We start from the raw sequence: 72089 nt of genomic DNA on the forward strand, positions 1-72089 counted from the left end.
AAAATAGCCTTGTACTCCAATCTCTAGACTGCCTCTTATCTAACTCATGTTTTGATGCACTTAGTTGAATGATCTAGTGCAAAACATCTTGAGAAACACAGACCATATGGCTTGGGAGGTTGAACGTGTGTAAGGACGGAGAAATGAATTCTTCAAAAGTTCAGTTGCAATGAAAGTGTCACAAATGATGTACCTCTTATCTATTAAACATGTCACTATTAATGTCAAAACAACTCAAAGATACACTCAAACACAGTGAAAATGTAACATTCCTTAAATGAAAATTCATGCTTTGATGAATTTAATGCATTCATCATACAGAAATGTGTTATATACATAAATGCATTTTTGCTTGGAAAATTAACTTACTGCACTTTTTCAGTATGAGATATGGATAATATCTTCATATGTCATAGAACTTGTTTCTCAAATATAATTTAAACCTCCAACTAAACAAAGACAAATTCACCAAAATACTCTTAGAACCTAGATGTGCAGTTTTAATTTCAAAGGAATGGTATAAGAGATAATTAGTGACAACAGGAATGATTGCTAGTGAAATCCTCTGTTGTAGCTACAAATATATCTTGGGGTGAGAGGAAAAACTGCTTAGGAACACTAATTCCAGTAACACTCTTTGCCCATGATGCCTCTTAACCACCAAAGCAGCAACAGATTTTTCCTGTTTTGGCAACAAATGACCTGAGGAGTACAGTGTAGAGGTGATGTTGAAATAGCTGTAAAAGCAGGGTTAACACAGTTATGCCTTCTGTTGTGATGCTTACGATACACAGAACAAAAGGAAATACAAAAAGCCTCCTGGAATCAATCTGAAGCAGTGCTGCAGCTGTGTTCCTCATGAAGCATAGACATGAGAGCACTGGTAGTAGTGTTGTGGAGTTGGTGGGTGGGGAATTCATATATTAAACTTTAAAATGGCAAAGCCTTAATCTTCATGATAAAGACTAATGGAAAACTATGAAGCCACAAGGCTGCAATAAAACAGTTACATGTTTCTTTTGTGTAAAAAAAATTTAAAAAATAATAAAAAAAAACCCCACCCCAAAAAAGGGACTCTGTATTTCTGAAAGTACTAATTATTTTTACCAGGTTGGATCACAGCTCAAATGTATCACTATCATTAACCTTATTGTTAATTGTCTTTTCAATATATTATTACTGGGTGTTCCTTACAGCTCTTTTAATGTAACATAAAAGATTGTGAGCTATCAGCTTTAAAGGTTTACGAATCTGGATCATAACATACATACAGCCCTCGGGGTTACAGCTAGCTGTTGAGTAAAATGTAATGGAATCAAAGATGTCTGTACCGCAACACAGAGAAAAGCGCAGTCTGCGATTGCCTGATGGCCATGGTCACCACCAGCATCCAAGACTCGACTCTCACCTTGGGGTCCCCAGGGAGGAGCAAGCAGTGGACCACAGAAGAATTTGAATTTTTAACAGCAATAGGCATTTTGCACAAAAGTCAGATTCCCGGTATACCCATGTCCTAACCACCTCACCCGTCTGCAATCCCACTCTCCATCAGCCTGGATCTGCGGCTAAACAGCACCTCTTGCACCAAGCCCTACCTCTTTGAAAGCATCCTTAGTGGCTCCCCCAAGAGTGTCAGTCACCAGCAACATAGAAAAGTCCTGAAAACAAGGCTCTGACATCTCCATGGAAACATCTGGACATGAGGAGAATTGATGTTCAGAGAAGCATTCTCTGCATTCTCCTATATCCCATGGGACCTCGTGCTCTTCAGTCTGTCAGTACTGTGTAGGCTGTGCTAGGGTGGGGGGAGGGCTTAACAGTACAAGGCCACTGCATACAGCAGATGCACACAGACAGTTTTAAGGTTCTCATAATCCTCTCTGTTAAAATTCCTGATAATGCCCAATAGCATATTCTCTTTATGTTCCTCAGTTTTGGGGGCTGCTACTCAAAGCAGATTTAGATACTTGCTGAGATGGCAGGCAATTAGGGGAAAAAAAAAAAAAGAAAAAACCAAATAACATGATTAACAGCAGGACAAACTTTATTTGCTTAGCGGTTTTGTGACAATCTAATTGTTGAAACCTTGCTCATATCGCTGGGTTTTTTCCCTGGCAAATGCAGCTATAGCAGACATACTGTAGCTAAAATTATCATTTGAAAAAAGTCCCCCACCCATTTTATAAATCCACTTAGTCACAGAAAAGGAAAAAAAAAAAAAGTTAAGAATTACCTTACTTGTGGGGGTGGGAGAGGAAATCAATATTTTAAGAGAGGATCAAAGAGGATTCATATTTTAATTAGTCTCCTTAGCTCTTGTCTAGTGATAAACTGGGCTAAATCTGGTTTTCCCTTTATCCAAAAAGAGTTAGAAGACAAAAGTCAAGAATTATTTTAGGTGTGCAGACCTGCTGAATTCTGACATTTTGAAGAGGGTAAGTACAAAGCAAGAAAAAAACCCCAACTTTTAAGGTAGATGTTAAGTTCCCCCTTAATTTAAAATTGTTTTCCAAATCTGAAATACTCTTATTGCAAACTGCTCAGTAAAACCTCCTGCTCATCAAAATGCAGAGAATTTGTTTTGCCATACTCAGTATGAAATGTTCACCAGATCTGAGTGGCAGAGATAGGATTTGGGCTCTGACCTCTTGAGGTTTTCCACATAAATCAGCCTTGGGTCTGCCATATAGTTTTCTCCAGGAAGGTGCACTGAAGAAATGCAGTCTTTTGGAAAAAATAGAGACGCAAGTTTCCAGTTATAATTAAACAGCCCATGGAACTTCTAATGAAACTGTACTCATCAGTGATGCAGCCAACCAAGGCAATTAAACTGTTCTACTATTCTGGTAGCTATAAGACTGATTATGGTGTTCTGTTTTCTTCCCTTTTTTATAATTTTGCCTTTAACAGTTATAGCAGCTGCAATAACCCAACCCAGAAGAAACAGACTTCTGTTGTTAGCTAATCAATTCTAGATTGTATTGCATATAGCTTTTAATTATGCAAGATATTTTAATTCTTCACAAGGACACAACACCAAAAAAGAAAAGATAAAAGAAATAAATTCTTTCTGGAACATAAAACTGACAGACACTATGTGGCAAAAAAGGATAGCAATGAAAATGAGTTATATTTTGAAATTCGTTTTTAGAAAGATGATTTTTGATACTGCAATAAATGACAACAGGAAAAGTGTTTAACACTGATGTAATTTCTTTTTGGCAGTAGACTAAAAAAGTCTGTCTATTTTCTTTTATGAAGAATAAAGATGTAATAGTGCATGCTAAACAGAAAACCAAACCAAGAACTTTATTAAAGTAAAATCATACTATTATAATATGACAGTGCACAGAAGCCTGTAATGATGTCCAGTCGGGTTCTGCCCTAGCATACAGTAACAGCCTTCATCAAGAATTTATAATCTGAGGAAGGGAGGGAGGGTATTCATTGTCATCACTTTACAAAATAATAGGCAACAAAGTTATTAAAGCTAATACTCTCAAAAATAAGCAGGCGCTTAATTCCTAGTGAATAAAATAAAATTATTAGCTTAAGACTACATATGGTACATCTCTGACATGACTTGTCCAACCTAAAGAGGAAAGGAATTAAGATCTCACTACATGTTTCCCTTTTCCATCATTTCAGAGCTAGAAGATTTCAGAGATGGAAATACTCTGTTACACAAAGTATCTTTAAAACATAATATTTTTACAAAAGAATATTTTATTAGGTGTCTATTGATATTATTTCATTGGACACTTTGCTATATTCAGCCATTTTAGGCAAAAAACCTACAAAAATATACCCAGATTATGAAACTTCAAGAAAATATTAATTGCTAGTTTATTGTTAACAGCGTAACTTCTTCCCAAATAACAAGATAAGTGAAGATTGTATTTTTAAGAGATACAAGGAAGAGGTGCCCTACGTGAAAGAAAAAAGTGTGACAATTGAGTCTACCAAGTAAAAATTATGTTTTTCATCATGACATTTTCACACATCTCAGTTTAGACAATGCGTTAGATTTAATATACCTTGTGCAAGATAGAAATGTATTTTAAATTCAGGTGAAAAGGAGAATAAGTAGTATATGGTACTAAGAAAAAAAATATTTTGAAAATACTCAGAGATACACATGTAACTAGGCTAATTATGAAACTTATATTAAGATGTAGTATTGTTTGTTCCCTCCTTGAGGCTTCTGTGTACACAGATGTACAGATAGCCGGATGCCTCGTTACATATCTTGTCATCAAACCGAAGAAGTTCACAGCAATGAAATTAAAGCAAGTCACCAGCTATGGGCAGAAAACAAAAGCTCAGCAGCTGAGTCTTGCATTCACATGATTAAGCAACCTGGAATATTCAAAGGCTTATGCAAAACACAAATTATTATCTTTAAGAGAAACAATATCCTTTTGAGATGTGCTTTCTCTCTACTATCAACTGAAAAGATGATTTGAGGACTCATCAAGACCATCATTCCTTTATCACATTCATACAGGGACTGAAATAAATACCAAAAAGATGGAGAACAAAATTTGACAATTTTTGCAACATATGGAATGAACTATTTAAACAATATTTCTGGTAGTAATTACCCAGCTGGCAGGGGATCTCAGTGAATTTGTTCACATGCCAGGTCACTGAAGCACCCTGGTGATGCAAGGGCACACCTGAGGCAACAAAACCTGAGCATTTTATGAACCACGGAGAAAAAACGGGTCTTCTTTGACTGGAGATGCATCTCTGGTATCTCACCACCAGCCAGACGTGCCCACTGTAGCTCTGCACCAGAGGACGGCAGTATGGCTGCGTCAGTGCCCGTGGCCAGGATTAATTCCAGCTCCCCAGCGCTGCCCTACTGCAGCTGCGCCCCATCAGCCACCCAAGCTGGTTTCTCTCCCCTCTACTGCACCATGCTCAAGCACTGGCCATTGAGTTCCCAGCACTGGTGTATCTGAAAACCCCTAAACTGACTGTGGACTACCATTAAAGGTTTGTCTCTGGCTGTGAAAGGGGATATTATTACTCTCCCCTATAGGACTTGGCAATGCTAATACCACAGTAATAGGACAACATATTAGAATATAGTGTTTACAAGCACAGGGGCAAGTTAAAAATATGTGACCTACTTCACTAAGGTGAGTTACCTTCTCGCTTGGCATTAACAAGATTAACAAGTTTTTAGGTTTTTTTCTGCCACTGTATTAATATTATTTGTTAGTTTTAACAAATATTTAGCATTGTTTGTTACTCAGTTTAATGCTCACTTTACATCTCTGAAAATAAAAACAGTCATTTGAGTTGGGTTTTTTTTAATATTTTTTTTTTTTTTAAAGGAAAAGGATCTTTTGTTATAAAGGGAAAAAAAAACAAGCTTCAGTTAATTTTACCACACTCCTGCAGTATTCATTTTTTGTTATAAAATTTAAAATTATAATGTATTATTCAATATTTTCATCGTTAGAACTGCACAGAACAGACAGGTTTCCTGAAACCAACAGAGAGGCTCCATTTCAAGTGTTTTGCTGAACATGTTGGTTATAACTTTATGTAAATTAATCAACAGGACAGATATTCTTTTTAGATTTGGCCACATGTGCATTTGATTGAATTGGCTTTTAGAGGTAACAACAGAAAGCATATCATGTGAGAGAAGACCTCTTTGAATAGCTCAAACATATCAAAACTGAAGTGATTGCTAATTCAGATACAGACGGGTAAGTTTGTTCATGCAAAAACACTTGCATTTTAAATACTTTTTTTTTTTTTTTTTTTTTTTCCCAAAAGGTCCTCACAATATGTGAATATTTCCATACGTGAAGAGTATGAATAACTGAGCATTTAAAGCTGTAAGTATGGTACTGTAATGTGCTTGAATCTGAACTGAACATAAAGGGAGTTTCAAACAATCAGCCCTGCTATTGTTCAGTAGATTAATTCCTCTGAAGCTCCTGGTACTCACCAACCACCACATATCCCTTATGAAAAATACATAAACCTGCCACCTCTAAATTTATACTTTATAATCTAAATAATGCTCAGAACAGGGCTCAAATAGTAATCCCCAAGAAAACACGCAGCTGTGCACTTGTCTAAGTAAGATAGGCCTGAAATGCCTTGGGGTAATTAGAAACCAGTGGGTTACCAGTGACTACATATGACAAGCAAGGAAATCCAGATCACAGGCTGCACCCTTAATGAAGGCTCAACAGAATGGTAATGGCATCTAAACTGCCTTTTTTCCCCAGCTTAGAAATGAGGTATTACTGAGAGAAAGTGTAGGTAAAAATACTATGGCCATCTTTTTTGCTGTGGATAAATAAAACAATTCTGTTCCTGGTCTATACATCTAAGAAACTAAAAAAGAAAACCAAAACCAAGCAAATTAACAATGGCAACAACTATACCATAGATTAGAAGGAATAACAATAACAACCAACCTTGTCCCTAAATCACTTCTTCAGGGTGAATACTTTTCATGTTTTCATGTAAAAACAGAGACAGCAATGTTCATTCATCTGTCACGCAACATAATTATAAACTCGGGATAAAGATATGCAACACATCTTTTATTATATCAAATTAACACAGAGAAAAATGCTCTGAAAAAAACAGAGCAATTGCATGTGAAGCTTTCAGCAGTGGTTCTCTGTACACCACTACTATTATTTTGGAAAAATAAGCAGTAAGAGAATTTATGTCACGTTATGTAGACATTTTAGGTAAAAATCTTCCTTTATGTGAAAGGTAAGATATCAACTCACCGTTCCTTAAGATTGGTAGAGAGCTACAACAAAAGGAGAAATGGTAGGTGGAAACACATAATTAAGTTCTGAGAGAGTTCCAATTGATAAAAATTACATCAGAAAAATTTCTTCATGAAATATTAAGCTACTAGTGTACACTGAATTGTCAGCTGCAGCAGATGGAATTATTTTCTATTGGCCATGGCTTTATCACAGAAATGACTTAGTAATAAGGTATTAAACAAACAGATCCAACAATGAACTGTAGTCTGTCATCTGATACCATGCTTTTCCAAGCTTTGGGATGAGGAACTCTGAATAACAGCTCGATGCCATGGTACGATGTGCCTGGATTTGCTACTGCTGTTTGGCTTTTCATTTAGTATATTAGTATAATTAACTAATCTCAGAAAAAGTGTAGAAGATATGACAAAAGAATGCATCATAATGTTCAAGTCTAGCATGGACCTTGTATGACAGCTTCAACTCTGGCATCTAAAATCAGACAAATACACACACAGACCACGACACATTTGCCTGGAAGGCAAATACCTCAGCAGCAAGGGATCAATTATTTTATTAAAAAACTTCATCAGCAAAAATGCCAGTCCTCCCTGGAGTCCTTGGTCCCCTTTGCCACCAGGTCACTCCTCACATGGAGCAACTGTGCTGCAAAACATTCCTGACACAAATGTTTGCAAAAATGATAAATAAATGAAAACAGCACTGTGAACTCCACACTTAAGGAAGATGTGTTATATTTTGCACAATAACGTGAGACATCTAGAATATGAAGTGATTCTACACAAACCATCTAATATCCCTAAAAAGCCTTTGATCCTCAGTGCTGTGGAAACTTAAGTGATCTTCCTGAGTAAATGGACTGCTGACAATAATTACAACAGCTCCTACAGAAGTGGGTCCCATTTGTTTTCAGGAATATTACAGACTGATAGAAATCATGTTTGCACCAGTCAGTGATACTGAAAATAGTCTGAATTTATATTATGGATTCATTTGTAATCTAAAAGTAGTTTAATCTACAATTTTAAGGACAACAGTGATAAGAGTTCATGATAAAATATCAGTAGTTTATTTCCATTAAAATGATAACTAACAGATGTAAGGTAATTTTATTGTAGAACTATCCATACATAAATGCTTTATTTTAGGTTCAGACCTAGATGATTTAGAGAGATTTGGGTCAGTTAATAATTGAGCCAGCATATGAAAGTAGTTTTACTCTACAATTACCAAGCAACTGAAAGCTATTTCTTTTCTTATTATAGCCTGAAATTTCCTACCTATCACTTCCTTTCCAGTTGCCCTAAATTCTAATAATTTTAATTTCTCTTCAGTTTTAATTAAGTCACCCTAAGGCTTATAAACTCTGAAGGTTTTTACATTTTATTTTTTTAATAATTAAAACTGCTTCAATTTGTTTCAAAGGTCTGATGCTTAAACAGGGAACATTTTCATAAACCCTCAGCTCTGCTTGTAATAAGGAATATATTTGTGGAATGAACTGTTCGTTGGCCCACTCTTTCAATTGCTTGGATCAAAGTCAATTAGTGTGTGTTCACAGCTTGAAAAGTGCTGTAATGCAAGACATACTTGTATTAATGTAAGTGTGTTAACCTTTCTAGAAGCTAAAACAAAACTGGGGACTTGATCGGGTATCTTCACACTTAGTGAATGCCAAGATAAAACAGACAGCTTCTCTAACCATACATCATATTAATAATATTGCATAAGAGGACTTGGAAATCTTACAAAACTGGTTGAGGAAAAAGTTTCAGATGGAAGTGGAAACTTCCAGCTCTAAAAAAGCTAAGTAAATGACTTGTTACCTCTGATTTTTAGAAAATAAACTTAGAAAAGTTTTACTCTATCTTTTCATACTCCTGACTGAATTCTTTACCATTCACAGCAAAATGGTTGTTTTAGAATGTCCATTTCTTTCACCTGTTACTACTTTCTTCACACTGACATACCCTAATCAGACACCAAACACAGAAAAGGGAAGTACAAAAGGAAAACAAGAAATATAAACCAATTATAAACACAAGTTCCACTGTCTCTACATTAACAAGAAGCTATTTCAGAATCTGACCGGCAGCTCTCCAATGCTTACTTTTTGAACAGAGTACAAAAAGTCTATATATAACCCTGAAATCTTCCCGTTGGAGGTGTTACACCACACAAATGTGGCAACACTGCTTTCAAATGTAACCAGGCAAACCTGTGAGTTCAGAGTCATCTGTCAATCTTACCACTGGGATCTATATATCTCTCCATTTTGTGTGTAGCCATGCTGGAAGAATTAAGAAGTCTTAGAAAAATACCTTGCAGGACAAGTTGACATTCTTCAGTAATTTAGATATTCTGTATGAAAGTAGAAGCTGATTCCACAGGAAATCTCACTGCTCTCCAATCCACTGTAATATTGACAACAGCTTTCAAAAGGAGATGTAATCTTGACACACTCTTTATCTGTCTGCCTCTGTTCATGTACATCTATTAATTCCAAAGTGTTGGCAGATCCAAATGCCAAGCAGACTGCAAGAGATGGCAAACAAAAAAGTAGACAGAAATGACCTTGCCATCAGTGAAAGGTAGAAAAAAAGAATACCCAAAATCAGGTAGCAAGTTTTCAGATTGGTGACTGAAACAAAGAAGTATTTATATCAGCTCAGTCTTGAAGGAAATGTTTTAAGGAACTTACACAGAATTTTGGTTGAAATGAAATATACTGATTCAACCAGTAGAAGTAAAAGGAGACTCAGGCACCACAGATCGGACCAGGCAGAGTCTGAAGCAGGTTACATGGTATTCTATGTCCCGTTCCCTCAGCTGCCCAAAAATTTTAATTTACTAACTTCATATTTTGAGCTAATGTGTGATGAAGAGGATCACAACCTCAACAGTACATGGGTCGTGTGCCAGTCCTGAATCAGGCCTCAGATACTCTTAGTTAAGGTCCATACAGTGTCTGTCACAGACACAACATCTATGTCACTTTGCACACCAATAGCTCCCAGTATTGCTTTTGGTTTTAATTTGCATGTCACAGCATTTCTGAAACATTTTCCCAAAGTCTTTGTAAATAGAAAATACGCAAGATTCCTGGTACTCCCAGCTTTTGACAAGATCAGAAATACTCTGATGACTTTTTCCATATGTCCAATCTAAAAATCCATAGGAAATCAAGGGACCAAATAATACACATCGTCAAAGTGGAACCACAACTGATTGATTTAGTGAGGTTACCTTATGAAATAAAATACATTACAAAGTTCAGGATCACAAGGACCAAGGGAAAAGTTTTGCCTACAGAAAGTGCCACACAATAGAGCAAGTTCTCGGTCACCAGGTGATTAATCCTGAACCTGGCTACCTTTAGGAAATACCAAAAGAACCTCTTGCTTTGAAAAAGCTTCTATACCAACAATGCAAGCCTCTTCCTGTCCTGAACACCTAAGAGCAGAAAGAAAGGGATACGACACAGCCTTAAATACTAAAGATACCACTCTCCCCCCAAGTAAAGCTTTTACTATGAGACGGCAGACCATAGCAAGTGTGCAGAAACTACCCTTGACTTTGCCTTGTTCCTTGCACTCAGACTCAGCATTTAATCTTCTGCACTAGCCCTTGGGTGTATATCCTGCCCAGGCATCTCACTGTAGATGACCAAGATGTTCAGACAAAAAGACTAAGCAAGGCAGCTTCCTCCTCTTCCCCTCACCACACCAGCATATTCCCAGCAACTGCTTTCTATAAAGAAAAAAGTAAATAGAGGAAAAGCATATATCTTCATGACATGAGTGATTTATAGCCCCAAGGAGGAATAAAATGATCCATGACTAGAAGTCAGTGTTTTTACTAGAAATGATGATTCCCAGTCATGGTGCTTTTTAGTTATGTGCATAATTAATGTTAGCTTGTGAAAGCTGCCAATGACGCTCATCACCAGTGGATGTTCTTATAATATATGTATGGATTTGAATGCATGATGAAGTTTTTCTGTCTTTTGGGATTCAAAACAGAAGTTTGTGAATAATGCAAGATTGAAAACCAAAAATAACAGAAAAACTGCTATTCGCCCAGTGAACAGTAGAGACAAGAGCACAGAATACAAAGTACCCAAAACAGGCCCAGACTTCCCTGTAAAAAACAGAATTGTGTAAAGATCTGTTTCATTTTTAATTAAAAAATATCTGCAAATGAGAAATTCAGAACTACTTTACTGATAGCTTTGGAAGCAGCAAATTCTCTGTTTACCCAGCCATCAAAACAGAGGCAACACTGGAGTCTTCACTACAGATCTCTATCTGAAACTCCGGCCTTGAGAGAGCATCTCCACTGCTGGGAAAGCAGTCGGCCGGTGGACTGCAGTCACCTTCTGTTCCGACTTCAGCGTGACATACATTTGACTTCTGGCAGTATGGTTTGGATCTAAACAGCTGTCAATTAGCTGAACTCATCTTATGCCCAGCTTTCAACACTGTATATATGAATCTGGTTATGTATGTTATCCTGATTATCATCAGGTGGTAAACTATGCTGGTAATTTCAGAGGGTGTATGTGCATGCATAATTTGAAGACTAAAGGGTTGTATACTCCACTACCAGTTGCAATAGAGAAATATTTATACAGGGAACACGACCCAATTTATGTTATATTACTGCAGTAGCATTATACTGGTTCAATTACTTCCCGAATCACATTGCTACATTCTAGAACAAGCATTTTGTCTTTAACCTTCCTCCAAAAATCATGCAAAGTAACCTTTTCCTGTCTATTCAGCTTCCTCTGAATTTCTTTTTATTATTAGAAATACCACACAAAACCAGGCAATACTAATACTCCAAGAGGAGAAACACTGTCAGTGGTTATGTTTCCAAGTAGTATTTCTTTTCATTCTGCATAGCCCATTGCCTTTTGGATTTATCAAAATATTTACTTATGGGAATGGCTTTACTTAGTGTCTTGTGGATCACCAATTACACATTAAAGAACAAGGTCATAAAATATTGATAAAATCATTAAACTACAGTTTTATCCATTTACCATGGCTAAAAACACATGCTGCTGCTATCTTAATTTGATTCCCAAGGAAATAAATTATTTCAAGAACAGCAAAAAAAAAAAAAAAAAAAAGAAAAATAGTAACTTTCCCCAATTCAACTATCTGTTCATGTATTTGCCTCACCAGTATACTCTGATGGTCTGAATTAAATGTCCCAGACCCAGAGTTTTGTAGCCATGCTGTATTCCTGAAATACTACAGACTGCAACTGCAGTTGCAGCTCCTCAGAACTATCAATAATTAGGCCCTTTACCAGATTAGAAAGCACTGTGTTGAATTTTTCTCCTGATGTTCTTGAATGTTATCAACTCTAGTCATCACATCAGACAAACAACTGAAGGAATGTTGCCATGAGGCCAGATATGAAATATTAATCTGGTTCTTTAGAAAAAGGTCAGAATTTGTTTTCAGAAAGTTACTCCAGTAACTTTTCTTTCTGAGCAAAATGGCTTTTCATTTTTCTAGTGACCAGTCTAAATCTGCAATATGCACGTAACATCACCAAACAGAACCACAGACCTAAGACAGAAAGAAGGCAAAAGCTGGATGCAATTCCCTCTCTCCCCATGCAAAACTGGTACGAGTTACTCGGCAGAAGATCACTGTTTGTCCTGGGTGCCAAGACCTGCAGTGTGTGCTGGTGTGGGTTACGGGGTCTGGGATGGATATCTGGGCCACTTCCAAGAGAAATGAAGGATAAAATTTTTCTTCTTACAGAGGAACTGTTACCTAAGAAAAGAAGCCAGTGGATTTGGGAGCAGAGCTGGCTGTAGCTCAGCTGATACTGGTTTTGACATCATTATGGGACATCACTTTTCCATACATACATGAAGTCTTCCCCAAGCCCAGCACTTAATTAGAAATCAAAAAATAGTGTTAACTAATTTAACAAAATTTACAGTAAATTCTAAGAAAAGACATATCAAATATTTAGGCAAAGAAATGTCTTTCCCCTGACTCAGCAGTGCCAGCACAGAAGTGCAGTTGCAGAAGGACCACAGGCCTCTCCCAGCACAGACATCCACAGAACCCATGAGCGGGTGCAGGTGGGAAGCACTGGACATTCACACACTTCAAATGGGTTACCCCATGCAGCCTGATGAAAGCTAACTGGGGTTGTCTATGCAAGCATGATCTTTTCTTCCTGCATAATTTATTACTTAGGTTGTTTTCTAACCTCATTTTAAATCTGGTTGGAGACTATCAGCAAAACTGACCAGCAGATACTTTGTCCCCCTGTTGTACTGAAATTGTTTTTCTCAGTTGGTTTTCAGAGCTCCTACTGAATTGTTAATGAGCTGTCAATTATTCGTGAAAATTGAGAGGCAGTCACTTGAAAAGTAGATGCACTCTAAAAGAAACATATTCCTTCAAATTTGTGAAGTGCAAGGATTCTTTTTACTTATGAATTGTCATCAATATCAGCACAAAAGCTACTTTATATAAGATAGCTGACCATTTAAAATGAGTTGACTGTAGTAAAAAAAAAAATAAATAACCACAACAAAATACTTTCTAAATAGAGACCTAATTCAGCAGCTACATCCATAGTAATATCTTGAAGGGGAAGAATAAAAATGTCACTCTTCTGCTGAAGAGAGCACAGTACTCTGACCACAATTCACATCACTACTAATGGTAACCCATTTCCTGAGCTTAGTTTTCATAAACAATACTCAGATTATCTTGTTGTTTTTTAAGAGGATCTTCTTATTTTAGCCTCTTGTTCTTGACCCCATATGTAAAGTGTCTGATTTCTCAGTTGCTCAGCCATGCACACAGTTGCTTGACCCTTAGTACAACTGATGGAAACAGACTGTTGGTGGCAAATGTAGAAAGGAGAATGGCCAGGAAACCTGAGAAGCTACTAAAGTGAAACTTGTCTCAGCAGTGTTGGAAACACCATGGAGTTCTCCTCATTGGCTTTGTCTTGTTTAGGCAACTGCTTGACAGAATCACTTGTGAGACAGACCTGAAGTGTACAGGGGTCCAGGAAGGCTGGGCGCTCTTTAAGAAGGAAGTCTTAATGGCACAGGTGCTGTAAGAGAAGCCAGTGACATAGAAGACCACCCTGGCTGAACAGGGAACTTTGGCTGCAACTCGGGGAGAAAAGGAGAGTTTACAGCCTTTGAAAGAGGGAGCTAGCAACTCACAATGATTACAAAGATGCTGTGAAACTATGCAGGGTGGAAATCAGGAGGTCTAAAGCCCAGCTGGAAATTAATCTGTCTTCAGCAGTCAAGGATAACAAGGAATGTTTCTATAAGTACGTCAACAGCAAAAGAAAAACCAGAGAGATCCTCCACCCCCTGCTAAATGCAGGAGGAAACATGGCAGTAAGTGATGAGGAGAAGGCTGAGGTGCTTAATGCCTTCTCTGTCTCAGTCATTAATAACAAGACTAGTTGAGTTGAGGGAATCCAGCCTCCTCAGCCAGAATACAGAGACTGGGAGAATGATCCCCCCACAATCCAGGAGACAGTCAGTGATCTGCTGCATCATACAGACACACACAAGTCTATGGGACCGGATGGGATACACCTGAGAGTGCTGAAGGAGCTGGCTGGGGTGCTCGCCAGGCCACTTTCCATCATTTACCAGCAGTCCTGGCTGACCAGGGAGGTCCTGACAGATTGGAAATTGGCCAATGTGACGCCCATCTATAAGAAGGGTCAGAAGGATGATCCGGGAAATTACTGACCTGTCAGCTTGACTTCGGTGCCCAGGAAGCTGATGGAGCAGCTCATCCTGAGTACCATCATACAACAGATGTGGGACAACCAGGGGATCAGGCCCAGTCAGCATGGGTTTATGAAAGGCAGGTCCTGCTTGACAAACCTGACCCCTGTAGTGTAGCTTGACTAACCTATCCCTGGAGGTGTTTAAGAGCTGGGATGACACAGGGCTGAGGGATATGGTCAGTGTCAGGTTAATGGTTGGACTAGATGATCTTCAAGGTCTTTTCCAACCTAGATGATTCTGTGATTCTCTCTTCCTGCCATTTTATCCTCTGCTACTCATTTCAACCCCACAGTTATGTGACTTACATTCTGAGAGCCTGGAAACCTCTGATGTGAAAAATGAGAACAATAATTTTCTAACCATCTTTTTTCATCTTGATCACCAGTTGTACTTAGAAGGCAAAATTAGTAGTTTTAATCACAGTGACACAACTTTTAAATCATCCTCTCAGAGAAAAAAAAAATAAAATATATTCTAAGTTTTATTTATGCAAAGGGTTACTCTTAAGAGGATACAGCAGCATATTTCATATGCTTAAGTTTAATCACATGCATGAGTCATTACAGACTTAGAAACACGTATTTTGGTGGGAGACCCAACATTTTCCCTTTAAGGTTGAACTGCTTCCCTTTGACAGTCCTCCCAACTCTCATGTTCTGAGAAACACGGGTTCACACTGAGCAGACATGGGTATCTAAAAAGCTGCGCTGATCTCAAGTAAAGTATTAGGGCTTTTTCTAGCAAGAGGGGAAATTATGTGAGTTTCACCAGGTGCATGCTCCAGCAGAGGGTACAAATTGAGGGTGAAACAGAGGATGAGGTGAAAAGGCTTAGAAATCCCTGAGCATTATAAAAATTAAACCTGCTGGGTTTTTCCTCCATTCTTCTTCAGGGATCAGTACTAACTGAAAAACTCCTATTTTTGATGCAAATCTTGCAAAAATGTCTAAAAATTATTGATGAGATTTTGCTAATCCTTTAATGATGAAAATAAGGACTATTCACAATATAGGCAGTGAATCGGGTCATCTACGTGGCCACAGAGAGCAGGGAAGGTTTTATTTTTATTCTGATTGCACAGAAAGTAAAAGGGCTATCCAAGTCATCTCTACTGAAGTTGAGACACAGGCAAGAGATTACACAGCATCATTTTATCTATACATCTTCTCACCCAGCTACACGCGTGTGTGCTACAGGGTAACATATAAGCAACACCCAACACCATCTGTTTGACTGGAGCACAGACCCTCGCACCAGATGCCAGTCTGAATTTAAGTCAGTTAGGCAGCGAACAGAAGTTGTTGCCACGAGCTGTTCAGGCTTTACATCAGTCTTGAAATAATGCCCTGTTATGAAAGCTCCAGCCGTCCTGATACTAATTTGTATCCTTGCTAAGCAGAGCAGAGGCCAAGGCTCAGGTAGGAGGATTAGCTGCACACTCATCCCTGCCTTGCAAGGTGCTCCAAGTTAGTGTTGTGGGAGAAGCCTGAGAGTCTGGACAGCTGTTACACATTTCACCTAGTCTAAAAATCAAAGTTCTAGCTCTCTTTCCATTAGCTTTCACAAACAAGTTCATTTAAGGAGGAGACACAAAATGGCTAAAGTCTTTTTATTTCAGTAAGATTGATTTCTCTGACACCTGCTGAAATCATCTGTTTAGGAATACAGGTCCTCCAAAGGTGTGATTAAAGCTTTCAGGTTGCTGGAGTGGGGCCAACTGCAGCTCTGTAAGCCTATGGTCTGCTACAAAAATTCAAGCACAAAAAACCCCAAACAACCCAACGAAACCCCATCAAACTAAGAAGTGTAAGGAGTGGTGGGTCATCTATTGAGTTACAGGTATAATGCTCTTAATTCATATTAGCAGTGAAACTTAGAAATATGAACATAACATTGTCACAGGACCAGCAATGTGCACAATGGATGAGAGAGCTGATGGATCAACTCTGTTATCTGTATCGCAGTCAGACCCAGAGGTCTCAGGTGACATAACTGGAGGCAAAGTAAGTTGCCTATGGCAAACAGATAATGAACAGAATTAAAATCCAGGTCTCCTGAGTCTCAGAACAGATCCTAAAAAAACACTATTTTTTTCTGATGCCATCTGTAATGCTTAAGAAGCCACTTTCACTGGGAAAAAAAAAAAAAAAAAAACCAAAAAACCAACAAAACAACAAATGAAGGTAAACTATTATAAATTTATTTCAGGGATGTTAGCTTTTTCCTAGGTTTGGTAAATTTTCCTGAAACTGACCTAACATACTGGAGGGAAAATGGCACTTGTCCTTTGTGTTGTAGAAACATCATCTGGCCGTGGAACATTTACTTAAAAGAAACAGAAAACACTAACAGCACGCCTCGGAAATCTGCACATTTAAACTGACTACCCATCAACTAAGTTTCCTATCTAAGAAAAAGGGGGAAAAAAGATATATATTCCCAGAAGTTTTTAAATAATGGACTGCACAAAGACATATTTGAAATAAAATGTGACAGGAAATTTGCCTGTGAAAAGAATGTCATGAATCTGATGGAAACATGAAAAATAAACCCACGTGACAATTTTTGCAATCTGAAAATCAGCAGTGACGAAAAGACTGATGCATTGTTACCTCTATTTTAAATTATTTTCCTAATTATATTTTCCATGATAAAATTAGCATAGATGCTATTTTAAGTAGACTTAAGACACAAAATTAAAAGATTTCTATCTTTTTTCCTTTACAAAAGCCTAACATCAAATAACCCAGTGCTCCTATTTTCCCTCATTCAGCAAAAGCATCCATCACAAACCTGTGCCATACAGACCACAGACTAAACACATTACAGAAAGTGAGGTGTCAAGAGCATATGCAGCATCCTCCAAGACACTCAGAACTGAATTTAATGCTCCATTCCTAATATTAGTAGTAATCTTAATATTTGGCTTTAGCACTTAACATAGCCCTTTATCTCTCTAAGCAACTAAGACGATGTTATCTCAGGATCTATTGGCACTGAAAAGTATTTTTCTGATCCCAAGATAGATAAGTTCTGAATGTCTTCTGTTGCATAGACTTTGCACATTCGTAACGTTGACAGGGATGGACTGAAATTAGAGCAGCATAGAAACACAGCTATTAAGGCAAAAGCCTTTAAAAGAAACACAAACGTTCTCCTTACATGTCATCCTGCCTTTTGGAGTAAAGTCTAGGCCTCACTGAAGCCAGGATTTCCACCATGGTATTAACAAATGCATTTGCATATAAATTCTCTTCTAACAAGAATCAAAATATGGAAATTGAGAGTAAAGATATACACGTGTAACTCACAGCAGTTGGCATCTTTCTATCAACTTGACTGGATGCCAATGAGAGAAATTCTGCTGTCGTTTATCATGGTGTTAGAGGAGGAGAAATTCTGCTAAATATTATTCTGAGTGTACAGCAGCGTATAACCAGAAATGAAGCCTGAAATACTATTTCCTCAAAAATGCTTCATTATGAAAAGGTTTATTTTCTACTACATGAATGCTTCAGTTCAGTGAGGTATTTCTAGGTGAATTACACTGCACACACAGAACTGAGCTTGATGACTTCCTGTGGAAAAAGAATTCAGAGAGAATTTCAGTGGGAAGTTGATTAAATTCCCAGTGTGCCTTTAATGCTATTTAAGAAAAACACACACACAGAGGCTATTTCATAACCTCTAATAGGAAGTGCATGCCTACAGCTCTAATATAGGCAAATCAAATAGACAATGAAAAGGACAAATGCCATGAAGATATATTTTTTTAAATGTTAAGTATTATGAGCCTTCTTTTGTACCACAAATAAACTTTATTATGCTACCACATGGCAATCAACTACGACTGCTTTTACTCTGTGAGTCATGGGCAGAATTAAACAAAGCAGTTGGCATAGTAGAGTTGACCTTTGAAAACTGAACTTTCCATTTTTTCTCAAACAGTTTATATTATTTTATTTTTATAGCCTTTGGCAAGAAGCAAACTCAGGACCTAGACAGATGTACAGTTCTCACAGAGAGCTCACTGGCATGATCAGGTGTCACTCTACTTTTGCTTAGAAAGCCTCTGCTCCCCTGTAGCCCCTCCTGTGGACCAACATTTAATCTGGCCACTCTCATGGTAGCATCTCACCTATGTGTGCTTCCACATTCACATAACCACATGGCAGCAAAGCATTAGAAGCCACACACAGGATATATCTTTGTGGAAATGTGCTAAAAAAAGCAATATGAAGTAATAAATTCCTGTCAAAAATTAAATAGAGATATCCCTGCTACACTGTATTCAACATGATCTCATTAGATTAATACTAAAGATTCAACATATATGTATGTAAAAATTATTCCCTGCCTATTTTTTTTTTTTTACTTTCTATAACATAATTATGTCTATATCACATGGGCCCTCTAATAAAGCTTGAAGAGTTGTGTGAGGATCCAGAAGGACACGTGTTCCCCTCATGTGCGGTATAGTATTTTAATTTTAAATAGCATTATGCCCATAAGTTGAGGAAAAGCCTCTGACTGCCCATTCTCCTGGTGCTGAGGGATGCTCAGTTATACTGACACCAGCACCCCTCTGTAACCTCCACAAAGATACAGAGCATGACCAGCAGACAGCTCAAGGCTTTTGATCAATATAGGCTAAAACATGGGGCTGGGACTGCATTGCTCCTGCCACACTGTGGGAATGACAGATAAAACCCCATCCTGGCTGTATTAACCACAAAGCAGCCCTAGAGCTGTGGGTTCTCTGGTGCCCAGTGAAGAGCAAGAGGCAGTGCCTGTACAAAGAAAACCACCCCTGGCTGTAGCCATCTCCCTCCTACCCTCAAAGTTCCCTTCAACAGCAGCACAGAAGTTACAGAGCTGGATCCCCAGAGTCAGGGAAGAGGCAAAACTTTGGACTACACATTTTTTGCTCCAAGCAGCCTGCCATTCTAAGCAACCACCTTCTTTGTTAGCCTTGAGTGCAGACATCCCATAAGCCCTTTGAATCAGAATGGGATTCCTTATTCACTGCAAAAAAAATGCTGGCTCTTATGTTTGTCATAAAAGCAGCTGCCTAAACTGAGAACTTCCTTTGTGTGCCAACCAGCAGGTGAACCTCATGACCAAGCAAACATGGTGTCTACACCAGAGCAGTATTTTAAAATATGTGGAAACAATATTCTTGCTACTGTCTTTATCATTTATGACATGAAGATCTTTAATATATGGATAAATTTCCATTTTGAGAAATCAATAGTCTTAAATAATAACTAAGATTTCAGGACTTTCAATCACAATGCAAAATAACCTACCATTAACTTTACAAATGAGAACCAAGTTAAAAGGCTTCTAGCAAATTACCAGTGAATCACCAGAATTCGCTTCAGGCAGAGATATTATTCCTAAATTGTTGCCAGTGATATATAGCTTTAGCATTTTTTATTGCTCATTTGCACTGGTTTCTCATACTCTTCTTCTAATGGATCATTACAGGAGCCAGATAATTTGTACTGCTGCCAATAACTGTCTCAAGGTAAGGCTGTTTAGGTAGATCAAGAAGAATGCACAGCAAGAGAGCCTTCAAAAAGAATTCCAAATTAAAGCACTGTTATGAAAAAATAGTAATCACTTAACAGAATAGAAAGCTACGTCCTTAAGTATTTGCTTCCAAAATCAAGGCTACTGCAAATAAATATTATATAGTAATATACTTGTTAAGGGCTTTCTTTCTTCCTTTTAAAAATTCAGATGATGCCTTTACGATGCATTTTTTAGATCACAAGCTAGTGATTCAGGCAGATTTAAACACATTCTTTTGTGTGTGTGTGTCTGGCCTGTTTCCTTGGTGCATGGTGACAATATGGTACCTTGTCCTGCAGTGATATGATCAGGGAAGAGACCAAATGCAAAAACCAGGCCCAACAGAATGTCCCACTTTGGTCCTACTTCAGGATACAGAGATGAAGTGACTGATGACACAAACAGCTAAAATAGGAGGAAAACAGACCTCTGACAAGAATGGCTGACTTGTGACTTAATAACACCGTGTCTCCTTTCTGTAAAAGAGGGTTGGAAATACCAGGAACATCAGACTCCGGTCTTCTCTGCCCTGTCAGATACCAGAGAAGAAGCTGGATCCCCCCCAGCAGAATATAGGTATATACATGGTAGAGAGGTGCATTCCTCAGGATCCTTCTCAATTTAACTCCGTTACTTTTAATAACAATTCTGTTGATCATTCCTTTATTTTATACAACTTACTCCATTAGCCCAGTGGGTATATGGTGTTGCTAATTTTCCTTAGCACACAGAATTTCCATGAACACTGAGTTTTCTCAGTAGTCCTGGCTATGATTTCTTTCTCTAATTCCGTTTCAAGAGGAAAACTCCCTTTTTCATGGAACTGCAAAGCTCTGCTGAATATTTCACACTCAGTCCCTCTGCAGGACCAACATGAATGGCTATTGCACATGACAAATTGGTACAGAATAAGCAGTAAAAATCCCCAGCCCAATCAGAGGGAGAGCAGGGAACTTGCTTTGTTACTTTAAATGTGAAGGAAAACAAGAGTGAAAGAGCATCTGAATGACAGCTTTGGACCTTATCATTACACTGGGGACCTCCTCTGGGCCCACTACATTCACCCTAGATGGAAACAAACCCAGCCCCATAATGAAGTGGCATCTTGTCAGAGATATGATTAACAAGTCTGACTAAAAAACATGTTGTCACTACAAGTGTTGCCATTAGCTTTCCACAGAAGTTAAATCAAGACATGGCAGGTAGGAAAAAAAAAAACAAAATAAACAACCAAACTAACAAAGGCTGATAGACAACAAAAAGAAATGAGGTTATCTGATCAAAAAAGGGAAGGGGTTTGGTTTGAAACTATCTTTGAGGATATGACCTGTTTATTCTTGGGTATTTTCAAAAGGGCCACCCTTTGTCTTCAATCCTATCTATTTTGTTTGATATACTGTACTACCATATAACATTTCTCTAAATTTATATCAAATAAGCCCACCCACTACTTACTTTCCCAGTGCTGCAAGTGTTAGCACTGAAGCAAGAGCCAAACTTAGATGAACCTGATTTGCAAAAAGACAACATGATTTCTTTCTTCCTTAATTGTACTTTTAAATTTTCAACTTTAACTATGCCAAAATTGATCTTATTTTACCTCTACTAATATTCTTCATAAAGGTAGCAGAAGCCCTAGCTTGAGAATACAGACACATTTTCACTTTTTGAGAAAAATTAACCAGCTTGAGACACTATTTTTGAGAATACTAAAATATAGATATAAATCTTCAAAATGAGTAAAACTTACATAAAAACCTGTTAGGTTGATTAACTTATTTTATACAAACATTCAAAGGCATCAGTATATATATGGCAGAAAGTAATGACAACCTGGATCCTTATCTATCTGTATTCAATTTGCTGGCAACTCAACATGAAAAAGAAGTATTTATATTCACCTTTTCCTTAAAATCCAAGAAGTGAGAAATTCTATTTTGTCTGCATTTGACTACAGAAAATTGTGTTGCACTCATTTTTATGTCCTAAAAAACTAGGCTATATAGAGACAGAAGAATCAATACTCCACTCAAGTGAAACATAAATCTGAGTATCACCAAATACTAGAAGCCTATACTTATAAATTACTTACCTCAATAGCAAGATATAAATTATAAGGTGTAAATAGCTCTAACGGAGGGTCTGGAAGAACTTTGTGAGAAAAAAATTTTAAAAACGAATCAGGGAATAAAAACAACTAACCAATTCAGCTTATTGCTTTAGTTAACAAACCGCCTCTTAGGGAATAATTGTTATCACCATCCATTTAGTAATAAAAGTGTACATTATATGAAACTTTAGCTCATATAGTAAGTGATGAAGACTATTCAAGTTTTACTATGTGCTGTTCTAAGTAACTTCAAATTTTGCCTCTTGGTTTGTAATAGCTTTTTTCTTAACTACTGGATTTTAAACTAGTTATTTCAAGCTGTCTCAGCAAAACTAATATAAACAATACAGAGTTGAAGCTGCAGCCACTTTACCAGTACCAATACATGCAAGTGTAATCTGGGAGTCTTATAAATGAGCACCTGAATAACCCCTCAGATTCCAAGCATCTAATTGGTTGGGTTTACTGAATACTAAAAGAATCAACTGCTGAGGTTATTTCAGTTGAGCTGCAGGTATGTCAAATACATTATGTGCAGCTTTTGGATACCATCAGGGAAACTGCAGAGGTTAAAAAAAAAAAAAATAAAAAAATAAAGTCAGCATTTAGTCTGCAGTTTAGAGTCCATTTCTGGCCTAGGCATATCTTTCCCTTGTGGCTACTCTGGAGATGATTACTTGATGTTAAGGATTCAATATATTGATGGAGGGACTATTTACAAAAGGTTCAACACAAAGGAAGATGTGTTGCTAAATGCAGTGAGAACTGGCTGCCATCATCTCAAGAGTCTTTTCACTTGATTTATGGAACCATGCAAATGAGCCATGGTCTTGGCACAGGTTCTTTTTCCAGCTGTACCATTCTAGAAATTGCCTGTCCACAGTTATATGAAGAAACGCTGCAAATTGAGCGTTAATCTTTCTCACACATTCCCTCTACCCTGTTCACATGAACTGATGCCCAGCACCTGTTAATTCCTTCTTTACTAGTTCAGTGCTTGGCCATGAGGAACCTACTTCCACATGTCCTGTTTGCTAGTCAGGAGGCTTACCAAGCCTTGGAGAACACAAGGGAGGAAGGAGGAGAGATTCATGATAAAAGCACACATCATAAACGGTGACTGGCTTTTTGTGACAACGTATTGCAAAACAGAAAGTTGAAAAACAACTAGCCTTTGAATTTAGGGATGTTCCAAAAATGTATGGAGAAAAATGATTTAGTAAAATAGGGGCTTAAGTGCCCTCTAAGGAGCTAATCTAAATTCATAATTAATATAACAACAAGCTTACTATGTCTATACCAACTTACTGCCAATGTACCAGAAGCTGCAGGCCGACTGCAGCCAAAGAAGGAGAACCTGACAATGAAAAGCTAAAATGGGCTCACAGAACCGTATCACCAACATCACACTGGCACTGCAGGCACTCTGCAGTACCTGTGCCTGAATAGCTGGTTCAGCAGCTGAGGAATAGGCACACACGTGAAGACTGTTTAAATCAAGGCAATAAAGGAGTTATAAGTTAGGTAAAAGTTAAGAGAAAAAATACGAATTTTTTTTCTGTTCAGCATCCAGAAAATGAAGCAAGGCCAAAACAATAAAGTATTTTGCTATTCTCTGGAAAAAAAAAAAAAGTTAGAAGGGAAAGCAGCCCAAACTCAACCTGCTATTCCAGATTACTCAGAAAATGCAATTTTAGATTTTGACAACCCCTTACCCCATTTACAGCCCCTGAGGCCAAGGTAACCACTGATTGCTGTGTAGGGGCGGGAACACTCACAGACCAAGTTCTGCAGCGAAATGAGAGAGTAGTTATTCACGATGGCATTGGTAGCTGATTCACTGACGTTTATAAAGCACTTTGGCTTCTTTAAATGGAAAGTACCATATTCTGGATCATTATCTCACCTCTGGCAATATGATATGGACAGTCAATAGCAAGCTTAGCTTTTACTGAAGCATTACTGCTTTCTGCTTTCACTAGTTGCTCTTCAGTTGGTACCAGTTAACCCATGACTGACTAAATCCACCGCTGCCCTTTTCATGAACTGCAAGAACATTTTAAAAGCAGTTTTAAAATTCCAGCTGTTTCATTTTATTCTATTTCATTTCTTGGACTCTATTCCACTTTCCACATGAAAGTTATGTGAAGCACCTCTTGTTAAATACTACTTCATCACTTTATTTTGGAAAAAGTGACATTAAAGCTTCCATCTAAGTGCACTGCATTTCATCATAGCAGCATATAAGTGATACTACCTTCTGAATTTAAATGTAATTAATAAAATATGTCAATATGACACAGATCTCTTCCTTCTACTGCTGACTGAAGAAAAGCTCAAAGAAATGCCATTAGGGTGATTCAGACCAGGTTCTTGGTAGGTGTTTTGCACCAGCATCATCACTCTTTTTTTTTTTTTTTAAAACATACTATTTCCTTTCTTTTATAATGCTAAAGAAGGAACAGACAAAGAAAAAAATATTTCATCTAGTCCAGTTGAATTCCCAGGTTGGGATGTTTATAATTTGCTTAAAATATAATAACTGGAGATTTTTAGGCAAATATTCTGCTGTATCTTGAGCATAACTGAACAAACTGATCTCTAAATACAATTTGATGTCTGAAGGATCCAGAACTATTACAACACTTCAGTATTGTATCTTGAAGGGAGACATTTATTTTGTAAAGGCTCAGAAAAACACAGATTAGCTTCAATGACCAAACTACAGATAATGGAAATACTTTCTCTAGATTTATGTAGTGATTCTTACTTCATTAACCAGACATAATGTTCAGAAGAACATAAAAATACCAGAAAGAACAGAAAGAATCATATTCCAGCATGCTGAATCAAAATTACTTTCACCAAGCAGCACAGCAGATATATGAGGCAAAATAATGCTCACTCATGGAGGGCTCAACTGATTGCCAATATTTAACTTATTTTTCAAGCATCCAGTGGACATGAACTTTAAAGCAACAGCATTCAAAAATTGATACAGAAAAAGCACCCTAAGACATTAACCCAGGAGCTAGTATGCAATTTAACAATGGGTAATGTTTTGAAATGTAAGATTTCATCCTGTGGGAACACACTTGAGTTGTCTAGACTGGCTGCATCAAGCAGGAAATGTTAATGAAACACCTCTGTCAATATAACAGAGGTACAAGGTATACATAAATTAAATATCTGCAAAATTCATTGACATGGTTAGATTAGAAATATATAAATTTGATGAATATAAAAGTAATAGGTCATAGGATGAGATCCAAGCACCCTTGAACATCAGTCATCCAATGCATCAGTCATCCAATGCATTTTTTACATCCCAAGCAACATATTTAATACATTATCACTGCTTGAGTTTCAAAAATTTAGAACTTCTATTTGCAGAAGTTGCATTGGGTGAAAAGAGTCTGGTAGTTACACAACATAAATATAAAGATAGGTAACCTGGCCTTACTGAAATCAGGATATTTTTTTTCATTTGCTTCAGTGTGATAAAGTTACTTTCTCACCAGTAAAGGAATCAAGCAAAGAATCATTTCAAATTAGATTAAAACCTGCTTTTTACTAGTAACATTCTAAGTCACTGTGATGTATGAACATAGTAAGCTTTCAGTATACATATTTTAAAATATTAAGACTCTCATTAGTTCTCACCTACATTGTTGATAAAAGATGGATGGTTCCTATAGGAATTTTACATGTAAAGTTTCCTTTATTTGGATGTATATTCTTACACATAAATTTACCAATATATTTTAAGCAAAGACAACTCAAAAAACCTGATACCGTGATAACAGTGAAAATTCCTTGCTTATAAAATAATTTTATGAACTATTCTTAATTTATCCATGTGATGTAATTACCTTGATTAATTTTATTCCCACCACCACATGGTTTTCTGTGATGAGATACAGTACTTGTCCCTGCTTAAATCATCAATAACTTACCTTTGTTTTCTGCTTCAAAAACATAAATGGAAAGTTTTATTAATAAAATTGTACACTTGATTTCTAAGATAGGCTTGTTGTATTAGTTGTGGGGTTTGTTACATCATTTTTAAAATACAACTACATGGTACTGAATGCATAAAGTACATACATGCCTTCTGCAAAATATAGCCTTAGAATTAATCATGGGCATAATTTTGTATTTTTTAAAGTAGTTTGCAAATACATTTTCCTGGACTTACAAAGTTGTCTTAAAAACCTATGTGGTAGGCTTGTCCAAAGAAAGGATAATTCAGCAATGAACACATTCAGTAACAAGCACACACACGCTTTTTGCTCAACTGGAACAAGAATGAGAAATCCCAAACTGTGAATACAAATCAGTCAACTTTGCTATATATATATATACTGAATCTACTTTTTTTTTTTTTTTTTTTTTTTTTTTTTTTCTATTCTGCTTTCCTTACACTATAGTTTAATAGATTTTTGCATACCAGAACATCCATATTTTAAAACAAAAATTCAGTTGAAATGGTTCCTATCAATAAAGCTGTATTTTCAGCCACCACAAATCTTAGCAATGGGAATCACAGTATGCTCTGGTACAGAAAAAAAAAAAAATTCCTTTAAAATATTAAAATTTATGAATGCAGCCATGTAATGAAAAAAGTAAATTACAATTGGTGTCTACACTAGAAGATCAGACATTTTTCTGTTTCTTTTAAGAACTTTGAAATAAGCAGATTTTCTTGTTATTAATCCTCACATGATACAACTTCTGTTATTGTCATTATGCTAAAACCCTCTATAACCATAGAAAAGGTGACTAAATCAGTCTTTGATCATAAGCAAATAGGGTCATTTCAGATGTCATCTGTACTATGAGTCACTCAACATCAGCTCTATCAGATACAAGGAGCCTGATTTTTATTTTTTTTTTAACTAATGGGTACAACAGTTATTATGTTTGTACCTACTACAAGTACCCCATTTTGGTTTTGAAATACTTCCTCTCTACACTACCTTTGTTTTTACAGTATAAATTACAAGCTCAAAATAGTTTAACATATTGGAGAGTTAAAGGAAAGTCCAGAAATTATCTCTGTAAGAAGGATAAAGGAGAGGGATATTCATTAGCAGTGGTGAGTGTTGATTTTGTATCCAGCATAAAACTTGAGTTAGGAAAGAAAAATAAATCCTTGAAAGGTACATCCTTTAGATTTTACTACTACCCAATCCACACAAAATAGAGCTTTACTCACCAAGGAATCTTGACCACATCAGAATGATTGTTAAATTAAGTTTTTCATCTTTTCTGATGCAATAAAGTGCAAACCCCAAGATCTTTCCTGGAGAGATATTCTACAAGTATTACTAGGAATTTTGTTTATTTCCCCACTGCCACCCCTCAATACATAGCAATAATGAAGCACTGATGGACATTTGTAGAACAACAGAAGGTAGAGAACAATTTCATACCAGCAGTTTGTTTACTTTCCTGGTTTTTTTTTTTAAAAAAAAAAGGTGAAGTCTAGCAAAATCAGTGCAATTCCAATAAAAAGTAGGGGAAAAAATAAACAGAGAGAGCTACCTTGGTATGCCCACGCTACCTGTAACATGACAACAGTACCCTAATGACAATTCAGGTACAAACCACAAATCATTTATATGTAAAGTTTCTGTGGCATATCCCTTCTGATCTGGCAGGATTGTGATAATATATTTGTACAGCGCTCTGGCCTTGAAATGTCAGAAAAGTGAAACTCCCACTATGCACATGAGAAACTTCAAAAACACAGAAGGTCACGTCCCCATTCAAAATCTGACCATCATGAAAGAAATCCAACTCAATAACCAAGGAGTAGATAGGATCACAAGTAACAGAACACATTACTGGAAAAGGTATGTCGTTTCCACCAAGTCAATTCACTTAACTATGCCACTGAATTAATCGTTATTGAAGTTTCCAAATCATGGGGGGATTTGAGATGAGGGAAGGGAAATATCTGAATGAAAGATTTTACTGAAAACAGAGGTGGAGAAGGAGGAGGGCAGTAGTACAGTGTGACTCTCTCACAGGGTGCTCAGTACTGGTCTGAAGAATGAGCGGGAAAATTGCACCTATAGAAGAGTATTTCAAAGAGTAGGAGTGAACAGCTGGACACTGTGGATTACATTAGCCATAGGCTGTAAGCTCCACTTAATGTACATTTGAAGTACTGTCAGTTCCAAACACTTGAAAAGTGAAAATCCATCACTCAAAAGATTAACGTTTTTCTTCAGATTAGAGCCTTCCTTGTCAAAGCATGTGGGGATCTTTGCAGCTATTATAAAACCTATAACTAGGTTTTAACATGTAAAACCTTACATCCACAAGTTATACTCTTGTGCAATGTAAATAAGTGCAGCTATCCCAGAAGTTCATAGACTGAAAAACAATCCTGCTTCAAATATCCTTGATACCAACTAATTATGTATTCCCTGCTACAGCTTTTAAGTCACTGTAAGATAGATCATACTTCATAGCAACAAAGATGATGTCCCTTGGGACTGACTTTCCACTGAAAGAGCTTTAATTTATTTATAGCTACACTTTATCCTGCAAATGACACTGGGAACCCAGATAAGCTGTTTGGAAGAATTGCTCCCTCATTCTATTAAATTAGCTACTATAGTTAACTGATTAAAATCTTATTGCAAAAATAAAACGCTCAAACAAGTTTGCCTTATAACAAGGAATTGAAACGCATTCTGTGCTAGGAGCTAGTGAGAAAGTAATGACTACAGCAAAGATTTCTTTTACAGTTTCTGAATGCCTTTTATGCCAAAAGAAATAAAGAAAGCTTTACAATGTGTAAGAGAGCTTTCCAAGAAAGCTTTTTGTGTATTGAAAGATATATGGGCTGTTCCTGAAATGTTTTGAGCAGGCAATCAGTGTAGTGCTGAAGAAGTGCAAAATGGCTTTGTCTGCTCAGTTCTGGAGTTGCTCTGTGGAGCTTGTGCTTTAGAATACATTGTGTTCAAAAGCTTAGAAAATACTGTGTTCTGTACAGAAATATTGTGATTATTTTTAAAGCAACTACTATCTGCAATAGCAGCAATTGCAAAGTAAGATTAGTTCAGAATCTTCAAGGAAAACGTCTCTGTATTGTCTTAAGAGAACTTTCAAATACAAAGGAAACTTCACCATTCTCTGATCCTATGACATAAAGCCAGAATCCTGGAGAAAAACTAGGTTAAAATTAAGTCTAATACAGACATTTTATGTTTCCTTTGGTGACTCATTATTAAGTAGAAGACACTGGATGCAGTAACACTGTCTATTTTTAACTCAGTACCCAGAGAAAGTATTTTTAAATATTTGCACTAGTACTCACTTTCTCTGGCATAAATTTTTCATTTTCCTTTCATTGGATAAGCAGTATTCGAATATTCCTTACAGAGGTAGGACTGTCCTGCTGTGTAACTTCAGGCAGCTTCCATATGGGACTACAAATCTAACAAAAGGCTGTGTCTGAAATGGAAAAGAAAAAAATGAAACTCATTGGCTGCAACAAATTTAGCCAAGACTTAAACCAGCACTACATCCACCTGGATTTTCCAAGAGCAAGTAGTGCCTTTTGAGACTCCAAGTCCACGTTTCACTGTCATTTTTCTAAGTCAGCAGCTCACTGTTGCTCTTCCAGTATTAAGCCTCTCAAAGACTTATCAGTCAACTGCAAAAATCACCATAATGGACATTCATGTTGATATCAAGCTACTACTTTTCACCAAGTCGTTTTATTCATAGCCAAAGGTTTCCCCAAAACCACACAGAACAGCAGACACAGGTGACCAGCTAATGACTCAGGTATGAATTGTGTCTATCTCTGACGACTCAGGTGACAGGCACAGAGCTGGGGCAATAGCTCATGCCCTTGACTTCAACATTTATGAAGCCATGTGTCTTCTGAATCTATTACTAAACTTGCATCAAAACACGATGCAAGTGAAGACTGGAAAGTTATTTTCAAAGGTTTTGTTTATATGCTAAGCTATTTAACTTCCATATCCACTGGTAGGGATAGGCGTTTGTTTTGTACTTTAACTATAAACAGCTTCCCTATATACAACACATAAATGTCTCATCTAAAGGTTGGCATTAACAGCACTTCATTTACTAATTAGTTCAGCAGTTTATTACACTGAAATTTAAATGTACTAATCAAATGTTTATTTTGTAATCATGTTATATTAATGCTAATTAGTGATGTATTTATCGCTTCACAGATTACATTTAAATTTAAATGCTCCAGTCAAAAGTTTGACATTAAATTGCACCTACCTAAACAGTCTCTAATGTATTGGCTAATTTTAAATACCATTAGACTAATACCAGCATCTCTTCATATTGTAAAGATTTATTTTTTAAAACATCACCTAGATAACTTCGTAATTGTTACTTTGCAGTTGTGATAAATACCTCCATCATAATTACAAGCATATAAGTATGAACCAAACTTCTTTTAAATACCTTTTTATTTTGCTAATATAAATTACAGAAGCAATTTTAGAAAAACATTTTAGTCTGTACCATTGGGATGTACCAAATCACGACAAATTTCCAAGGAAAATTTCAATGAGGTAAAACTTAATTCCCAAGGAATTATACCTGAGATTTAATTATTAACCGTTAATCAGATGCTTTTATTATTGTAAGGCAGAGAAGGTATAGCCTATAACACAAGACAACAGCAAATAAAGAACCCCCCCCCCCATAGCAAGGAAACCACCAGGCACAGCCTAGTTCTTACTGAACTGCACCTGTTTACAGCAAGGTTTTTATGTATCTATAGTTCTAAGGGAGATTAACAGTTTTAAGAAACCACAGATGGAACAATAGAAAGAAAACAACATTAAAAGCATTCTTCACTGCAATAATCAGTGTACAACAACTTGATCATATATTAAAAAAAAGTCTGAAATACTTCACATTTCCAACTTTCCAAATACTAATACACTTTTTTGTTATCAACTCCTATAAACTCCTATTCAGGCTGGAACAACCTCATGGTCAGAGTTTACAGGCAGGACAGAGACAAATGAAGCTTAAGATGCGAAGATTCATCATCTTCATGGGGCTGCTTATAAATGACACAGTTCAGACACACCTTTTCCCTGCCAGATACGAACATTCAGCTGCATTAAGTTCCCGAAGACTGAGGCAGAGTACATCTCTCCAGAGATATGCAAGATGTTTACATGGAAAATGGAAATCTTAAATCATCCAGACTTTGAAGTTCTATTTCATGACCTATCCTGTCCTTCACTTAGATGCCAGCTTAAGTCACAAGCTTTGCTTTTTGTTTCTTTAATAACTGGCAAAGCTTTACCTTCATACACCCAATGTCAAGGATGTTTTGGTTTGCTTTGTTATAGGTTATCATCTTTGCTTACAGAATTATCAGGAAACATATTCCAAATGTGATCTGTTGTTAGTGCCCTGTTCAAACTTTTTGGTTTTTAGAAAACAGTAATAAAGCAAAGCTAATGTGAAATTCTCCTTCCCCTAATAACTTGAAGTCCTGTATCAAAAAGAAATAAACCTTTGTTGCTTTCATAAAAACACCCCAGCTGTCATCTTGCTATACATTTGTTGGTTTATCTTTTCACACCTTCCAACCTCATTTAGTCTCAGCTGAGCCTTTTAAAAGCTCTACGTTTTTCTTGATGCTTCTGAAAAACTTTGCATTTATATAATGCCTAAAAATGGTCTATCCAAGTTAACTTATTTGCCAGTGACAGAGTGTGGAACAGAGCTCTGATACTCAGAATCCCATTCCACTGTTCTAACCTAGAAATGACTCCCAAAAGACTGAGGTCACATTAAAGGAACCTGATATCAATAGGCCTGAGGAATTGTGCAGATGTATTCTGTTGTTAGTGGCTATTCAAAATACAGTTTTGCAATTATCATTATAAAATTCAAATTTAAAATACCAAATATTAAGGATACTGTGACCTATAGCCCTCACTCCTTCCAATAAACTAATGTTGAGAAATGTAGCGCATTTACAGAAGAAAATATTGGGACTAAATCTATAATGCCTCTGCCAGTACATTTACCGAAGAAAGTGAGTGAACAGGAAAAACATTTCCCAAAAGGGAAACTATGAGAATTTGGAGATAGAACTGAGAAGGGAAAATGCCAAACTGTAAAGCAAACAATAAAGTTAATTATAAAAAAAAAAAGAATGGCTAAGAGATGGGAGGGATGGGATGGGGACCCACAGTATGACAGCAGTAGTTCCAGTGATAAGACAACAATCAGTTCATATAGTTAATACAATGTTTATTGAAGTCAACTTCTATGTTGTCCTGACAGTGATACAAGTTTGGAATTGAATAGCCAGTGGATGTAGGAATATCAAGGCTTATACCAATATTCATTATTGCACAGAAAGACATTGCAGCGGAAGGATAAGAAATTTGTGCTTTCAAATATATTTTGGAATTTCTTATTACTACAAGCAGAAGGTAAAAGATGTGCTATTTCAAAACCAGTTTCTCAGGAGAAACATAGGAGCAGCGTGGGCTGTGCTGACCCAACATACGTGTCAGACATCCTCTCCCTACTCAGCTCACCCCACAGCCAGCTTCAGAGTACCCAATACAAGAGGTTGTGGTTTCTCTGCCCTATTTTGAGACATGTCCCCCATCCTTAAAAAAAACCCAAACCTTCCCACACTCTTGACACAGATCAAGACAAACAATGAAATTCTTGTCTTCAATCTCTACACTGGAAAAGCCTAACACCCAGAGGCAGTTCTCAAGTAAATAAGCCAGGGGGATGCTAAGGCACTGGCAGCTGGTGGCTGAAAGAGGCAGGACTCAGCACAGAGCAGGGCTCCACTCTAATTTGAGGAACTGACACCACCAAACAGCAGAAAGAAAATAAGTCCAGTGCATGCCCTGATTTTGTGGGCTACTCTTTCTCACTGCTCTTCTGAAAACTGTGTCAGAGCTAATTAATGTCATCTGTGACAAGATGGCCCCTCTTAATGAACTTACTTTTTTTCTCCTGCAAGTAAACTATACCCCTTACATTTTGAATAAAGTGTCACATACTATCACTTTTGCCAGAAATACTGCTGCAAGTTTTCTATGTTGCAATACTTATTTTTCCATCCAGAATTTATTTAAGCTACTGACTGAATAACGTAGGGCTTTTCTTTGTCTAACAAATGATTAAAAAAGAATTAACTACTTCTTTTTTTTAGACCTTTTTTCTGCACATCATATTTTAATATTTTCTCATTTTAAACACAAGCAAAAGCCATTGTTGTTCAAATGGATATTTTCTTTCTTTGGCAAGTATTAATACAGATCTTAATATTTAAAATAAGTTACTAAATCTTAAATAAATCTCCTTTGGATCATCAAAGCTATTTTTCATTTAGTTTCAAAACTTACTGAAACTACATTTTTTTAAAAAACAAAAAAGTAGGTCAGACTTTCATTCCACAGAAAGATGGTAGCAGTACATTTTTACCTTCTAATTTACTAAATCCTACACAAGTAATAATATATGAAGAGGTCAATCCCCAGTAGTACTGTATTTTAATTATATACAGTTATCTCCCAAATTAAATTTTGCCTGCCAGCTGATTATCATAATTTAAGTTCTTCAAGTGATAGCAATTATTTTGAACATACTGTCTTTCACATGTCTCATTCTATGTTAATATTCTTACAGATGACTCCACGGACACAAAAAAATTGCCCTACTAAATGAAACACAAAAAAATACTTCTTGCTTCATGATTCAGTAAACCATGAAAAATGAGTTTTGCTCACTATAGCTGAGAATATACCATACTGAAGAAACCTCAAATCTTGCTAGAATATGGTCTAGTTGGTTTCTTCACTACATGAAAGACAATTATGGATCGCATTCATCCCTAACAGCAAACCAAATTCAGCAGCAGCTGAGTACAGCACAGCAGCCAAGCAACAGCAGCCACATGGACCTGGGGCCACCCACTGTGTGGTGAGCAGGAGCTCTGGTGGAAAACACCAGGGTATAGGATGGTGATACAGGCACCACTGGTCACAAACCTCTGACGGGGAGCATACAGCGTGCAACCGTACAACCTGGGACACACACCCTAAAGCTCTCCTGGAGAAGGATACACATACAAAGGTATCAGCGTAAACACCAAGGAAACCGCTGCTTTTAGTCCATGCCCCAGTTTTCTGTGCATCTCCTCTTCCAACAGCAGCTCTCACATAAAGTGCATGAGGTAGGTGGTCATACACAAATTTCAGTCCTCAGATTGTACAACTCGTGTGCTGAGTAAGTCATTATTCATTCCATTATACTACCGATAGATCAGGTTTTTTTCTTTGTTTTATCAGCTGTTCATTGAATAGCTATGAACTACCTAGAAATACCGTGAAATCCCAGGGTAGTGTGCGGCATAATCAAACACAGCACATCCACTAAAAGTATTTCGTTTCACCTACTGCTTCTTTGTTGTATTCAATCCTCTTTATGTGAAGTTCTGTCAGCATCATAAAGCTGCAGCAACACTGATAATGGAGGTCAGTTTAATTTCAGACTCGTAATTTTTGTACCAGGATAACTGGAGTGAAAGTGTGTAGAAGAGTGCCCACTGTTCATTTCCTACTTGTAGAGGACAAACCTCTCATTGCTCAAATGAAACAAGGCATTTAAATGTGTGAATAGTTAAAATCAGTTATAAGATCAGATGTTTTGCTAAATGTGTATTTTTATCATGAGGCCCACAGGGATCATGGCAACATAACTAGCATGAAACTGAAGCAGGGACAAAAGAAAATTAGGTCCTATTTTGAGGTTATGACAAGTTGGACACTGGAAGCATTTACCCACTTTCTGGGCCTATTCTGAGCCAAGTTGCATAAATACGATGAAAATTAAACCAAAGAAAAATCTACACAAATAAAGTTTTTCTTACAATCTCATTAATAACAGAAATTTTAAAAAGTTATTAAGTGTTCTGATTTGAGCTTATAAGCAGAAACTTTTGCATTAGCTTTTAACTGATGGTTCCTGGCTGCACAGAGCGTTGTGCTGTTTGTATTTTAGTCTTTTCAGTTGGAATCAATATGTACAAGATTTGCTATTGTGGGCTGCCTTCATATCCCAGATGGCCTCTCTGAAATATTGGTCCACCTCCTGATTCCACCTCCCTACAAGATGTTTTAGAAGGAGGTTTGTAGACTATATCAACTCTCCAGATAGTTATCCAGTGTTATTTGAAAGCTCAGAAGTTGCAGCCCACCCAGACACAGAACTGCAGTCAGAGAGCGCCAGAGGATAAATGGGACTCTGCAGGCAAAGAGGTGATTTAGGAAGTCTGCTGAAACACTTCAGCTGAAATTTATGTGCTTTTAGAGAACACAGTTCGAAGCTCACAAAAAACTGTGGTCCCAAAACCTCAGGACAGAAAAAAAGTAGATGTTGGCTCACTGCAAGTGTTTTGCTCAGCTGGAGCTCTGGTAAGGGCTTTCTTTGCAGTCTGAAAGTATCAAAGAAAACAGAGTCTGGGATAAAACTTAAGACTGGGTTCTAGCTTCTGTATCAAGCACATGATGCTGCACAAGTCTGTTCCACTGCTACAGGGCTCACTCATCTCTCTTCAGATAGACCCAGCATACACTGTAGAAAAAAATTCACCTTAAACCCCCCTATATTCCTGTATTCAGAGAGAATCTAAAGTTTTGTAATAGCCATCAATTTTCATCACCAAAAATATATATATTTTTTTACAGCCTGCCAAGGTCATATGTGAACCTACAACACATCATTCCACACCAGCTACATCCCAGTAGCACAAGTCAGTTCAGACACTGTCAAGTAGAGTGAATCTCAAAGATCTCTCCTACTTTAGGTTCATTTTCCAGCTGTCAAAACAGAGGCTAGCACTACTGTGTCAGAATTATTACCTGAGTTTGCAGAAGCATTTGTCCACTTTCACCATTCATATTAGTCTAAGTTCTTCCAAGGCAAGAGGAGCTTCAGCAAGACAGGTAGGCGCTTTGATAGAACAAGTAAATTACACATTAAAGCCCACCACTCACCACAATTCTTGGTAATAAAACATATCGGAGGAAAAAAAAAAAAAAGCATTAGAAAGGAAAATGAAACCCAAACCTGACCCATGTTTTCTATGAAAAATGTTATTGAAAATGAAAAAACTATGAAAAATGTGTTGTTATTTTCTAATAAAAAATATTCTGTGGTCAAACAGAAGTTTGGGAGATATTCCCTCTGAATGCACTGTTAATAATTGACACTTATTTAGTGCAGGAGGCTGATTTTTCAATGACTGAGAAGAGAAACAGGCTGGCAGAGAATAAAAGTTCTGAAGGGAATGCCAACAAATGGAGAGGTGTATTAAACTCTCTTACTCAATGACTCTTGTTCTGTAACCTAGAAGTTCTGTACTTCCACCCATTCTACCACCCTTCATCTATTCCTGACATGGTCATAACAAGCAGCACATTGAGACTTGTGCACTATACATCTGGAACAATGCTGCTGTAAACAAAAAGCTGCTCTGAAACCTTCAGTAGCACTTTGATGTCATAGGGTTAAGTTCTGTGAGCTGAGTTGGGCATGTTCTCAAAGCTGCTCTAGCTGTGGAGACTCCTAGGAGATTTTACAAGCCGTAACAGACCCATTGTTATTTCAGCAGTAAAAATTACAAGCTAAGATGATCAAATTTAAAACAAATTTCAGATTTCATCCATGGGAAAAGGAGGAAAATAATGAGTTTGTAAACCAGATATTAATAGAGCTTTCACCCTATTGAAACTGCTTAAAAATTAGGAAGAAAAGTGTATTTCACGAGTTGCATTGACTACATACTCCTTTACTCTAGAAAAAAAGGACTGATGAGAATGCCTATCTGGCCTTAATTTTAGTCTCAGAACGTCATTGTCCATTTAAGTGGTGAAAGAAAAACGTGTCAAATGCTTATCAGAGCCTTCTAGGAAACGTATGGCACAACTGCTTCTGTGCAGAAAGGTTCCCTTTCCTTTTTTTTTGCTATCTCAATCTCTTTTGTAATTACTAAAAGAACCAGTAGCCTCTATGACACACAGGACAAAAAACTTCAGCCATTTCACAAAGCAAGGAGAATTACTGACCACCTACACTCAAACTGATTATAATATTTAAGCATTTGAAGAATCAGTCATGATTCTGCAATTACTTCAGATAAACATGCATTTTGTATAAGGAAGTGTCTGTTCTAACTAGTAGCTATCCAAATAGTCTTTGGCTATCCAGAAGTTGGAAACTGCTCGAAAATTTGTAAAGTTTGCTTTCGAAAGCTCATTCCACCTGTCACTCGGGAAACACAAGTTCCAAGTTGCTTTCCCCAGATGACTATATTACATACTTACTGAAGCAGCACAATTTTTGCCACAGTATTTAGGGTTGGGAAAAATGAGATTTCAAAAGCTTATTAATTGCTAAAAATATGTTTCCAACGGGAAACAAATGCAACACAATACATCAACGCCATTCCAAGTTTGCAGAGAGCCCAAAATAGTAGCTTTGATTTAGCAGAAATATAATCATACAAATGCCAATTAAGTATTTCCCAAGTGATCAAACTACCAGCCTTTGCATCTGTTGTAAATCCCAGTTAATTCCCAGCCTTCACATGGGACCAAAAGCCCTAGCTATCACTTGGCCCAAAATGACAGGTTTTCCTTGACACAGTGTTCAGTATTTCTCCTCTTTAAATTCTATTGCACACTGAATCTTAAAACTAAATAAAGCTGTAAAATGATTAATCAGGTGTAAAATAAAAATAGGTGCAACAGGGGTGTTGTTTTATTTAATATTTTCATGTTTAAATTGCTACTAACCTTCCAATTTTATCTAATGCCAACAGCTGCATTATCTATAGGTTAGATCCCAGGAGAATTGTAATACCCAGGGCAATCTGTTGCAAGGATTTAGTCAAGATAATTATGTAGTGTGCAAGAACCTGGTTTCCATCTTCAGTTTGCTATGTGTGTGCTGCTCTTGTAATTCAGGACTTCTCTCAGGAGAAAATTTCCTCCCTTTTTTCAAAAATAATCCTCCTAAAACCTTAAATAATAAAAAAAAAAAAAGTGTCCTTGAATTCAATACTTATTCAGCATCACTCAGAATTTTACTTCAGAACAGTACATACAAAATCATATTTCCCTTATTTATTCATCCACGGCTAGGGCTTCTCCTCCAAAGCCCTAGTAATTGCTAAAAATTTTAAATCCAGTTTTTATTTAATAGCAACTGAATGCAATCTGTTCTGGTGTGACCCAAAGTGACTGCAGCTTTAATCAGACTCATCATCTTTATTAAAGTGATTTAATAATCACTTTATTGATTTAATTCATGGTAGATAGCATCTGAAGTTGGCAGAGTTAAACCTCTTTGAACACTACCTTTTTAATTCTAAGAATAGCACTGGCTCCTGGCTAAAAAAGCTCCACTTTATATACACATATGCAGGCTCTGAATCTTTACTCAAGATGGTCTGCATTTTTCCATATGTAGTAAACACTATCACAGTCATCCATAATACTGGGGAAAAATGTGTCAGTAGCAGAAAGGAGATTTTGTGCTTCAGAGATGCATGGATGAAAAAAAATGTTAAAGACAGCAGCTAGCCTGGATGTAAATTCTTCCTACTCAAAAAGTTAATGAAATAGTCACCACACAGAGGCTACCAAGATCTTAGATATCAATTCAAGTCTTATACCCTTGTTATTCCAAATTCCACTAATCAATGAAATAAGTGGGGCCTTACACCTAACAATGAGCAGGAGTAACTGAGGTCCAGTGATCTTAATCTCAATGGAGCTGTTGTAAATTAATGAAAAAATAGAATGGCAAAGAAAGGAAAGTCAGATCTTATCACTTAATTTACATTTATAATATAAATATAACTACACTGATCTAAAATAGAAGAAACATCCTAGCTGCAAATACCTCAGTTTATATTAATTAGTGATTTATTTCCACAGTGAGACAGATGTTAAATTAGATGTCAGGTGTCCTCTGCTCATCTTTTTTCAACTAATGATTGGCAAGAATGGTTATGGTTCAACCAAAACAATTCATACTGCCTGAAGAAATAATTTCAGTAATAGTTCTTTATCTATCTTCTTCCATTCCGTGCTTTTTATAACTACTAAATCTGTAAGACATTAACACCTTACTATTTTTCTGAGGTGACTATAAACTACCAGTCTATAGGTAGATACTATGTTCCAGGCACTCTTGTTATGGGAAAACATGCAAAGAGGAAAGATAGAAACTATATTTTGCAGGGGAAAATAATTTTTTATTTTCTAATTGAGAAGTCTGCATATCTCAGAAGTACTGCCAAACCCAAACTGTCACCATTTCAAAGAATGATTACAAGAAGGGTGTAGAATCGTGAGCATGTAAATCAGTTTCACCTTCCTCTAACAAAGACGACCTTGTTCTTATCAGTATCTACACTGTGCTTCTGACTCTGCTGTAAACTCTAGAAGCAATGCATATCTAGTGGCAGAACGAGATTGTAGGAGTCCCTCTTGGTGGAAGTGCTCTTCAGCAACAAGATTTTACAGAGCCTCAGCCACTAGGCAGATACCCACCTCAATGTCACAGGACGTATAACAGTGTCATTGTCTCCCATCTGGAGGCTGGACACACTGATAAAAGAGCCTCTCACTCACCTCCTCTTGCTAATATTCTTGAGTTTTTATCCTACAAGACTAATAATTATAAATTCATGAATTGCAGTTGTGGGGACCATTACACGAACCTGACATGGTGACTCTTGTACACTACCTTTCTCTGGAGGCAAATACAGCAATAAATGTTAAAAAAAAAAAAAACCACAACCAAAAAACAAAAAACCACAAAAAAACAAACAAACCCAAACTAGATTATGTATCATTGTTTGTTTATAGGCAGAAGCATCAGAAACAATAGCACTTGCTCTTATTCACAGTTGGTTCAAGATTAATAAAACTCATGTGGATTTTATGGACCTGAAGACAGCTTATTTTTATGAAAAAATTGATATAGATAAAATGTATGCTCCACTGTACCTCAGTAAATCTGCAGGCTTTAAACCACTTCAGTGGAGCTGCTGTGGAATAACAGCAGCATAATTAATATGGTAGTTTAACTGGGGAGTTTGCCTGAATATAGATTAAGTTCCAGTTTTATACATATGGCATTTTTCACACTGTCATTCATAGACTGTGAAATTGAAATGAAAGATGACATCAGCTAACAAAGCATCTCCTAATATATGTAGATACCTTCCATCATTAACAATGAATTTTCTTCCCAAAGAAGATTTTCCTTCTCTCCCTTTAATTCTAACCACACAAATATTTCATTCAGTTTTCGTATCTGTTTGTCTTGAGTGCATTCAAGTATTGCTCAAATAATCCTGTAATTTATTAAGACAACAGGAAACTGACTGAGTAAAAGTCATGTGTGTTCACTCTATTTACTATTTAATCCATAAATTCCTGTTCGAAACACAGCTGAGAATTAAAAGGAAAATATTTCTTCACCAAATCTTGATTTATTAATGTACTTTTCAATGAGAACTTGTTCTATGACAAGTATTAACTGATAACAGGCAACACAATAAACAGAGCTATGGTACAAGAAACATAGAAATGCAAGTAACTGAATTTGTAATTACAGAAGTACAAGCTGGGTAATATTCAGCAACTGAAAAAGAAAAATGCAGTTTTAGGCATATCAACCTATTAGTTGATGCATACTTATTTGAGATAAACAAGGCGAGCAAGTAGAAAACAACCTTTATTCCACAGGTCTCCAGAAAGATTTCTCAGGGTCAGCACCTGATTTCATGCGGTGCATATAGATCTATGCAGCAAATCCTACCGCTTGGAAATCTCACAAAACTGAGGACAAAGTCCCTAGTCAACAGGCTCATTGCTCTGAATTCAGGGAGGCAAATAAACAGTTTTCACATCAGTTTCTGGTGCCTCAAAAGATCCGTAGGTGATGATGGCCTAGTTAGGACTATCACCATCTTCCTTTCTTGCCCAAGCACTAACAATGAAGCAGCAGTAGGTACTGATCTGGGCTGACTGGCTCTGAATGTGCACTCTCAAACAAGGTATGAATAAAGCATAATTGACCCATAAACTGACATAAGCAGTGGGATATCATCATCAAGAGTCTTTTGTATCTCATTTCTGAGATGAGGCACATGATAACAACTGAATAGACTTTATGAACACATGCACATATTTCACGGGCATGCTTTGTTTCCATATACCCCCCCCTGCAATTTAAGATAATCATATCCTTTTTCAGGTTCTCTAAAAGTCAGTAACTGAACACAAGTCTAATAATATTTGAAATTAAATCCAGGACAGGCAGCAGTCCTGCTTTGGATCCTGACTTGCTATTTGTCCACCTGGAGAAGCTATCCAGGGTCTCATGCACCTTCCAAACACAAACAATAAACCCACAGTATAAAAACTGCTGCAGCCCTGAAACCCTGAGCTATCAGCATGAATAAAACAAACCAGAATAGTAACAGAGGTCTATTAACCCAAAACTCAGGAAATGTTCTGCAGACCAAATGATTCTAAACATGTACATGCTGCCCCATCAAACAGATAGTAACTGCCAATTTTTTTCAATCATTGTATTATAATTCCAGCCTAACATCTATCTTCTTACACAGCTGTGTGAACTCTATCACCTTGAATGCACAGTGTATAATTAATCCAACAACCATAGACTCAATTTTTTCTACTTATCTTGTTTGTAGGAAACCTGCAATTTATTTGTGCTGCTATGTTACCTCTGATCCACAGAAAGTCCTGAGGGAGCATCTTAGTATGCATCAAATCCCTTTCTCATAAGTTTATTATAATGTCATGAGTAAACTTACATAAACCAACGACAATAAAAATAAGATAAATAACGAAACAAAAAACAATACCAAACAAAAACCCCAGCAAAACCCCAAAGCATTGTGGAGTTCAGACAACCAGATTTCAATTTCCCAAAAAGATGTAGCAGTAGACAACATACCCAATCTTAAAATCACTTTGCAACGTTAACTCACCATTCCATGACGACCCAAATAGTCATAGAACTCCTTTCTACTCAGTTTGAAAACCCTGTTGTGGGTTCAGCTCACACCTGAATGAGAAGAACTACTGCCAAATCCACCCATCGGGTCAACGCTTTCCCTTTCTTAACGGTGCACAGCAAATTTTACACATAATGGAAACCATATTTAAAGTTGTAATCCGTAATAGTTTAGATCATTATAGATAGAAAACTATTTTCTGTTTGATGATGTTCTGTGAAACTTTAATATTTTTCTATTAATTTTTAAGGGAATGTGTTCAAAACACAGTTTTCCAATATGTTACCTGAACACTAGTTTTGGTTGAAATGTACTTATTTAAAACTGTTTTTTTGTAACAGGACATAAACTGATACAGATCATGTTAAATTCTTCTCTCATGTGGCTTTTCTATTACATTTAGCAATAGTAAGAGAAAATAATTGTCATTATTTTCTGAATGCACCTCATTTATTAAAGAGTATATTTTATATAACAATATTGTTTCATTAAGATTTTTGCTATGTCGTAATAAATGTGTTGTAGGACCTGTAACAAAGAACAATAAAACAAACCACAAAAATTAATTACATCATATCCAACACAACTCAAATACATCAGAATGAACCATGCGCAGATTAGCTACAGGAGAGAAAATCCATTTTTGGGTATCGTTCCTCAACAGAAGCGTGTTTGCAGAGGAGGTTCATGTCTGTACAGATTTTACACACACATCACTCAACCCAAGGAGTCCTTAATATTAAGGTGAGCAGAAAACAAGAATTATTTTTGTGAAAGCTTTCAAAGATTTCATTTAACCTCGGGAACTTCCAGGTGGAACAACATGTGGAAAAAATGATAGAACTAGAAAACATAGTACAAGGTCCCAAATGCAAATCCCACATCTAAGTTATGTGAGAACGGACTTGGACTTCGGTCTCCTACAACGAATGACGCCACTGTAATGATTAAAGTACTTGCTCTACAGAAGTGCCTCTATCTCTTGAGGAACTTCACTAATCTTTTTAATTTCCCAAGAGAAGTGCCCATTTAGAACAGTAAAAACTCCAACACAACCAAACAAAAAAACCACTTCCAACAACAGATGAAATCTTTGTAAAGACAACCCTTATAATCTCTATTTTCTATATTTGTATGCCAGAGGCGTCAATCATCCTTTTAATATTATTAGGTCTCTACAGAGATAAGAGAGTGTTTACAATATCACACTTCACTGAACAATTGACACATGTATTCCTTTCCTGGCTCTCAGTTCTTAATCTTGACAACTAAGTAGCAGCAACAAATCAAATTGAGCTTTCAGGACACATCAGGCTTTCCAAAAATACTTTGACATTTAATTACATAGTATCACCCACTTATGTTTGTCATAGACTGCTTTAGATTCACCCAGACAGTTAGCAATCATGTTTCTTTCAGATAACAATCATTGTTATCTGGAGGGACCTTTACAAGCTTGAGAGGTGGGCCCATGCGAACCTCATGAAGTCCAACAAGACCAAGTGCAAGGTCCTGCCCACGGGTCGGGGCAATCCCAACACAAGTACAGGCTGGGCAATGAGTGGATTGAGAGCAGCCCTGTGGAGAAGGACTTGGGGGTGTTGGTGGGGGAAATCTGACTATGAGCCAGCAATGTTTGCTCGCAGCCCGGAAAGCCAACTGTGTCCTGGGCTGCATCAAGAGCAGTGCGGGCAGCGGGATGAGGGAGGGGATTCTCCCCTGTACTCTGCTCTTGTGAGCACCCCCCCCTGCAGTGCTGTGTCCAGCTCTGGGGGCACCAACATCAGGACACGGACCTGCTTGAGCGGGTCCAGAGGAGGCCACAGAGATGATGAGGGGGCTGGAGCACCTCCCGTATGAGGACAGGCTGAGAGAGTTGGGGGTGTTCAGCCTGGAGAAGGGAAGGCTCCAGGGAGACCTTATAGCAGCCTCATAGTACTTAAAGGGAGAACAGGAAAGCTGGGGAGGGACTTGTGATCAGGGAGTGTAGGGACAGGACAAGGGGTAACAGTTTTAAACTGCAAGAAGGTAGATTTAGATTAGATATAAGAAATTATTCACTGTGAGGGTGATGAGGCCCTGGCACAGGTTGCCCAGAGCAGCTGTGGCTGCCCCCTCCCTGGCAGTGCTCAAGGCCAGGTTGGACGGGGCTGTGAGCAACCTGGGCTAGTGGAAGGTGTCCCCTGCCCATGGCAGGGGGGTGGAACTAGAGAATCTTTAAGGTCCCTTCCAACCCAAACCGTTCTATGATTGACAACCTAATAACCAGGCAATACCTATGCCAAAACTTCCCCCTCTCCCTCCTCTCTCCCCCCACTCTCTCAGTCAATCCATACTTGGATGCTGGACTGTAAACTTGAACTAAGGATCCTGATTTATCAGGAAAATATTTTCCTACAGAAACCAACCTACAGAAATTAACTCAGTGTATCACCCTAAGTATTTCCCCTATCTTTTCTTCACCACACTTTTCTCTATCACTCAAAACCTTACAAAACCTCAGAACAAGACTGTATAAAAGAAGGAATTAAAAAAAAAAAAGAGAGAGAAAACCCCCACCAAAGTAAAAACCTCATGAGACCCATTGCACATGAAACCTGAAATGTTCTCAGTTTTACAGAGTTGGACATCTGCATGAAGCTTCTGCAATTAATGGATTAGATGAGTTTGGGATTAATATTGTTCTCTCAACAATGATTTTTAAGTTTTGCATTTCTAAATGTAGGTGATCAAACTGGTGGATGTGAATGCATTTCAGATTGTAAGGCATTTCAAACAAGTGACTCAAGCCATGTGATTAGGAGCACACACTAAGCATCATTCCAAAAATTCCTGGATAAACTGGATAAAACATTTGCTATTATATAGATGAATGGCAAAATTCTCAAAATCATTTAAAATGAAACTCCAATACTCAAACCAGTACCTTTATGGCCCAGTGGGAAAAAAAAAAAAAAACCACAAAAAAAACCAACACAAACCACCAATTATGATCACTGTAAATTTTTACTTTCTCGGATACAGCTCTATAAATGTACTTTCTGCTTATCTCAGAAATAAAGTAACAGAAATGTTGCCATTCAGATAATTTGCTACTATTATCTTACATCTATGAAGCTAAAGATCTAAAAAAAAATATTTTTAAATCTGCATTTAGTTTTCTATTGCTATATACAGCTTACGGGACTTAGGAAAAAAGTGTCCTCCAATTACTCATATACATGTAAAAGCTACTGTAAAGTGAATTATTTTCTATTTCTTAGTATCTTTCCAAACAATCTATTGATTTGCAAGCATATGAAGCTTTTTTAAAAGAAGATTGTACTATAATATGATAATAATATAACTGCTGTGCTATAAGAGATGAGTTCTAGTATCACAGGAAAGTTTATTTTTCCTTACACAATACAACTATATTATAAAATAAAGGAGAAAAGTACATATTTTATGGCCTTTTTTTTTCCTTCTCCAATATATTTTAAGATATTCCTGTGGCCTAACATTTAAACTAGTGAAGATTTTGCCAAGTGGGGGAGGTGGCTGTGCAGTAACAATTTATCTATTTACTCTACGGTTTGGACTTTTTTTAAACACTTAAAGCACTTGAAATAATACCCATCTTCAGTCTTAATTTTCTGGTTATAGATGTGGTTTAGTATCTCTTTATGTTCCTGCTTTTAAGACATTTATATTTTAAAAAGTAATCACAAACAGCATAGTGCGCCTGATCTGATGTCACTAATGGAACTGAAATGGTTCTTTTTTTGCAATCTAGAGCTAATTTATTTTTTTTTTTTTTAATAAATCTAATACTTTGTGGGGCTGATAACTGCAATCAAGAAACCACCTGCAATATGAGAACAGACCTCAAGCATATATGAAATAATCTCTGGTTATCCATTACTCTGGCAACTCCCTCCTAGCTCCCTCAAAATTTTAATTAGACAAGAAAAGAATAGGAAATAAAATATTCATGTCTCCATGCAACGCTTCAAATTTCTAGGATGCTTCCAAACTTTTCAAGGAAACTAGCTGGCCTCTCACTCCAGTATCATTAGGTGGTGGCATCACAGCTCAAGGTCCATAAGGAGAAGTTTCATATTGCAGCACAACTTGGAAAAACCATTGCATTATCACTACCCATTAGCCTTGAACTTAAGTCATGTTCAGCCAGAAGCATGAGTCATAAATAGGCTAGTGCTGTCAATACTAAAGCTTACTGCCAAGAATGTGAGAAATATTATAAAAGGCAGGTTGTCTTCTAAAAGTAGTTACTCTTCTACTGCTCCTAGAAGCATCCTTTCATTAATTTCTTGATTGAAATTATAAATTTCTTGATATCTGATCAGAAGTGAGCAAAAGTAGCATGTCGGGGGAACAGGCAGCTGCCTACCCTGTCAGGACATCAGCACAGAGAAAGGTTAGGAGATTGCTCATCCACAGCTAATGCAGCCCAGGACAAAAGAGGAGTCACAACATAAGAGAAACGGTCATATCAAAGGGGAAGGAGAAAACTGATTTTTCTGCATGGACAAATGGAGATTCTCTTCCTTGAGGCAAAGAAATACAAGCTACCATGGAATTTTCAGGGGTGGATAGATGGGCAAATTAAATCTCTTCATGGAAAATGTTTGTGTTACCCCTCTGGACTCAGCGAAGAGGAATTCAGATCCGTGCTTTAGTTAAGTGCAGCTGTTAGCCTGGGGCAGCACAGCATCACCAGAAAAAGCAGACTTAGAAGCAAGACTGTCTTAAATTATTAAAGGTACAAGGTTAATCCTGACAACATGCTTGGGGGCTAAGATACTCTAGCAATCAGCATCATATTTAACTCCAGTGGATGAACTTCAGGTAGAAACTGAAATTATAGGGGAAAAAACCCCAACAAATGTCTATATTCAGTGAAAACCTGAAAGGAGTCGGGAAAGCAGGATTTCAGCCTACAGGTTTTTGCTATTATAATCTCATTTCACATAGTCCTTTGAAAAGTGCTTAAATACACAATACTGTGATGTTTGTGTTGTTTGTGTAAATGCTTTAACTATAAAACTAAAGTTTTAGTAATTTAGGTCTGAACACAGGGAATAAGGACAACACTTGCCATAAAGCACAATTTAATTTGCATTCCTTGAAGTCTGGTGTTGGGGGTAGAATTCACTTATGAGAAAGATACAGACAGTAAGGTGAGATGAAAGAGGAAAGAAAACAGTTTGTATGCAATTCTATCTCTTTTTGCTTTAGCAACATATTAGTAAGTATGACCGTTAGCAGGACTGAAGAGAAGAAATGCTGCAGAACTGAACTTTAAGACTATAACTAGGACTTCACGCCTAAGAAAATATCCTGGTAACTTCCAACATGATTAAAAAGGTCTTCACAGTTTGCTGGACTGGTTGTAATTGTAGGAAAGGCTATCACATTTCAAACATCTCTACACAATAAAAAAATCTTCCCTTTTTCTTTGGTAAGATTATAAACTAGTTTTTGTATACTAGCTGTTAAACTAAGAATTTAAGATGTTCCCACACTGCAATAGCTAGGTACTATGAAGCATTAGTTTAACATTTAAAAAAATGATAATAATCTTACCTTGTATTTGTTGCTACTAACTTAAAATAAAAATATATTAGTACTTAAGAATCCCAGGCTTACTATGTATGCTAAACTGCAACACCATAAAGAAGTAGCAGTACTACATATTTAATTTTAAATCATTGAGATTTATTTTAAGTATTTTAAATATTGAGAATAATGAAATTTGGAATTCTATTAAATAAGTATTTTCAGGAATTAGAAATGTGTTCTCAAGCCCAATGTTCAGTTGAATTTTCTGAAAAAAAATAATTTCCTCATAAAATTCAGTGGTTTAACATCAACAGCACCAAAAAATCAGCAGTCTCTAATTATAATCAACTATAATGTAATTCAAGTAGATTGTATGAATAGTCTTATAAAAGACTATTACTTACATCAGGAATAGAAACATAAGTAAAAATCAATTATTAATTCCACTGCATTATGCCATATTCCTCTAGTAAAAAAGCCCCCACACAGCATGAAACTAAACAATGAAATACAACTTGAATTTGTGAGATTAAAAATGCAAAAACTCTCAATACTTCTGAAGTCATTCTATTTAACATTTGAATGCAGTAAACCTTTCCCAAAAGACTCTAATATGAACTCATATTCTATCCCCACAAATCAAGGAACCATCCATTGCCTTCTCCATCACCGCTCATTACTTTGTGGGTAACATGATTTGAAAAAGACTAGAAAGAAATAAAATTCGTGTGATTCTTTAATGGGGAACAACATCAGTGAACAGCTTTTTGCTGAGAATGCACTAGCATAATGAGGATTACCTAAAATATTAAAAATAATCTAACAGATTCCTAAATGGCCTCATCTTCACTTGATCCTTCAGATCACTGTGATATTAAAATGATTCAAGTTCTATAGTCTCTGTTTTCAAACACGCACAGAGCTGTGTCTATTCGCTTTCTGATATATATGTGAAGTAATTATGTTCAGCTACAAGAGCAACAGATAAATATTTATGTGAAGCCATTCATATATTTTATATTGACTCTTACAGTAGGGAACGTAATTCTTCATCTAAATCAGCAGAATCAGATACAAAAGAAAAATAACAAGAATTTGAAAAAAATAACCTGAATGAGAGAACACTTAAATTGAGTAGTGTACTTTACATGAATGCATATAAATATTCTCACAGGGAAACACTGCCCACACTTCAGAAATGCAAGCTGCTTTTCTTTTTGGTTTCAGTTACCATAAAATCAGCGCATGATGCATCTGCCTCAGTGACAATCTGATCATTTCAGGAACAGATATCATTAATAACGATTTAAATGTTCTTTCAGAAGCATAAATACTTTTTTTCTGAATGAGCCAAAATTTGAGAGTAACCTGAACAGCAAGGAACATTTTTTTGGAAGAAAGAGCCTAGCAGACACCATGTTGGAGGTACCAGGTTGGTGGCACAGGAGACTGGGTCACACCGACATCCAACACTCACCTCCCTTCCCGTAACAGCAACACTGCCACCAATGCAGAGAGCAGACCAATACTTAAGCAAATATCAATATGCAAACACCAATACTCAAACAGACAGGGCACAGGGACCAAAAGCCACAAAGGTATACACTCTGGAGCAGGATGCATCAGCATGGCTTTTGTTGCTTATCTTGTAAGCTGAAGTCAAGTTCAAATGGAAAAGGGCGGGGGGGAGAGAAAACCTGCTGGCTTTGTGGCTGGTACAGTATTTGATCAGAACCCAACAACATGGTTGAAAGGCAAGGGCTGGTTTAGCAAACAAAGGTACAGATAGAACATTTAAAAAAGCAGTCCTGAATCTCTGGGAAGTTGCACAAAATGCAAGAACTCACAGAACAATATCCATGGATTTGTCTTGACACAGACCTCTTTGGAATCTTAGCAGAGTGATATACAGAATGAGATAAAAACCTGTCTGTCTCAGCAGACAAAACAAACAGCAGTAATCTCATAAGACACTGCTCTCCACAAAATCAATTAATTTTCAAGAGCTCATCAATGTATTTTTTTACATAAACCTTGGGGCTTAGTACTTGGTGTCTCCATTATTGCATGTAATACGTACTATTCTATGATAGCATGACAGCCTGGATTTGAACCACAAAACATCTTCAGCAAACCACTTGCCTTTAATGCAATGGACACCAAGAGTACTTATTTCCTCCGACCATCGTGATATTCTGTATGTGACTACAGGGGGAGGAGACAATGAAGTATGGCCCCACACATGCTGCCCAAGATCAAATGAGGACTTTCCACCAAAGTGTCAACTTGATTCTCAAAAATGGGTCAGAGAAAAAAAGACCTGAAGATTTCTCTGATCCCTTTAATTACAGGAATTTTGCTTTAAGAGCTATATATAGGTGTTCAAAAACAGCTTGAGAGGACACAGAATTCATCTTGCAGCTACACTCAGAGGGGTTTTTTCCTTCACAATGTCTATGTTTTTCAGAAGCACAAAGAAACAGAAATATATACATTATGTATATGCAAAATTATACAAAACTTGAAAACTATGAGAGTTTAATTTTGCAATTTTTAGGCAAAATTTTGTAGAACATGTTTGTGGTTAAGAAGGAAGCACTCATGCATGAAAAAGGCACACACAAAAAGTTATAGAAAATTCTCAATAATAGTACTCATTGATAATTTACACAGTTTTTCAGCACCATATTTCCTGCTAGCCAGTTAAAAGACAAGCAGAGTTGTATTACTGACACATATCAATACAGGTAAAGCGTTTTCCCAATTATACATCACTGCCTGCATATTGGTCATGAAACTTTGACTGGAAAATATTTAAATCCTTTCCATGTGAATGCAGCATAGGTCTACTATTCTTATTAATATTCTAAGCAATTTTCTGCTTGTTGATCATCTTTCCAGTTTAATAAATACTAGAAAATGTGGGTGATTACATGGAACTTGACAGATACATGTGCCATTAAGACAGCACTCTCCACAAAAACTTCAATAATCTATAATACTGTCTGCAATTTGTTACAGCACTAAACATTTCAGTAAATCATAGGAAGAAAAACACTTCTTCTAGAAAAGATCTATTATACAGTATCTAAAGTATCAAACTTCCTTCCTTTCATATAAGAGAAAACAAGGGATGAAAATAAAGATGGAATAGACAACTATAGGCCTGGACTTCTCATCATGGTGCGGCAGGCGCACCCGCGCAGTGAAAAGAGGGCTTCTCCCTGCTGAAGGCGACAGCCCCTGGTGGCCTTTGCTCTCAGGGCCTCGCGGTAGTTGGGGCCTTTGGCCAACGGGAGCCGCTACTGGTCACTGGTCAGATTTGGTCTGGGTGTCAATGGAGTCCCCTGGGGAGCCGTTTCCAGCTCCTCCCCTGGAGCAACACCCTGAGGTGGAGGACTCTCCCCTTGGGTCAGGACGCTGCCCAAGGAAACTCCTCGAGGTGGCTGGGGTCAGGACGCTGCCCCGAGAAGGTCATCGAGCTTGAGATCCCTCGCTTGTTAGGTGAGTGACAGAGCATTTTGGGTTGTCATTAAACCCTTGAAAGTTGTTCTGTTCTCTCACGGACATTTGAACCTGTAATTTGCAGAGGGCTAGTTAATTGTGTTGACAGTAAGTATTTAAATTTTGGTGGTTTGTTCTTTATTTGAGAGCCTCCCTAACACATAGTTTAAAATGATTTCTGGAGGTTATAAATCTCACATGAAATGCCACGAGACAGAATTCTGTCTACCTGAGGCAGACAAAGGGGTATTTTTTTTCTTCCCATCTTATATACTTGGGCCATGAAAAATATCACTGCTACAGAAAAGAAATTGTCACTGAGTACACAGAGGAGACAAGAACTTCATGAACAGTTACATAAAACATCTGAGTGCAGCAAATATACAGGTCAAACACTTTGGAGGTAAGTAAGGCCAGAGGAGAGGCAGCAGGCACTGCTGGCTGGCTCACTTAGAATCCAAGCTGTAGTTTTCTCTCCATGTCCATGCCAGCAGGACCACAGCTGTGCTAGCACAACTGCACATCAGAAACATCAGCATGTGCCTGCAGCTAAGTCATGAAGGTTAGTGCCATTTCAGGAACATCAGAGCCAACAAAACAGGAGGACGTGGTTCTGTATCCATCTTGCAGGAAACAAACATATTTGGTGAGTATATTCATTTTACATTACAGCTTAAGACTGAAGAAAGACATGTCAAAGGGGGGCCAAGACCTTTCACTGCTTTGCAGTAATCTTCCAGTTTTGTCTTGTTTAATAATCCTTTGTAAACAGTTCTGAGATCCTTCACATACCAATTCAAGCATGCAAAGTAGACATATGATGACCAGATGGCCCATACTCTCATAGTTCAACATCCATATGCTTCAAGCGTATTTTCGGATTGCTGGTAAAGAGTTGTGGTTTAGAGTTGCAAAGATCCTACGTTGGCAGGAAGAATCTTTACAGATGTTGGAAAAAACCCTTTCAGTACAGAAGTATCTAAACACCTACTCTATAAGGAATTAAGCTGATTTGCTACATTGCTCTGAAGTAGCAAAAAATTTCCATGCTCTGATGTCCTACTGATAATACTACTGGGGGTTTTTTTAACTGTTATTGGAGGAACAAAGCAGAGTCAAAACAGCATTCTTATGACTGGATGATTCTTCTGGCTGACAATATTGGACACAGAATTAATAATTGAAAAATACTAATATTAAATAAATGCCTATCAGTTTTGGTGACCCATTCTATTAGAGAAAAAGACTTCAGACTACAAATGAAGGCTTCAGTTTTCTAAAAATCCTTAAAAGCTTTTGATCCATAAAGAAATAACCTATTTTGTTCAGTACTGAACATTATACAGGGTTGTCAAGAATGTAAAAATTTTAGTAAAAGTAATTGAAAAGATTGTATGTATTTCATAGAATCAAAAGTCCATCTTAACAAAACTTTAAAAACTGTTTATATTTTTATTTTGGATAAGCTTTCCTGAGGTAGTTGTATTCAAGAGGTCTAGGTGTGCAAGGAAAGTAGACTCTTAGACCAAGTAATGTAGTTAGGAAAAAATTAAACTTCCTTTAGTTTTTCATGTATTATGAAGGATAAAGCCATGTTCCTTAGATTGACAATATTTATCCCTTTACAATCTCATTAGTCTCTCATAGACCATGACGAACATTTGGCATTTATTGCATAATGGCTTACCCAGAGCCCTTTAACAAAACACTAGCAATAATATACACAGAGTGAATTCCTAATCCCATTTACACCAGCAAAAATTGTATTTATAATAATAGCTTTAAGTACAACAAGGCAAGATACATTTAAACTGTTCCCTATGATTTTACCCATTTTGGTAAAACAAGAAAACTAATCAGTTAGTTCACTGAACCAATATAGATGTCCCTTGCTCTCTCTGAGTGGAAGAAAACCAGGCGTTGTTAGAACACTGTGGCTGACCACATGGAAACATCTCCTTTAGGGTGATGCTCATTAAATCCTAGTTTTCACTGAGTTTAGAGTCTAGATCCCCAGCAAGTCCAAAGGGAACATAACATGGCTAACTCATCAACTCATCCACTGATCACATCTTATTTATTTACAAAATCACATTTGAAACTAAAACATTTCCATTTTAGCAAGCTGGAAATGCAGAATTAGAAACACATGCTCAAGAGTCTCAATGAGTAAAAAACTTTGAAAAATCCTATGCATTAAAGTAGTATATTTATAAACACGTAAATATTTTTCAGATAGGTGAATAGCTCAAAACAAAAAAGATAGGGCAATAACGCTCCAGTTTGCTACTTATGAGACTAAGTCACCTGTCTACCCATAGTGGGCCTATCATGAATAAAAGATCATTATTAAGACAGAAACAAAACAAAATCTCTATTTTGGGTTTATACAGCGACTGAAATATTTGGGTACTGAAGAAGAAAGAGGCCCAGAAAAGACTTGGACAGTGCAGTTTCTGACTGAAGTGACACGAGGGAATAGAAATTGTGGGATAGATCCTAAACCATAGTAAGTCTCCTCTTCCTTTTTTGAAGTAGAATATGCTTGGACATGCATCTGGTCCCAAGAAGACTTTCACCTTTTCCCTTGCCATTGCCCTTCCTCTGGACATACATCATGTTCACTAACTCCTAAATTTCATGACTGGCAAGTCAAGCTACAAAAATTCAATCATTCCTGAAAGCTATCTATGACAAGGCTTGAGGAACAGTGAACAACATCAACACGGGCTGCAGCTACTTTCACTGATAAGGAAACAATAACCTATAGGGTCTTCTCAGCACTCAACTTATATACCAATGCTATGGTTTGTACAAATTAATAAACAGACTCAATCTGGATCTCTTTCACTAACATGCAATTATTTCTATTTCCACTCTGCAGTGTATTTCCATAGCATTCAAATAACACAGCAGATGTTAACGTCTGTAAATCCCCACTTGAGACTGCCACTGCTTAATGCTATAGTTTTCTATTTCTAAAAATACTATGTATTGAAAATAATGTTTATATTTATAGTGAATAGCTTTACTCCTTTCTGAGATAACCATAATATTAAGATATGTGCTTGCATTTATAATGAGTACTTTTAGTCTTTTTTAAAAGGAAAGCTATTATATGTTATAGAAATACATGTAATGAAAATTATCTATAATGTTAAAACTAATACTAGTAAGATCTCATTCTCAAAGGTGAAGGAATGGAGTAAATTTTTCATCCAATAGACAAAGAACAGACTAATTGTTCTTCAGTACAAATTTTCAGAATTGACATGGTTTATGATTTTATGTTTTTTCAGTTTATGTATTCTGAAATCATGAATGATTTTCAGAAAGGAAAATGATCAAAGTATCGAAAACTATTCATCCCAAAGTCAAAGCATTCCAGGTCACTTCTATTTCTCACATACAAATATGAATTCTAAGCATTTAACTAATTAAATTATAGTGCTCCACTAGCATTTAACATGATAATATGCAAGAAAAAATTGCAAACACTGTGACATAAAATGTCAAAATCAGGGTAAAATTCAGTCCTCATCTATAATAATCCATGCTTCTTAAACAAGAGCACGTAACCCCCTATAACGTAAAAGGGTTTTGCATGGGGGTTTAACTCTCCATTAGTTATAAGGATTTTGAATGACGCAATCCACAAGTGAATTTCTCTTTTTCTCCACAGCTGAATCACACTGGAAATTCAGAGTCATATGTGGATCAATTTATACTTTAAACTATTTCTTCCCTCAATGGGATGGGCAGCTACACTAATGTGGAATATCTCTGGTTTGTTCCCCGAGTGCATTATTTTGTTTTGTACTATGGAATTTAATCTCTCTTTTGGAGGGGTGTCTTAAAAAAAGTAAAATAAAAAATTCCACCCTCAATGTCATTCCACACTTTCTGCCCAGTAATTCAATCCATCTCCCCTCTTGACAATGCCACCTAACTTTGAATCTTTAATAAATTTCAACAGAATACCACGCTTTTTGTGCCAAAGCTATTACTGAAAACATTAAACAATATTGGTTCCAAGACTGATGCTCAGGAACTCTATTAAATAATCTTTCAATACATTCTGCTTCCTCATTTTAACATGATTTATTCTGAGTCAGGTTTATCACTCCATTTTATGCTTATTTTCTGGAAAGCATACAGAAATATAAAATAATTCATTCAACACCCTGGCTCAAAAAGCACTTGCTTGTGTATGTAGCCTACAGCTGATTTACTAAATGACAATAAAATGGATAAAACATCCTTACTGTGCTAAAAGTTACTGCCAATATATGACATTGTTAAATTAAAAATTAATTGCTTGAAGAAACAAAGAAATGCATATATTCATACTTCAGATTTTTTATTTAGTGTTGCTTAATAATTTATGGCTTGAGTAAGAACATGCCGCCTTCAGCATAAAAATGCTAATTGCATTAAAGAAACAATCCCTGAAGCACAGAAGTGAGCATTACAACTTGTTAGTCAGAAATTAACACTCAGCACTGTAAGTCATTTTTATTAACTTACTCTACAGTTGTAATGACCACACAAGTACAAATGACGAACTATTCTGAGACTTGACAGAAATGATTGAATTCTTAGTTTAGTAAAATATTTTGTTCCTTCAGTCTGACAAACCTACTGAAGCCCAGAATGAGAAAATACCACAATTTTCCAGTAATTTTTTTGCAGCGCTTTGACAACTTCTGCTTTACATACCACCCGCTGTTGTGCTTTCAGTACAGGTATCAGTGAGCAGTAACCATTACAACACAAACCCAATGAAACTGGGGGGTTTTCCCCCCCTATAGCTGAAGAAATGTCCGCCCTAGCAAAATATTTCCTTGATTTTGAGGGCAGTGGCATTCATTTTTCAACTCAGATACTTTTAAGTGACAATTTCCTTCAGAAGTTTTGTGGAATTTTCACATGTTCTCATTTTTTAAATAAAGTGACCTGACAAAAGTTAGCAGAAAAATTATGTAAGTCACACTGCATTTCTGGCAAAACCACTTCAACTAAAAGAATGTCACCTTTGTCTCTCTGTAGAAATTAAGTGATGTCCCACATTTCAAAAAACAAAACAAAACAAAACAAAACACACACACACACAAAAAAAAAAAAAAACAAACCAACAAAAAAACCCCACAACCAACAACTGCCATCTTGTAGAAGTCTTATCTTCCTCTGTGCTCAAAACATACACGTTAATGTCTTATTTTAACTCTTGATTCTGGTCACCACGGTGAAAGTCTCCTATCAAAAGTGCACTTTATTGAGAGAAGCTCAAAGTAGGAAAGTTGTTTCCTCTACAAAAATAGAGAATCATGTTATTGGGGTGCTACTGGGACAGGACAAAGGATGCAGCTGAAAGGCAAACAGGTAAAAGATGGAAAAATACCTCAAGGGCATAAGACACATAAGACAACTGGCTCAAAATGCCTGTCGAGGAACAAAATTGCTGGAGGCTGCAGGTGCCTTCTGGGGGAAATATTACCAAAGGTTTTTCCTTCTTATACTCCTTCCTATGTTTTTGTTGCTGGTGGGGATGAGATACCAAGAGAGGACACCAGTTTGATCTGAAATGTACATTTCTATGGTAAGAAGGTTCCAAACAAGAGCTGCACAAACAAAGATTTAGAGAACAAAGCTATGGCTTTGAGGATACATGTCATCATCTCACGGCTTCTCATCTCCGAGTTCTCTGCAGCTCTGCTGTAAAGCAATGGCACAGCTCTCTGCAAAGAGCTCCCAGTCCTGTGGATACCCTCAGGTTAAGACCTGCCCAGCTGGGATACCTGCACTGCAACTGCTTGCTTTCACCGTTTGGGAAGACTGCAGTGCTATAAAATACCTTGCCATCAAAGAAATTAGAATTACAAGATGCCATATACAACTAAGTAGATAACCAGGCAGCTTTTCCATAGCAACACATTTCAGTTTTCAAATAAAATAAGTGTGGCTTGTGAAGGAGTGCATCTGACCATTCTCAGCAGGAGTTGCTCTTCACAGGTAGATTTTCATTTTAAAAAGGCTAAAATTTTGTCAAAACTTTGCATAAAATGTCACAACTACAAAATTTAATTCCACTAAAGGCTATGAACTGTGTTAAAACTTTGTTTTCATTACTTGGTCAGTATAGAGATTTTTTTTTCCCCATCAGAACACAGTACTGTAGAGAACATTGACCAAATGAACTCTCTCCTTGTTTGTGTCTCACCTAATTAAGCATTATAATTATAAACAGCTTCAGGCTGTCATAATTAGACTCCTGTTGATTTTACCATTGTTGTACCACACACAGCTCTCTGCTCGCTGTCCTGTCATGCAGAGGCTGCACGCAGTTTGTCTTTTAAAATTCCTGGCAACTGGGTAGCAGTGGAAGTCTTCAAAACCAGCATCAAACTGCACACATTTAAAACTAATTTCTATTCAGTCTTATTTTTAAAGAACAACTAAATTTAGCACTCATCATCTTTCCCTTGAGAGCAGAACTTACACACAACGAAGTCATTCCTCTTCAAATGTTTGTGGCATTTCAATTAAAAGCAGCTCTACACAATTGCTTCCTGATCAAATGTCATCCTTGTTATGGAATTAGTGAAATATTTATCAAAATTAATTTTAAGTTATTTGCATGCATGTCCTCTCTAATTACATTTGCATATTCATTGCTCTAATTAGCCCAGTGGCTTTCATATGAATCAGAAATTGATACTGCGCACATTTCTCAGGTTTAACTTTTTAGAAGTGCCATGATGGTTACAAAATGGCACCGTAGTTTTGATTTACACAGCTTGTGTCAAGCAGGGCCAGCGTGGATGTATTCCTTCTGTAATGATGTGGTGACTGATACAGAGAGAAAAGTCAAGTTAAACTCTTCATGAATTACCAAAAGGTAGAGACCAATCAAGGATGGGTGACTGGTGATTTTCAGTATGGCTAGGATTTGAAATTTGTTGCTAGGAGGGAAGGAGGGAGCGAGCAGCTGCGTGGTGCTCAGTTGTCCTCTGAACTCAAACCACGACAAGTGTTTAAGACTGTATTATTCTTCCCTCATGCACTTTCTGAAGGGCAATCCACTGCATTTTCCTTCACCTTCGTATCCATTTGAAACCTGTTACCACCAACTCTTCTGGGTTCTGCCAGGCATTTGGAGTTTATACACGCAATCACTCCCTCTGCTTTTTCTTGCTGTACGACTGTGTGTTAATTACCATTTTTCAGCCCTTCTATTTCTTTGCTCACTTTTGTCAGCAGGCAAGTTGGAATAAAAACCAACCCACAAACAAAAAACAACACTGGAGGGGTTTTTTTTAAGACATGAGGCAGAGTTTGCAATTATTCCTATTCCAGTAATTCCAAAACATATCACAGAATTTTAGAATGTTTTAGGTTGGAAGGGACCTAAAGATCATCTAGTTCCAATCCCCTGCCATAGGGAGGAACACATTCCACTAGATCAGATTGCTTGAAGCCCCATACAACATGGCCTTGAAAACAAGTCAGAACTGCACCACTGCATTTGTTTTTTCCCCTTCTTGTGACATTGTGAAGAAGGTGGTAAATGCACATGGTTTTCTAGTAGTCTTTACTCCAGTATGATTTCATGTGTATCGGGAAAGTTCCCAGCAGAGAGGATGAGGCACAGTGTTGTAGAGGGACAGTAAAAACCAAGAACCAACATCCTACCTTTAATACAACAGAATACTACTACAGAAATATTTTGAGGGTGTCTCAACGTGGATTGCTCCAACATAGTCAGTTCTGAATTTTTTACAGAAGTCTTTTGGGAGAAGACTTAATAAAGCACACACAGCTCATGGCACATATTGGAAAGCCAGTGTAAATTCCTGCTGCCCTAAATACGTAATATCATTTTTAAAAATGTTCTCAGCTAGTTAAGTACAGAAATTATTTTGTTTGTATATAGCATACTTACCACTTTCCTAATATCTTGACCAAACTTTGCTTCTTTACTCTTTAGAGCACAAAATTCCCAACGAAATGAAAAATTCAGCCCCCTCACAAACATCCCTTGAAATGCAACAGTGTTTCAGAGAACTAAACTACAGGAAAGCATATACCTATCAATCTACAGAGGAAATAATCTTCCAGTCACATTTTTACATTTGGAAGCCAAAACCCTTGCCTCATTTCTTTACATCTATCCTGGCCAAAGGGGTGGCTTGCAAGGATCATCTATGAGCAAGGTAAGAGAACATGTGTCAAGAGAAACAGTGATTTTGCCATGTGATGTGGAAGAGAGGTACACATAGCCTGTAACTGATCAGAAATATTAATAATATATATGTGCACCAAGCATGTATAAAATCTATGACAAAGTGACATAATATAAAGGTCTTATAAGTACGAGTTAGAATGGCAACGTTATTTCTAAGTGCCTATAATAATTATATAGTATAATACTTATATAACCACAGCACAAAAACTACATACTAGATATTTTACAGAAAAATGACTTTTCAGAAGTTTATTTTTAATATGGAGTTTTGAATTTTATTGGTCTTATTTTTTATATACTTTTGCCTGCAAAATATGTTCAAAAAAAAAAAAAAAAAAAAAAAAAAAAAAAAAAAAAATCATGCATAATAAAACTTTAGAATCTTTTAAAAGTTACTTAATATAACTTTATTTTTCATAACCATATTATTGCCGTTTTAATGTCTGCTCTCATGCAACCAGCCTGTGGTAGCAACAAGTAGGATTTTGTGAGCTTTTCCTACAAATCCTAGTCACATATTGTCACCTAGTCGCTTCACCACTGGCATAAATCCAAAAGGTTTTGTTCTTCTTTTAGTCAGTACTTATTGAAGAGCAACTTTATCCTCTTTCTGCCATGTCTACAGCTGTTTGGGATGGAAGTTATGAATGGAAGTTAGCACACAGCATCCTCCTAAAAATCTCAGCTTATTTTGACTCTGTCATTACTGCTTCACTGAACATCATCTGGCCCAAAGTTCATACCAAAATAATCAAAATGATATATGAAGGAGAGAAAGAAGAGAAGAAACTAAGTCATCAAACTCTTGTTTCACTTTAAAAGCAGTCGTGATGGGTCAGAGCACAGGTGAGGCTCTACTCAGTACAGGTACTTCCACTCCCTAAACCACCAAGCAGATACAAAGAGCCATTATTCACATGTTCAAACAATTTCAGAATGACTGAGCCTGTATTGGACACAGTAACACGACCAGGATCTAATGCAGATTTCACCATTTTGTGCAGTACTGTCAACATTCTGACCTCAGAGGCAGACACATATGATCAGAAAAATGAAGCATGAGAAGCTGGATAGAAGTATGCATTTGCCTGAAGTCAACATTCAAGGATGTAATTGTACTACTGTACTAAATGGCAAAAATAGATTTAAATTATATATTAGAGTGTGTAGGCTGAGTATCAAAGATACATGAGGAAAATTCAATTATAAATACTAGTGACAACAGGATGAAAGAAAAGACTTCTAATTTGGAGAAACCTCAGGTACTTCTGATCATGCTGAAGAACTGAAGCTTTCATAAACCACATGACTCAAAATAGATGCTTACATACATGTAAATACAAACATACACACATACAAGTCACTCCTTGCCACAGCTTGTCTTGAGAGAAACTCATACTGTCTCAACTCTCATGAGTTGACATGATTTATGCCATTACTTCATGCAGTGGAATTTCCAAAGCAGAGCTACCAACACATGCAGAGAGCAATCCTTGAAAGTGTTCCAATATACATTGTGAGTCTCACCATTACAAATCACCAGATTTGGCTGGTTTCCCTTTATGGTCAAGCCTTATGAAAGCACAGAAAGCTGGACCATGAAGTTGATACTATTGCCTTAAAAAACAAGATGGTCATAATGGTTATATGTGCCTGGGGTATGTTATTGCTTATGTTAATGTTTTATGTTTACTGATCTATTTGTGATTTCCACCAAGGAATGTGTTCTCAGTATCGCTTTGATTTGGTAGAATGAAAAAGAACCATTCTATGGGGAGTATACACTGTTTTACGACAAGGAATGGGAGGAATTGGATGCAGTACTTACTGCTTAACACTCCAGATGCTTCAGCTGTGAGTGGATGGAAATAAGACCTCACTGTCACTCAGCAGGGAATCCCAGAAGCATCAGAGTTCCCCAGCAGCTGGCAGTTTCAGAGCAAATGGATCAGATCACAGTGTAATTGAACACCAAGGCCGTAAAAAGCCAAAATGGTTTAGATGAGACTATTAATTTCAGGATCACAAATCTTGCTTGTAAATATTGAATAGAAAGTGCAGTAAAGTAGAATTTCCAAACTTTGATTAAGAAAAGTATTTATGCAAATTCACTTAAAAGAAATCAGTCAAGGGTGTTTCGGTGCAAAAATGTCATGCAGTGCCTGAACTACAGATCAGAGAGCTGGAAACATCACTGTATGCCTGCAAGGTGAAGTTTCTGAAGAAACTGAAGAAAATGGCTCTTCACAGAACCAATGGACAATCTGTGGAACTCCCTGCTCTGGAGTGCTAGAGATGATAAAGAGGATACTGACACATTCATTGGTAAAATAAATTGCAAAGCATTAGTAAACTTAAAGACATAACCTGTGGCTCAGGAAATCTCTCAGCAGTAAATTGTTTACTGAAAGAGTATTATAGTAAAGTATCATACATCAAATATGTTCAGTTCTTGAACATTCCCCTAGATACACACTTTAATCCACATAGTACTTTGATCTGAGTCTACAAATATTTTATGTTCTCATGAAAATTAATACAATCAGATTATAGATTTTATAGGTGAAAAATTTCATCCAGCAAACAGCAAATTCTATCTTAAAATATTTTCTAGAGGCATGAGTATTCCAAGGGCACATGTGACAACAGAAGCAGAAAATCTTTTTAAAATTGATGTAAAAATTGAAATCATAATACAAGCGATCTCAGAGATTATGCATGTTATTTTGGGATCAGTAGAGTCATAGCACTCCTGAAAAATGCACCCGTACTATACGTTGATCACCCAATAGAAAACTGAAATAATTCTACGTACTGAAACAGAGTGAAATTCTGTTGAATAATGTTTGTACATTTGACTGCAACTGCCAATTATCAGATTAATTAGCAGCATGTCCTGGACATTATTTGGGAAGACAACTGTATGTCAAATACATCCATATACCAGTGCATAACAAGTTAAATTGCTTTCTTCAGGTTTTTTGTTTGTTTTATGCTATTCAGCTAGATCAAACTAAGACATCAACACTCCAGTTATGGTGTTTTATCAAGAGATACTACAAAATATAGATATCAAAGATGTAAATTTACACCATCTATTGTAATGAATATTTCTAGAGTTTTTCATCACATGCTTCTCAGTGGCTACATTGGTGAGGCACTGTTGGATATCAAGCACATCTTTAAAAATTTTACATTTTCTTGCTTCCATAGGAACAAGCTATGCAATAGTATTACATCAATGAAATATTGTGTGGCAAGATCAATTTTTTAAAAAAAATAAAAATAACTGTTATGATTTCCATACTGTATGTTCAGAATCACTTACAGAAGGCTTAGAAAAACTCATGCCTTGGGCTTGCATTCTGTTACATTTCAGACAAAAAAAAAAAAAAAATTGTATGGTTAACATTTTGGTAGAAGTTGAGGAAGAATTCTGGCGGAGGATGATTTTTGCATTGTTTACACTGCATACATGTTTTACTATTATAAGAAATTTCTTGTCCTTTCTTCTGAAACTCTTTGTTTACTTTCCTGAAAACCTGCAAACAGTTATGTACTTCAACAGGACAAATTGAAATATTATTATGTAACATAGTAAAATAAAGTGTAAACAGATGCATTTTAATATTATACAATGCAGTATTCTATGGCTCATTAAACTATATTCATCACTAAACTGGATCCATAGAAACAGTTTTGTAGCTTTAACAATGTACCAGATGTCAGATGTTTGCTCTGTCAGATGCTTTTATTCTTTAGCCACTAAGAATTTACAGTCAAGCTTGCCTCAATAAGCACATGAATCTGGTTGCATCTATCAGATTTGCTAGTATATGTTAAATTCTGAGACAGTAGTCAGGCCCCATTTAATTTTATTCAGAAGTTTCACTAGATAAACGACCAAAGTGGAAAACACTGAGGGAGAAGAATAATCAATTCTGGTCCGATCAAAACAGAGTTTTTCCTTCTACCTACCACAAACCTTGCCACACTGAATAAAAAAGAAGCTTCATTTGGAAAACATGCAACTGAAATGTTCTTCCCATTTTCAAATATCTCTTCCCTCCACTTCCTTTTTTTTTTTTTTTTTTTTTTTCCTCCACATACTAGAGAGAAAAAAAACAAACTAGACTATCTTTGACTTAATAGAAGTCAGAAAGGGCTTCTGCAACCCAAGCTACTAAGTAACAGTAACTGCATGTGTTGCAGACAGTAAGGTTGGTAGCTCCTAAATTCCGTTACAGCTGCTGAAAGATGTTAATGCAGTTGAAAAGGATCCTTCACAAGCTGACAGACCTTCCACGTCCACTAGAAGCTCCATCTCAGGGACAAAGGGCTGTCTCCTGTATTGTGAAGGAGCAGCAACCTCCACCAGTCCATGTCTTTGGTTTTTAAAAAGAAACACTGAAAAGGTGCTGTCCAGAGGATCCCTGACCTGGGGGTAAAGACTGGTTTGTGTTTGCTATTACTTACATCCAAGTTCCTGCTGTAGTACTAAATGGCCACATGCTGCTCATGAACCCAACAGTCACTTCAGCAGTCTGGATGCTGGTTTCAAAGAGGTTAAGTTACTTATGCAAACAGTCTATCACAGAAAGCCCTATGCTGTTATTTATGGCAACCCTAATGATTTTAGGCTTTTTCCAGTCTCCACTGAACAGAGTTGTGAAGCACTCCCACGTTATGTATCTTAATAAAAGCACTGGAGCTGATAACCTAGAACCTAAACGATTTACTTTAGCTGCCAGATGCAATATTAGTTACATTTTCCACTTATAAAATTTGGGCCTTGCAGCTAATGAACTGCTTTTAATCCAGCATTCTGAAATCTCCTGGCTTCACACACTGGAAAGGGTAACAGCAGCCTACAGTAATGTTACTCTGAATCCAAGACTGTTTCACTTCTACTTGAATTTTCTGCTTTCCAAGGTAAAATGTCACGTAGCTTTATGGGACGTTTTATCAGTACAATATGGTTTTATCTCACCATTTATGTTGTCTTTTAACTGGTTTCAAAGGGATGGATGCATGCCAAGGTACTAACATCAAATCACAGCTGCAAAACATTCCAGACTACCAAAAGCATCTTGAAATAATATTCTAAAAGTCAAAGCAAAAACCTCAGTTGTGCATGTGTAAATTCAGCATAAATCCAAACACATGAACACCTATTACTCTGCCTGTATTCTCAGTTCAGTGTGAGCTTGCTTTAGCTTAAATCACTATTTAAGGAAGAAAATTGGGGGGCTTGCTTGGTTGGTTTTAAGTATACGCAGACAACTTCAACACCTGCACTTCTTACCAGACCTTTACATCTTTTGAATGAAACTAATCCCAAAGATTTCATAACTCCTCTCTTGAATATCATGGCAATGCATCCTCCCTAACTTCCAGCAGCCACAGTACTCGGCAGCTTTGACCAATGGAAACTATTACCTCCACCCATATATCATCTGCAAGAACAGTTCCCAGAGCAGTCAGTACGGCTCAGAGAAGGCAGCTACTGGTAGTCCCTGAAGCCAAATGTAAGGACCACTGCAATAGCAAGGATGGAGTTCCCTTCTTAGCCAATTACCTTGAAAAGGATTTTAACTCAAGACAGACTAAAATAAGTTCTGTTTATTTTACAAAACCATGCATAACTTCTCCCAAAATGGGGTCTGTTAGATCTCTCTTTCTTCCTATAACTAACCACAAGGCTGTTAGAAACTGCTGGCAGTTCTGCAGCTCTCTGCCTTCACACTGCATTTACAGAAGAGGATATGAATGTGGGAACCTTTGCTTCCTGGGGGCCTCTAAACCAAATCAAAAGAACTGACCCTTTCAAGAGAGATACCACATCTTTCCATTAAATGTTGATCTTTAATCTGGTGACGTTTTAAACTGTCTGTTGCGTAAGTTAATAGCTGCCTCCTCCAACTTCAAGGTATCTTTTAAATATAGCCTAGTAAAATTATCATCTGCCTATTTTGACCCAGATTGTTGTTTCAGTAATTAGTGGAAAATCATTCATAGAAACATAAAATAAATATTATGTTCCATACTATAAGAAAATAGTCAGAAACAGTGTCACTGGACTTTGTTTTCATATAAAAATATAAATTTTGTATTACATGAAAACCAAATAAATATCAGCTTTCAGATATATTCTATACCAACTTCTGTGTGAGAATAAAACAGACACAGCTCTTGATTTTGAGGGGTCAAATGAATCATTCACACACAAGAAAACACACCAACTTACACCATTACCGTCACACATCTCTCCTGTGCCAAACTTATATAAAGGAAAAAATAGCAAAAAACAAAGGCTACAATAAGCACCTTGTTGAATATTTTTCTTATGATCTTTTTCCATGTCAGATTCTCAATTGAGGGGTGGGGGTGGGGGCAGAAAATAGCTCTGAAATGGGGCCTTTTTTAATGCTGCTGCTAGGCTCAGCACTCAAAAGTTGGACTCGGGCCAAATTTCATTTAAAAAAAAAATCAACTTATCAGAGATTTGTCTGCTTTGTAGCTATGTGGAAATCAGAAAAAGAGTTCTCCCAAACCATCACGATATTGAAAAAAGGCAGTTTCTCTTGAATCAACTTCATCCTAATGCAAGAAAAATCTCTGAACTTGCTGCAACTACATCTGCACTAACAGAAAAACTGAAGTACTGTCACAGTTCATGTGTGACTATCTCCATTCAGCGTTATGCTTCATAAAAATATCAGTAAGTACATCTCCTTGGTTTAAAAGAAGTCATAATGAAAACTTTTTTCCAACCCCTGATATTTTAATTTTGTTCTTTTAGGAGACTATTGAACCAAACAATTATATATAGGCCAATTCAGGGGTATTAACATTAACAGATGCGTTGTGCTCTTTTTAGCAACTGTTCGGTGCTCATTGTCAATCCAACAGTTGATGATTACAGTAGTAAAATGCTGACAAACAACTGTTTGTTCATATTATTGCTTACAGAGATGGAGGATATTTGCCAGATGAGTATTCAGAATTCTAAACGTTCCAGGTTAGTTTTTATTATATATAATTAGAGTACCTGTTTTTTTGGTTCATATTACTATTTTTTACTTCTACTCTCTACTTTGTTCTTAATCTGACCAGCCTGACTGTTTCTATAGTTACTTATCTGTTTTTCTCCTTTAGAAGGAACAAAAGAAAGAAAATGCATTGGGTCTTTTGAAGGGAAGGGGAGCTACCCCTTCTCAGAGACAGACAGCAGCAGCTTCCTATAGAATATCAGTGGGCAGGCCATGGTTCTCGGGCAGCGCACAGCTCCCATCTCAGGGCTATGAGACACAGCCACAATGGGCTGTGTACGCATGGAAGCCAACAGGTAATCCAAAAGTGTATTAGGAAAAGTTACTTAGTGCCACATCACTTGGCCCAAGGCTCCAGACCAGTCCTCTAGAACTTACTTATTTAGTTACCACCCATGCACTGATGTGACCTTAAGGTAACCACTTCTAGTGAGGCTTCTTGGAGGCATATAACTTTCTAGTATGGAGAACTATCTCCTAAAACTCCTCTGACTCCTTTAAAGTTTTAACTACAAATTCAAATAAGCAAGTCTTAACTCACTCCCAGCCCCCATACTCATACAATTCTTCCCTGAAAGTGAAATAAAGTATCAGGTGTTAAGATATTTCTCAGACTTCATCTGAAGAGACGTGCACATTTCACCAGTGCATATATTGCAGTGATTAAATCACAGAACTTTAACCAGAGGACATATTAGATTCGTTACTCTTTTCTGCATTGATCATTGATTTCTGTGATACATATAAAAATATTGTATCCAGTAATTTCTGTGTCAAGCCTAATGAAGTGGGGGAGCTACTCTAGAGTAGAGCAAATCTGTAGAAAAACCTTTCTGAAGTGAGAGAGAATCCATCAACATTAAGCCGCTCACCCCTTATACTTTTCTCAAATTATGAGAAGCAAAACACCAAAACACCCGCGCACACACACACACACACACAAAAAAAAACCCAAAAAAACCAAAACCAAAAACAAAACCCAACCAAACAAACAAACAAAACAACAAAAAAAAACCCAACAAAACCAAAAAAACCCCACCACACTAAAAAGGATCATAAATTCTAGAAGCCTAAACACAACATTCAGACAGATAAGTGATATTGTATCAACATGATATAAATTATGTAGCACAAGAGAATAACATCTTGAGCTGTTACACCTTTTTGGTCAGTATTCAGTTTTATAAATACTTATTTTATAGATAGAGAACATGCAGATATGATGTGAAATGATGTGAAAGAGTTTTCCCATAGCTACCCATATGCAAAGAATATGAATATAATACCAGTTCCCTGAGCCCCACTATAAAGACTCCATATATTTATGCCTGAGAAAGTTCTTCTCTAGGTATAGCTCTGCCCAGTAATCTTGGATTCTAGAGTGGTAAATGCCTTTCCAGGCATTGAGGAAAGCAAGCAACAGCCCCTCAAAAGAGCCTATCAGTGTGGTTTGGTGTACTCCAATGTAGCACTATTTCTGTCTTTTATTAAAATAACACTTCTGACTAATGTTCTGACCTTTTTCTTGCAACAATAAGTTAAATAAAGAACATTGATTTAAGAAATTTGTGTTATTTTACTGTTCTTTAAGTGCTTTTGCCTTGTTCAATATACTGTTTTATTATTAAACACTGCTGCCTTAATGCTGACTTCTGCAGTTCCACATGATTACAACAGTATTACATCAGCATAAAAAAATGCTCTAACTGAAGGTGTAAAGTACTGCAAGCCTTCAACAGTAGTGGTATTTGGCACCCGAGAGACTTGCATCAAAGAACTTTAGTGAAAAACTTACAACAATGTATTGCAACTTAGAAAAAATGTATTGAAAATAGCTTGTGACAAGTATTCCATATGAAAACTTGATCAAATAGAAAATATTCAAAATATTTTAAAAATTAGTTTAACTTAAAAGTAGTTTTGAAATGTTATAATTAGATGCTTTCACATAAATTGTTGCACAACAGAAATAAGAATTAACAATTAACAGTTAACACTGGTGTCACAAACTGTGCTGTTGTATGTGGAAGAAACAAAGGAACAAGGTTGCAGCACCTTATTTCTGACACTACCCTTCTTCCTTGCTGAAGTTCATGCTTTAAGCATTATCTACTGGAAGGGACATTAACGCTGTTCAGTTTGCCCCCAAACATTCCCTTCTCTAGCAGCACAGAAGAGTCCAACATCTATAAACATCTGGCAGAAGATGTCGAGAGAGTAGAACCATGCAGGACTGAAAATGTCTTCTGAATAGCTGCAAACCTAATTGATGTATCCAGTGAAAGAAGGAAAACAAAGCCATGGGTTTACCGTGAAGCCAAGTAAAAATATCTTGCTGTCACCAGCACTGGTCAGAGTACAGGGACACAAGGCTATGCAGTGCAGTTCTGCATGAATTCATTCACAACGTAACTACTGATACGAACATTTTATTTTATACATTTGTTGTGCAAATCATCCATTTTCACTTGCACTGAGACTGTAGTCTTTAAAATGGCTGAGGGAACGGAGATTGTTTAGTTTGGAGAAAAGGAGGCTCAGGGGAGACCTCACCACTCTGCAACTACCTAGAGGAGGCTCTAGCCAGGTGAGTGTTGGTCTCTTCTCACAAGTAACAACTACTAGGATGAGAGGAAATGGCCTCAAATTGTGTCAGGGAAGTTTAAACTGGATATTAGGAAAAATTTCTTCACCAAAAGGGTTGTCAAGCATTGAAACATGCTGTCTGGGGAAGTTGTTGAGCCATCATCCCTGGAGGCATTTAAAAGATACGTAGATGTGGCATTTAAGGACATAGCTTAGTGGTGGAGTGGATAGTTTAAAGTTGGACTCCATGATCTTAAGGGTCTTTCCCAACCTAAATGATTCTCAAACACAAACGAGCATGATATTTCTAGTCTGTCTCAGGGTGAAGGCTAACAGTCTGCCTAAAAATCACCTTCAGCATTTCATTAGTGAATCTATTTAACTCTAAAATTTTATAAAAGTACTCATGAAATCAGTTTTCAGATCTCAGTAGAGAGGCAGACAGGAATAGTTGCCTAAGAAACTTTCCTAGGGTATGTAATTGGACTGGAGCTCTGGCACGCTCTGCGCAAATTCTTGGCAAGCACTCCAAGCATGGCCAGACCAGAGACACTCATCTCGAAGAGATTAACTTCCCTTCTATACAAGCATTTCAGTTGTGGATGATTAAGGTTATGAGTCTCAAATAGTTATCATTCTGCAAGCTCATGGCTCTTTGAGTTTCTCAAGGCAAGACACCTGTGATTTCATCAAACAAATTCTAATATCACTGCATTTTACTAAGCTACAAAATACTATACTTAAAACCCTAAGAAGTGTTACTCCTACCACTAAATGAAAGCTTCCAATTTCTGTTTCGAACACTTGGATACAAGAGCCTTGATTTCACTAGACTGTTAGACCTATGTATGTTTTTCATTCAAGAACGTTTTTACATTCTAGCAAAAATTACACAAAAGAAATATTACCTAAGCAGCCATCAAAGAAAAGGAACATATTTTCAAAAGTGCTAGTTGAGCGAAATAACTTAGAACTCCCAAGCATGATTTTCTGATAAAACAAAAAATTGTTTCAGTTGCACATTGTCCTTGAAATTGTACTTGCTCTTACTAGAGTAACATGTAGTTTCTGTGACCCTGAGTGAAATTTAATTTTCATAATTCACAAATGATGAAAGCCTTGTAAACCACTCGAGAGGAGAAAACTAATTTGCATCCTATTGTGACTTAATGTCATTTAATATTCTATACATTTCTGGCAGAGATGCTTCAGTTGGCAAATAATACTGATATATCAGCATCATAACATGCCCCAAGGGGGAACTGTATTACTTCTTCACTGGTCAGTGATCAATAATATTAAAAATATCAAGATGACTGTGAAAATAAAAGCTGACAAATTGTATTCTTCCAAACATTCATGACCCACTTCTGACCTTTGTTACTTGGTTAGCCCAGGAGTCTATCACCACTCCAAAAGTATCCACACAGAGTTTAATTTTCAGTGAAGAGCTTACCCAATACAGTCTGAACGCTTGCTTTGTATGCAGAATCTTAATCTAAATTTCTTACACTTAGTTTTGCATGACACCCAAGAGGCAGATATCACACAGTTCCCATTTGTTCTTTCCCCATTAGCCTTTATGATGAATCCCTTTCTTTTTTTAAAGCCACTGTAAAAGTGATAGAACCTCAATTAAAATTCTGATACATTGATAAGGCCAGCAACACACTCAACAGTAGCTTTAGAATATGCTCTCTGTAATCCAAAGGAAAAGCCCCATTCGGTCAAGGCTCAAGGATGACACGTGCATACTAGAAGACACACAAAGACAAAAGTAACAGTTGGATAAGGAAAAAAATTGTGTGTAAGAATTTGCTACTAATTACTGTACTTGAGTAATTCCGATTCATGGAGATCAGAGAAATTGGGTGTACTTGATCCTGGGTACTCTGACTACTCCAAGTTTCTCTGCCCCATGATGAAGATGTGTAATATTTCTCAAGGCACTCAGTAATGTTTTGTGATTCAAAGGGGTGTGACTAGGGCACTAACTCCACGTGAACTCTTTGACCATAAAACATGCAATGGAGATTTGATTCTTTTTGAAGGATTTTTTTTTTTTTTAAACACAGAAAAAGCCCAACACGATGTGCAGCATATAGGAGAAGGGCAAGTTTTCATATTCAGTCTACCTGAGTGCAAACTGGAGCACGTACCCCACTAGGCACCCTGACTTCATCCACTGGAACCTTATATGTATCCAAACCAAACACCTAACCATGACTGCTACATGTTTGGTTCTGCTTTTGAACTGTAGCCTTCAAATAAATTAGTTTAATATACTGAAGAAAACAAAACCAATACACAAATCATACCTAAAACACAAATGTGACATTTAGGAACTTAAAACTACTTAAATTTCAAATTCCATAGCATCAAAGCAATGTCAGCAAGCTTCCTGTCTAACCATATTTGCTTGGCTATATGAAGTGATAAAGATAGAACACAAGGAGGCTGCTTATTTTTGTGACACGTTACTACTTGCTGGCCAGTCCATCTGCATGACGGGAATGACTGGAGGGCAGTATGAAGCCCTCACAATACCATTACCCAGTGGTGCAATGCTGAACACAGCCCCAAGAGTTGATCTCACCTATTTGTACTATCCACAACCCAGAGCTGGTTAGAAATACGTTTTCATAGAAACTCAACCTTGTTAAATCCAAGAGCGACTTGGGAACATCTGAGCTAAATTTTCTCCAAAAACTCACACAACACTGGGATAAATGCAGA

Source organism: Athene cunicularia (genome assembly GCF_003259725.1).
Source record: "Athene cunicularia isolate RWA chromosome 9 unlocalized genomic scaffold, athCun1 chr9_part1, whole genome shotgun sequence".
Lineage (NCBI taxonomy): Eukaryota > Metazoa > Chordata > Aves > Strigiformes > Strigidae > Athene > Athene cunicularia.